The sequence below is a fragment of the Hippocampus zosterae genome, chromosome 12 (genome assembly GCF_025434085.1).
Source record: "Hippocampus zosterae strain Florida chromosome 12, ASM2543408v3, whole genome shotgun sequence".
Lineage (NCBI taxonomy): Eukaryota > Metazoa > Chordata > Actinopteri > Syngnathiformes > Syngnathidae > Hippocampus > Hippocampus zosterae.
In genome coordinates, this window is record NC_067462.1 from 9,177,112 (window position 1) to 9,249,200 (window position 72,089).

At 42.6% G+C, this 72,089-nt stretch overlaps 3 protein-coding genes and 1 pseudogene across 3 annotated transcripts in view; 3 read left to right on the forward strand and 1 right to left on the reverse strand.

Moving 5' to 3' along the window:
- Nucleotides 1-9,261: 9,261 nt before the first annotated feature.
- Nucleotides 9,262-18,285, forward strand: LOC127611953 (calsequestrin-2-like). The gene is made up of 12 exons (XM_052082765.1): nt 9,262-9,404; nt 10,527-10,845; nt 12,608-12,692; nt 13,178-13,278; nt 13,437-13,548; nt 14,807-14,880; nt 14,959-15,089; nt 15,797-15,842; nt 15,935-15,989; nt 17,466-17,566; nt 17,640-17,714; nt 17,795-18,285. The coding sequence occupies exons 2-12, from the start codon at nt 10,609-10,611 to the stop codon at nt 17,984-17,986; spliced, it is 1,209 nt and encodes a 402-aa protein (XP_051938725.1). The 5' UTR covers nt 9,262-9,404; nt 10,527-10,608; the 3' UTR covers nt 17,987-18,285.
- A 2,692-nt stretch (nt 18,286-20,977) lies between these two features.
- On the reverse strand, nt 20,978-38,363 carry LOC127611947 (vang-like protein 1). Its single transcript, XM_052082758.1, has 9 exons — nt 38,209-38,363; nt 32,857-33,094; nt 32,048-32,219; nt 26,960-27,388; nt 25,971-26,146; nt 23,575-23,708; nt 22,304-22,454; nt 21,527-21,761; nt 20,978-21,251 (listed from the first exon to the last, which is right to left on the reverse strand). Exons 2-9 carry the CDS (start codon nt 32,916-32,918, stop codon nt 20,991-20,993), a joined length of 1,620 nt encoding a protein of 539 aa, XP_051938718.1. The 5' UTR covers nt 32,919-33,094; nt 38,209-38,363; the 3' UTR covers nt 20,978-20,990.
- A 2,656-nt stretch (nt 38,364-41,019) lies between these two features.
- Nucleotides 41,020-45,763, forward strand: LOC127611945 (NXPE family member 3-like; annotated as a pseudogene).
- A 21,737-nt stretch (nt 45,764-67,500) lies between these two features.
- The window catches only part of ackr3a (atypical chemokine receptor 3a), an 8,813-nt gene continuing 4,224 nt past the window's right edge, over nt 67,501-72,089 (forward strand). Inside the window, exon 1 of the mRNA XM_052082766.1 lies at nt 67,501-67,642. The gene's annotated coding sequence lies outside the window, so the exon portion shown is untranslated. The remainder of the gene's footprint in view (nt 67,643-72,089) is intronic.

The window sequence follows — 72,089 nt, forward strand, 5'->3', positions numbered from 1 at the left end:
AAACAACCATCAACGCTCACACTCACACTTAGGGGCAATTTAGAGTATTCAATCAGCCTGCCACGCATGTTTTTGGAATGTGGGAGGAAACCGGAGCACCCGGAGAAAACCCACGCAGGCCCGGGGAGAACATGCAAACTCCACACAGGGAGGCCGGAGCTGGAATCGAACCCGGTACCTCTCACTGTGAAGCCGACATGCTAACCACTGGACTACCGGGTCGCTGATCAAATTAGAATGTGCATTATAGGTTAGAGTCTTCAAACGATGCTCCTTTTGTCCTTTTGTGACCTTAACTCGTCTTGAGACAGCATTTCCTCAATCAGATTTGTACGCTTGACAAATATGATGGATATCAAATCCAATTCAGAATAATCCTGGCATTCATGGTATCGTTAGTGTATCATTTTTAGAAAAAGGAAGTATCAGATGGTGGGTGAGGGGGGGGGTGATATTTTTCAAAATCATTGATTTGTAACAGGGATTGAAAAGAAGCAGTCTAATTAAGTCACGTCGTCACATGGTAGTTTGAAGTGGGGTTAGGGGGTGAATCTTTCGTATTGTCCTCAAGCTTCTCCCGGAACTTGGATGTCAGTCAAGAGTGTGACAACGAGAGAACATCATTCTTCCTTCATAAACATTGGGGGGGAAAAAAAACAACAACCGTGAACAAAGTGGGGTGAAATTCCTGATATTGTGTTCATAAATCTATTTAATAGCCATTTGATAGCACAAAGGAACGTGCTAATAGGAAATAAGCAGGAAATCTAATCTCAGGGGAATGTTGCTTAATGCATTTGAATCACTAGCACACTTCCTTTCGTTATTTAAAATAACAGTCAGGCAGAGTTGTTGATGAATTTCCGATTAAGCATTTTGTTGATGCGGGAAAAGTACTTCAAAAATTACGGTATGTCAAGAATGTCATTAGTCACAGTGTACGCCGAGCAAAACAAATCTTTATCTCGAGCGCTTGGGGACTATGAACTCATAACTTGAGAATGTAGGTGAAGGTGAATGGAAAATTTAAAGACATGTGAGTGAGGCCTCGGGTGACAACAAAGTCTGTTTATGTTTCATCCGTCCGATATTTGGACCCTTATCTTATCATTCTCCTTTGTCTTGACCCATCAAATTGGCCCTGAGGTTCTGAATGATGTATTGAGCCAATTCACAACAGAAATTATGTCAAGGCATACATTCTCCTCAACTGAACCTTCGGGGGCATTAGGAGACGGGGGCAAGGTCAAAAGCCCTCAAGGAAAGAAACTTCCAACAGATCCAAGACTTGTGTTTTGACCAGTTGGGTTGGAATAAAGTGAGAGAGGAGAGAACGATAGGATGGAATAAAAAGAGATAAGAGGAAAGAAGCAGGGGCGTCTGTGACAAAGGGGTACAAAGAAAAAGCTTCGTCATATCATGACGGTCTAATTAATGGATTGGTCATTACAACATAGCACATTTACCACTGAATCAGAAATATGAACTGAAAAACAAGAACATGTCATCAGACTGGAAGCCGTGTTAAAATGGAGATTAACCGGCTAAGTAGGAAAGAATGCCCGTCAACACCCAAACAAAACCCGAGTGGCGTGGACGTTCATCTTTGCATAAAACCAAGGAACGAGATGGTGTCGTAGTTGACGTCAACATCGCAGAAATATGACTACCTGACTGTAAAGCAACCATCGCCACCAACTTTATCAACGAGGAACTTTTTTTTTAAAGTGTGCTGTTCAGAATAGTGAGCGTGCATCTGCCCTCCGGACCAGATCTGGAAAACGGCTCCAAAGGAGAGAAGTCTGATATAATTAAGAGGCAACAATGACGAGTTGAAAGACTGAAGAGAAGCCTTTTGTCTCCATCTTAATTTGATCATGCAGTAAATATATTTTCCCCAATTTTTGACTCACTGCTTTGGTGTTGTTAACTTGTCCGGCTTTGAATAACAATAAATATGGACAATAAAATCCAGTTTAGTAACATGGAGAAAAGTTCATCGTATAAAATAAACAGTGAATTAACCTTCAGGTATGAACAAACACTGATCCTGATTAGCATATGTAAACTTTATGTCGGTGTTTTATTAACTGTGTAAGCGGGGAGGGAGCATGATAAAGAGTCTAATTATAGATACAAGAAAATCCAGTGGTACCTCTACTTACGAAGGTCTCTTCATCCGAAAAATTCAAGTTACGAAATGCTTCAACCGGAAAATATTGCCTCTTGTTACGAAAGATGCGAAAGGTAAGAATACAGCATGGGCTGATCGTTGCAGCTCCGAGGTTCCTGACTGCAACATACGTATAGCTGCTCTGCCATTGGCTACTACCGAGCATCATCCTGGCATCCCATTGGCTAAGAGGGACTCTCTTGGATATGTCTATGTGTGTACATAGGTAAAGAGATAGTTGTGTGTTTATGCAGTGTCCTGGTCATTCGCCCCTTAGGCCGTGAGGCGTACCGATAGTTTTACGTAATTGTGAATCGTCTAGAAAAAGTGTTCACCACTCGGCGATCGCTCACTATGCTGAAGTTTACCTTGGATATTTTCGAAGGATTGTTAGAAGCCGACAAAAGCAAACGTCCTTGGATCAGCTCTTTACAAAATGTCAGGCAAAAACCACTTCTTTGAAAGTGCTCTATAAATACAGTTGACTTGACTTCTGAGAGAGAACATGGACTAAAGAGGGCAATTTTTTTTATTCTTTATTCTTTTTTTTTACATTATGCAAAACTCTCAGTTATTGTGCAATAATCTAATTGTGAGATTAAGATTAAGATATCCTTTATTTGTCCCACACTGGGGAAATTTACAGCCTACAGCAGCAAGAATGTGGGTAGAAAGAAGAAAAAAACACATTGTATTTGTACATATTTTGATGCATTTTTATGCTTTAGAAAACATATACAGTCAAACCTCGGTTTTCAAACGTCTTTAGACCCTTTTAAGGCTCGTATTACGACCGAAAATCGGTTCTCGGAAAAACTGAGAGCACTTGAATGCACCATAGGACTCCTCTCGCCTTCCTTACACGAGGAAGTTTTATTTTTATTTTTTTTAACTTTATTGAACAAGTCAGAATACAATTCTCAGCAAACAGAAAAAAACCCGAACGTGTTACCAATACATACACATTACAAACGTTTAAAAAAAAAAAAGAGAGGAAAAAAAAGGGAAGACACGGGATATTTGGACACCAATTTCAAATAAGCATATATCCTTACACGAGGAAGTGACGCTTCCTCGTGTAACGTTCCATTGTGAGCAGACGTGTTCAATAAAGATTTTTTTTAAAAGAGTGTGGTTTCGGTTTTCGAATAGCCTTCTGAAACGGATTATGGCCGAAAACAGGTACTACTTTACTGTATGTCTGAATTTTGGCTTTTCCTATTTTATTGACCAGCAGCAGACCGCCATTCTATAGAGGGCGCCGTCTTTTTAGCAATTACCCACAATGCACTACCGGCGGCCATATTGGAGGGCTGTTATATTCGTGTATGGCATGTTTATAACAGCTGACTGGGAGCTAGAGTTCAGAGCTGGAGTAACATGCTCCGATCTCTTTATTCTGGTCAGAACCCAAGCCGCAGTGTTCTGAATGAGCTGCCGTTGTTTCACACTCTTTGGAGTGAGTCCACTTGGAGGACCATTACAATAGTCAAGTGTACTTATCCCCTGAGGTGGCCTGAACTTTTGGGATTATTTGGAATGCAAAGAAAACAGAGAAATGATCCAGCACGGCAAATTCCTTAAAGTCAACAGATAAAATGTCAATATCTGATGACCACACAGAGAATATGACATTGGGCGTATCAGTAAAGTAAATAACTGCAGTTTAATAAGCACGGTTAAAACTTGACTGTTTAAGGAGTGAATTAGTATTGAAAATGCAAACCAGAGAAAGATTTGGTTATATTGGTTAGTAGAATGAGTTTCAGACTGTTTGCTCCCCAAATTTGCTTCGTCCAGCTAGTTTACCAAAAATGATCACTTTTACTAAACCCATTCCATTGAAGTAAACATATTATGTCTAACTTAACTAAAAATGGAATACAATGATTTCAAAGCCCATTTCGAGCTAAAATTAATGAAATACACTACGAAGACCAGATATTTAACCTTTCAAGGGACAGCGGTCACCACAGTGGACAGGTTATAGGTTATCGTTATTGGTGCATGAAAGTATAAATGTTCAAAATTATGAACTTTATTGTTTCGAATATTCTCTCATTTGGAATTTGATACCTGCAACACGTTCCGAAAAAAGATGGCACGGGGCACGCTTACCACTGTGTTACATCACCTTCCTTTTTAATAAATGTTTGGGAACTGAGGACACTGTTGAAGTGTTGTCGGTGGAATTCTTTCCAAATTCTTGCCTAATGTACAACTTGAGTTATTCAACAATCCGGGGTCATCATTGTCATATTTTCAAAATGCATATATAGAGTATATACCTGTATGTATTTTTTCAAATTTTTAGTCCTGTATTATCCATCAAAAAAGCTACAGAGTACATTTTAACGAGTGGTGCCAATAATTATGGAAATAATAATAATAAATAATAATAAATATGTAGTAAAAGACCAAAACATGATAAAAAAAGTATAAGTGACTCAATAAAGTGCTTCCAATACCTATTCCCTATGATCTAAATGCAAAATATTTTCCAATATGTCAAATTCAATTCTGCTGTATTTTGATGCCAGTTCTGCAATTCTCCAGAGTATTTCAAGTGAACTGAGTGTAATGTTTCTCATCAGGTGTGTTGACCAGCATTGAAGGTAAAGGGCAGGGCTGGATGAGGGAGTTGGAGCCTGTGTGGAAAAGTACAAGGGAATCGTCCCCCATCTTACGCCAAGAAAGTGACGGATCATAGGAATCGCCGCATCACATTCCTGGTTCAGCGCTCACAGTTCCCGAATAAGCAGGTGAGCAAAGAAGGAAGAAGCAAAGTGCACATCATCGCCTTTTTGTGTAGCTGTGATGTCTTGTTAATTACAGCAAATGCGTTGATGAACCCACGCGTTATGATCTGAACACGTGTGAAGGTAGCGTTTATGTAACACACCACTTGATGAACCATCTGCTTTTTTTTTTTTCCCCCTGCAAATGTCAGCTTCGCCTCGGGGTTTGCGTTGTTGGCGTCTCGTCCGACGACCGCCGTTCGAACTGGCCCATGTTATGTCACAGTGCCGCCGGTTTGTTGAGCCCCTTAGTGTGTTTGCACCTCGCTTGACCAGCCACGCAACACCAGCCCTGACTTGGCAGTGCATCATATGACAAGTTTGCTGGCTTTTAAGTTTTCTATTTTATGATTATATATATTTTTTCAATGGAATGCAGAGCAGCTATACTCACACACAGTTGGAGGTCACGCAACAGCAATGTTTTGTTCATATCTGCAAACATTTTTATGCTGCACATATTTTGGGGAAATAATTTCAAAGATGTAAGCATGAGTTTAAAAAATTCCTTGCAGGTCTGCAAGTGTGAAAGGAACCTTGCGTGAATGTATTAATCATTCATTCACAATATAATACCTGACTTGTCTGCAGCATGATGAAAGACTCCGGTCGAATTCTGATGGACAGCCAAGGCTTCTTGTGGGGTTGACACTGGAGAAAACGGCCTGGTAAACTTTACAAGACGATGCAGTGAAAGTTCCGTTTCGCTACTGGCAGAACATTAAAATGATCTGATGCAAAGTATGGCAAGAGGATTTAACATTTAAAAGCTAAATTTGATGATCTGAAAGTAACATCGTAGATAATGTCTTTCTTACAAGTCATGATTCCATGATGAATTGTTGAACATTTTTCGTCATCTTGCCTTTTCCTTTTAATGATCCTCACGAAGCATTTGGGAACTGACGACTCTTTCTTGATTTCGAACTTCAGTTGTTCAACCGCCCGTGGTCTTCTTTGACGTACTTTGTGCTTCATAATGCCCCAAACAGTTTTGTAGGAGACATGTCTGGACTGTTGGCAGGTCGATCTTGAACTCCTTACTAGAAAGCCACGCTGCGGTGACATGTGCGGAACGTGGCTTTATATTGTCTTAAATAAACGTCCGTGAAAAAGACATTGCTTGAATGGCTGCATATTGCTCCAAAACCTGTATCTACCTCTCTGCATTATTTGCGCCTTCACAGATGTGAAAGTTGGGCATGCCATCGGCACTAACACGCCCACATACCGTCACAGATGCTGGCTTTTGAGCCTTGCACGACCGTTTCCTCTTCGATTATTAACATTCATAAAAACAACTTTTTTAGGAGTCATTTAAGGATTTTCACTATTCTTGTCATGGCCTTGTGCCCTGGTGCTGGCTTTATTTCGGGGGGCTTTAAAAGTGCCTTGGCTGTTTGTCCTTTTCAAGAAGGATTCCAAATATTCCAAACTGGTCCCGGTGTCCTTGGGACAGGCATTGTGTTGTAACATCGTTTTGGCCACTGGGAGCCTAGAGCAAAATTCCTGAAGTTAAAAACAGACCGGTTCCTAATACTCTGAAGATGCCATGGCAGTAGAATGAGCAAACCTGAAAAATAGTTTACTGGAAATCAGAGGTATAAAGCTCTTCACTTCACTGGCTCCCCATTCATTTTAGAGTTATTTTCAAGATCCTCCTCTTTGTTTTCAAATCTCTGAATAATCTCGCGCCACCTTACCTCTCTGAGCTCATCCGCCCCTACACACCTGCCCGGCGCCTCAGGTCTGTGGACCAGACATTATTAGAAGTACCAAGAACTAAACTGAGGCTCAGAGGGGATCGAGCCTTTTCTGTTGCTGGTCCCTCTCTCTGGAATGACCTCCCACTGAACATTCGGCTAGCCTCCTCGCTGCCCATCTTCAAAACCCTCCTCAAAACTCACTTGTATTCTTTGGCATTCGACTCAGCACGACTTAGATTTGTTCTTGGTTTTACTGTTTGGTGCTTTCTACCGCCTTTATTACCGATTTGTCTTACTGTTTATTGTGCATGTTAAATTGCTCCATGTACAGCACTTTGTATGCAGCGATGGCTGTTTGAAAGTGCTCTATAAATACTGTTGACTTGACTTGACTTGACTCTCTTTACAAAGTTTGAAATAGTTGGCACAGATGCACTTGGTCATGTTTGCATTACAAGAACAACGACGTGTGCCAACAAGGTCACATTTCTTTGCTGCGTTTGTATTGGATCTGGTCAACCAGTCACCACTCCTTTAGAATGTGGAATTTTCCAAGCTGGGAGTCCAGTTCCACTTTTGGCTCCACCCCCTGTTTATATATGTATGTGTGTGTGCGTGCGTGCGCGCGCGTGTGCGTGTTTGTGTGTGTGTTTCTCTCTCTCTCTCTCTCTCCACACACACGCATATCTATATATTTAAATATACAGGTATATGGATATTTGTGTGTGTGTGTGTGGTTGTGTTTATAATATATATTGTTCCGGTATATCAGCAAAAACAAAGATCTGGCAATGATCAGAAGCAGCGGCGGGCCATCTGCTCTTTCTTACACACAATTATACTCAAGGGCTTTTACGCGCGCGCACACACACACACACACACACACACACACACACACACAAATTAAGTCAAAACCCTTCTTGTCTGCAAAATTGCTGCTGAAGTGTCCTTGAGCAAAAGTGTGGGTTGACTCCAGGGTCCCGCTCACATGAATATGGCAAGATGTTAGTGTTCCTAGTGTTGCCTTTACTGTCCGTTTTTTAAAGACACGCAACAGTGTGAGGTCATTTGTCTGCAAAACGTCCCGTGCCTGCAAAAACGTCAAGAGCAGTGTCCGAGAAGGAAATGGGCAAGTGTCAACATTTTCTTGTCTTGGGCTCCCCCTATAGGTACATTTAGTTCATTGACGAAACAGCAATGACTGCATTGCTGTTTTTAATTAAATACAATTGATTTAATTGTGAGACATTGTTTCATTCATCCGTTTATTGAACATCATCATTTGAATCAGATAACGAATTATTTTCTGTGTCACATTTAATAATATCACATTTAATAAATCTCAGTTATTGATTGTAGTTTTTTTTCAGTCTTGCACTCACGCTTAAAAAAATACTCAATAGTATTGTTTATGTTTTTATGAATTATGTTATCTAATTCATTTTGCTTTTAACTATCCAACACACATTTTCTCTTTTTATTCTATTTAATTTATTTTTTATATGCTTTGTTTCTATGTTTTTTAAACATACTTATATAGGATGATTCAATTGCAATTTAATTCCATATGTTATTTATATATCCATATATTATTATATATCCATATCCATGTATTATTTACTGTATATTATTTATACACATTTATGGTTTGTATATAATTTTTTTCCTACATATTATTATTTATTGATATTATTTCTAGCATTCATAATTATTATACATTCATTGTGTTTCATATTTTTTCATGTACTTGATATATTTTCCATACATCCTAAGGAGTTTAATATTCATATTCACTATTTTATATATACTGTATATATACAGGGTGTTCCAAAAGTCTTGGGCACATTGGAAGTCCCCATATCTGCTTAACTATGAACGGTAGTAAGATAAAGGTCGTGCCATTTTAAAGCTAATAACATTAAGTTTTTCATAAGGCTAATGATTTTTTAAAATTTCTTTTCAGACCCATTAATGGCGTTCACTCAACCAGAAAAGGCGTTTTGTGTGCTTGAATTTGCAAAAACTGAATCATGGACTGTTGTTCAACGTGCATTTCTCAGAAAATTCGAAAAGGAGCCACCAGAGAGGAAGTCCATAGTGAGATGGCATGCTAAATTCATAACGGACGGGTGCTTCTGCTTTAAGCTGAAGGCACAAATAACAGAAGATGTTGCAACCATTGACAATGCAATGCTGAGAGGCGTTTGGCAAGAATTTGACTATCGGCTTGATGTGTGTCTTGTGACCAATGGTGCTCACATTAAATATCTTTGAATAATCCATGTAAAAATTGAGATTACAAGCTTTCTGAATTTACCAGATGCATTTTATATCCTTAATACTTTCTGAGATATTCAATGTCAAAATGTGCCCAAGCCTTTTTGGAACACCCTCTGTGTGTGTGTGTGTCTATGTGTGTGTGTGTGTGTGTGTGTGATTTACATGTTTTAAATTCCTTCATTAACATCCCGATTTTACTGTACATGCTTTCACTTATCACATGTCGATCTCTTTACTCTAACATGAGCCTTCAAGTTTCAATCTATACATCTGTCTTGAAAAACTTTCCTTGTTTATCTCCCAGCGAACTGTGTGAACCTGGGTGCCCTTCTGAAAGCCCCCCCCTGGCCGCCAAGGGGTGTTTTGAATCATCACCATGACAACCGGACGTGCAACGGGACAGCTGGATGTGACCCGGACTGAGAAGATCCCCTGGAGCAGCATCAGGTATTTTTTTTGGATCACATGTTTGAACGTGAGAGCTGCACTGCAACACCCTGACGAATGAAGTGAAATGGAGGTCGAGAAGAGATTCAAATGCATAGCTGGGACGTGGAGGTGTACCTAATGTTGTGGCCATCGAGTGGAAGATCTTTTTGAGTGCGCCGTGACTTGAGAGGACATGAGGCGAAAGCAGAGCCTCTTAATGATGTTAGTCCCGATAAGTGAAAGTGTCTGCTGTGGAAAAACAGAGCAATCCATCAGCCTCAATAGATTTATTGCGCTCTTTGGTTACCTTCTTTGGACTTGCTGCTTGTTTAGAGTACTTGTCTTTATTATTTATTCCCTGCTTATTTATGAGATTTGTTGTCCTCGTGTCGTCATCTTGGGTTTCTTCTTTTTTTACCAAAATTGAAGGCTACATTGCCTTGAATTTTGTCTCCAATATTGAATGTGGCCTTGTTTCTTTTCTGCTTTTTGAATATTTTAGTGTTCAAGGTCGTTTTTGTAGCAGTCACATGATCAGTTCACATCCCCCTTGCATGAGCATCCCTCCATATTTGTCCTGACCTAAACTATAATTCGAGAGCATTTTGTGGCCAAATCTTTCCAGACGCAGCCCCAGACTAGAAACAAAATTCTAGTAAGTATTCAACTTGCCCTTTTACACACACCTGTCGGCAGATATGAGCTGTCACCTAAAATACTCAACAAAACAAAGCGATAAATCACACATCCACTTTGTTTGTGGTTCCCTCCCAAAATAAACAACCTCTCCCCAAAGCTCCACATGATGGCCATCCAGTCGTCCAGCCCCCGTAAGCCCACCTCTCTTTTTCACTCGGACGTTTATTTTTAGCCTTCAAACAACTGCGCTCCTAAAAATGGGCTTAGCCCGCACAGGCGGAGGTGGAGCGCGGCTATGTATGGCTTTCCTTCTTTTTGGTCAGCCCTCGATCAGCCCCTTTCGCACGCCGGACCGTGCGCTCCTCTGTCGAGGCGCGAAGGAACGAGAGGAGCAGGCTGAAATATAGGATGCGCGGAAAAGTGGAACTTTTGGGGAGAAGTCGCGACCACTGATGGACGTTTTTCAAGAACCTTCACACTTCCTCTCGTAACCTCTCTCAGGGCCTGCGTGACCTTTGCGACCAACAACTCAAAGCGCACTTCCGGGACTTTTTGGAGCTTGCGGACGCCGTAGCTGAGGAGCATGCTCTCTCTGTGGTTGTTCCTGCTCCCGTGCCTGGGCCTGGTGTCCGTGGCCCCGGCCGAGAAGGGCCTGGAGTTCCCGCAGTATGACGGCAAAGACCGCGTTCTTGACATCAACGACAAGAACTACAAGAAGGCCTTGAAGCAGTACAACATGCTGTGCCTGTTTTATCACGAGCCGGTGGCGGACGGCAAGGAGCAGCAGAAACAGCACCAGATGACCGAGCTTGTGCTGGAGGTTGGAAGAACGAAGCGTGATGGGAGATACGGTCCATTGAATTAAACCGAAATAGAAGACTTTAGTCTTACACATTAGGAATGGTGTTTCTCACCATTATTGATGGAATGCGTTGCAAATCAAGAGGCTGCACAGCTGTTTAAGGGGAATGGAGTTGCTTCTCATGCAACAATCAAATGGAAAATTCAAATTGTAATACAGACCGTCAAGTCAATTATTTATTTTCGAGAACACCTGACACCTGAAAATCACATTGGTTCTTCGGGAGGAGGGAGTCAAGTTGCAGCAAGGTTCAAAGAGGCCACTTGATGGCGCTCTACCAATGTCATCAGCTTTACATTCACAATGCGGAAGCTCACTGACATCACTTTATTTATTGATACATTTATTAGATTTTATTGTACCTGTATTTCATTTTACTTACATTTCACTTCTGCAAGGCTTAATAATTTATGGCTTTGTTTCATTTCGTTTAATTTAATTAATTAAATTGTGTTTAATTTCCTTGATGTTCGGTTATTTTTCTTTCTATTTGATTTTATTTAATTCACTCAAAATTGCTTACATTAGAGTTCAGCATATATTTAAACTATATGAAAATGTCATGTTATTGCATGTTACTTAGTTTAATTAGATATAAATTAAATGTTCTTTTCTTTTGGTATGCTATTTTCAAATTTATTGGAACTCCTGTCTTAGGCTACAGTACATAAATAAGGTGATTTAATTTTACTTAATTTAATAATTGTTATATTTCATGTAATTCTTTTTTTAATCGACTTTATTTGCATTTTATTTCCGAAGTCTTCGAGCAGGGCTCACCATCATGGCAGCCTGCAAGGACCACTTAAGAGAGCCCCTTCTAAAAACACTGCTGGGACATTGTGACTTCCTGGGAAAATTTGAAGTGATTTTTTTTTTTTACATTTAAATTTCCAATTCAAGATCATTCACCACACAGGATACCGTGCACAAATTCAAATCAATCTCCTTTTGTATCACACACTGTTGGAAACAATGTTCACAATGCATCTCATGTTACACTCAGAACAGTCCGGACCCTCTCGTTTCACGTTGACTTTAATCCTATGCCAGCAATGCGCACTTGATATTCATGAGTGTACTTAACCACTATATTTGAGGGGGAAAAAAAGTGTCATTTAACCCTTTCAGGGACAGCGGTTACTGCAGTTGACAGCTGATCAGGTTATCAGGTTTCAGGGTGCATGAAAGGGTTAAGTTGGCAAAACTTAAAATATAATTTATCAACATTTATGGCAGCAGTGTTAGTTAGCACAACAAAGCAAGCACGTAGTCGATTCCAAAATGATTTGCTCAGAGTTTTTTACTGATATCTTTAATTTGGTGGTTCAGTACAAGCGACGTTCTGTAAACACTCTGGACGCTCTTTTTTTTTGTTATAAAATGGGGGAAAGGCAACTGTCACAAATGATTGAGGGACAGAAGTGCAGCCCGACTCCACCTCAGTTTGTGATCCAAATGCATTGTGAGCCAAATATAAATCGCCGCATCAGAGCGGGATCATTCACATCGGAACAACTGCCACACTCTTACTTTTGTGCTATTTTTAGAACAATCTGGCTAATTATGTAACTATGTCTCCGTGCCATCCAGGGTACAATAATCTCCCCTTCATCTTCCCACTAAGTGGCTGCACCAAGTCATTAAAAGACCATGAAATGACATTTAAAGTTCATCTCATGCCTTTTTTTTTTTTTTGTTGCTTGTGTTAAACGTGCAGCTCGTGGCCCAGGTCATGGAGGAGAAAGACGTCGGCTTTGGAATGGTCGACTCCCAAAAAGACGCCAAGGTGTCAAAGAAACTAGGCGAGTACACAACATGTCAGAGTGTGATGTTGGTAAATGTGAAATGAAGTCCACTTTATCTAATAACCATAAAACCCCAAAAAGTCTCCCCAAAATGCTGATAAACATTTGATCCATAGAAAATTTTTGGAGGCCCCAAAAATATTTAGCAATATTGCTAAAAAAATGAGAAAAAAATATCCTGACCGTGTATGCTGGCGAATATTATACCGGTAATTATATTTTCGTGTTTTTGGACTTGATGAACACATTGCACCACTTTCAATCATTTGCCGGTAATTTCATTGCATTTGTTGAAAAAAGTAAATTTTACTATAGATAATTTTACTTTCGTATTTGCGTTCTGCGAGTGGCTGGCAACCAGTTCAGGGTACAACCCTCCCGTTGCCCGAAGACAGCTGGAATAGACTCCACCATGGATATATTTACGATAAATAAAATCAATAAATTCTTTTGATCGATTTTATTTCTGTTTGCTACGTCAGGCCTGGAGGAGGAAGGCAGCGTGTACGTGTTCAAGGCCGATCGTGTGATTGAGTTTGACGGCTGGCTTTCTGCAGGCACCCTGGTGGAGTTCTTGCTCGACGTGAGTTCAACCAATCACAAGCCCTAATTTCAAACTAGAATTTCAGACCCTATTCCCATCTTGAAACCCTATTTTAAAACCGTGACCCTGACTTGAAAAACTCATTTGAAACCCCGACTCTGGCTTGATAGTCTAACCATGGCAATGTTTGTCTGCAGCTATTGGAGGAGCCTGTGGAAGTGATAGACAACGCTCTGGAGCTGAGGGCCTTCGACAGGATGGAGGAGGACATCCGTGTCATCGGTTACTTCAAGGGCGAGGACTCGGAGTGTAAGGGACACGAATGAGAAGTTCTGCTTTTATATTAAAAAACAAACAAACACACAAACAAATAGGTGAAGATGTCACCTTTGTTCATAGGGCTCCATCTTAATCGGCCCAAATTCTAATGAAAAATGAACTTACAGCATTACAGCATGCAAGCTTGGCCCATAGCTGACAACAGCCTTAACTTTGTCTAATAGAAGAAACCTCTTTGCTGCCATCTTGTGGCATCGCTTGCAATTACCAACCTTTTGGCTTGGCATGAAATACACTATGAAAAACACAACATGTATTTGTAGGCCAATTACAGTATTTTAACCCTTTCATGCACCCTGTAACCTAATAACATGATAAGATGTAGTCACCGCTGGCCCTGAAAGGGTGGAAAAAACTACAAAATATAAATGATTGATATTATGACAACAATGTTAGTTTAGCACCACAAAGCAAGCGGTTCTTTACCCCAGAATGATTTGCTGGGTTGTTTTTACTTAAATATCTTAGAAATTGAGTTCAATACAGGGATCTGGTCCTGTAAGCTCTTGTTTCTTTTTTCTGAAAAGCAAATGTTCACAGCAGGAACATTTAAAACCTTTAGTTGAATATCCCAACTTAAAGTTTTATCCAAGTTTGTTGCCTTGAAATTTTGAGTTCACACACTTTTTTTTTAAACAGCGGATACACTGTCCTACAACCAGCACCCAAATAGGAATATAAGAAAAACATTTTTACACTGCAATATCACTCCAAACTTTGTAATAAATATAAAATGTGTACTTGAAGGTTATAAAAGATTAGAATTTGTTAAATCTGCTATGGATCATGATGGTCACCCCCATTGACACCCCCCGTCCCCAAAACAGATTTTGTGTTTGATTTATTTGACCGTCCAAAGTACTTTTGCCCATTCTACATTTTTCTTTGATTAGTGGATGCCCCCACCTCTCAGGTGGAACTCCATTGCCTGTCACTGACCACGATAGTGTCTTGGTACCTCTGTGTTCCTCTCTGCTTTCAATTAAAGGAACCCTGCGCTACCCCCGATCAGTGCAATTTTGCCGCCTCATCTCGGTGGATTTGCGGCTCCATTTTTATCCCGTCTGCGCGGCGCAGCTGCTGTCACATCCGTGACCCATAACCGACCATGTGTGGGAGCAAAAAAGCGCTGTTCAAAGTTCATCTATTTCCGACTGGGCGACGTGCAAATGTCACATGTGTGATGGAGGAGGAGGCCGGTGTGATAACTCTCCTCTTGTATCTTTAGATTACGATGCCTTCAAGGAGGCTGCCGAGCACTTTCAACCCTACATCAAGTTCTTTGCCACCTTTGACAAATCTGTGAGTGAGCGCGCAAGCATTCCGTCACTAGCGTGGTGTACGTAGCGTGACATTTTTTAACTATATTTGTCACTTCAGGTGGCCAAAGAGTTGACCCTGAAGCTGAACGAGGTGGACTTTTACGAGCCCTTCATGGAGGAGCCCGTCACCATCCCGGGAAAACCTCACTCCGAGGACGACCTGGTCGACTTCATCAATGAGCATAGACGGTAAACAAACAGGAAGTGACTCCTAATCATTAATTTGACATGTTGGAATGATTGGGAGGACACAAAGAAAAACAATGCAGAGCAAAAGTGTCCAAAGGCGCGACCAGAAACAGCAAACCAGGTGCACACGGGCATATCATTTCACTTTTTTTATTTTTTTTTTGCAAAAAGTGTACCTACGCATGTTTTGTCGAGCGAACGGCGTGGTCAAGGATGGGCAGACATGCGTGAATATGCAGTGAACATTTAGGCAAAGAGGAGTCATTTATATTTGGAGATGGGACACGCCACGCGGGTGACATTAAAAACCAAAGCTGTGTCGAGTATTTTTTAATGAGCAAGAGGTGGGAGATGAGCTTAATTGTCCGAATGAGAATGACCGAATCTATCTATCTATCTATCTATCTATCTATCTATCTATCTATCTATCTATCTATCTATCTATCTATCTATCTATCTATCTATCTATCTATCTATCTATCTATCTATCTATCTATCTATCTATCTGTCTATCTGTCTGTCTGTCTGTCTGTCTGTCTGTCTGTCTGTCTGTCTGTCTGTCTGTCTGTCTGTCTGTCTGTCTGTCTGTCTGTCTGTCTGTCTGTCTGTCTGTCTGTCTGTCTGTCTGTCTGTCTGTCTGTCTGTCTGTCTTAAACATGGTTTTAATGGTGTTGTATCGTCACTCAGTGTTGTTTTTGTGTCTTCAGGCCCACTTTGAGAAAGCTGCGTGCAGAGGATATGTTTGAGACCTGGGTAAGCCTCAATGGAAAGCAATCTTGCTCAACAACTTTTTACAACACCGCATTCCCCTCTGCTTTTTCTTGACATGTTGGGTTTATTTTCAGGAGGATGACATTGAGGGCATCCACATTGTGGCTTTTGCAGAGGAGGAGGACCCGGGTAAGCAAGACCTTGTCTGAAGCACCTATCATGTCCTTCAGCATCAGGGTCACACTCAGAACCCGAAGGCAAGCGCTGACCATCTACACGAGTTCAAGTATTTTGTTTTGTGTTCCTTGACTTCTCTTCAAACCGAGTTACATGCATCCATCCGTCCATCCATTTTCTAATTCGCTTATCCTCACGAGGGTTGCGGGCATGCTGGAGCCTATCCCAGCCGTCTTAGGGCAGTAGGTGGGGGACACCCTGAACTGGTTGCCAGCCAATCGCAGGGCACTTAGTTATATTATAATCGGATATTCAAATGCAGGGCCAATTACATAATATGATCAGCCAATTGTTTGGAACGGTACATTGTAATCCAATTTTGTTGGTCTGAATCTGCCACAGAGTGACAGAGATGGCCACCCTTGGCCACCACTTAGCTGCGCTCCTGCGTACAGGATAGTGCAGCTACCCTTCGGCTAGTTTAAGAAAGTACTGTATGTTGTGTGACAATCGCAAGGCACACATAGACGAACAACCATCTGCGCTCACAATGCGCTCTATGTACAGCTCTCTCAGAGGACAACAAATCTGACACCTCTGCCCCACAGTAACAAATAGTATTGAAAAACATTTCAGCTTTGCGCAATGTTGCGCAGTGAGAATTTGATGGCTTGCTGCCATTACTCTGAAAAGACTTCCTGTTTGGAAAACAAGGGGACAAATGCAGATGTTCATCATTGTGGCCTAGTGCCCCTTGAGCATTCTGGTTTTTGTGGAAGTGGTATACTTGGTCCAAAAATAGTCATCAAAGTGTCTGATGTGATTTTCCAATGAGAACCAATGTGTCTCCAAATGTTTTATTTCTGTATAATTGAAAGGGGGGGGGGGGGGGATATGCTATAATTCATTAATCTGATTTATCTCCCGCATCCACCGCCTGATCCATTGATGGATTCATTTTTAATGGTTAGGTTGCATTTATTCCATCATGTTGTGTTTTATGGCTCTGGCACCGTCGATAACAGTCCTACTCTACTGGCGGGTCACAGAACCATTTTGGTTGGATGACAGCCAGGTTATAAAAACTTTTTGAAATCACGTTGTTCTTGTTCACTCCCACAATGGCACAAACGACTATTTGTACCAACACCTGTCTACGAAAATGACAATAGAAACAAATCTCCACCCACTCGCACACTGAGACTGAATTTTGCTCTTGACTTGCGCAGGGCATGAAAACATGGCGTTGAATTTACACAATTTTTGATGGGTGGCTCAGTTTCATACAAAAGTTAGCTTTCACTCCCATGGCAACTGTAAAAAAAAATTTAAAAAAGAGCATTTCAAGAAAATTAATGACCCTCAACTATCTCATCTTTTTGTGATTTTATCGGAGACTTCTGGAGACTCTGAGATGTCCGCCCATCTGTGTCCAGACTGCAAATGAGTACGGCCACTGGATGATTTTGTATTTGTTCTGCCTCACAGACGGTTTTGAGTTCTTGGAAATCCTGAAGGAGGTCGCACGAGACAACACACACGTGCCTGAGCTTAGCATCGTGTGGATTGACCCTGACGACTTTCCCTTGGTGAGCACTCATCCATTTTCCTTGCCAACAACAATTGGAAGATCATTTCAATCAAAAACTTGAATGCCTCTAGTTGATCCCCTACTGGGAGAAGACCTTCAAGGTGGATCTGTTCAGACCGCAGATTGGAATCGTCAATGTGACAGATGTGAGTCCATTAAGACATGATGTGTGTGAGCATGTGACGTCATCAAGTAATACTGCATATGCGTGCGTGCGTGTGTGTAGGCTGACAGCGTGTGGATGCTGATGGAGGAGGAGGAAGATCTGCCCTCGGCTCAGGAGCTGGAGGACTGGATTGAAGACGTCCTCTCTGGAAAAGTCAACACCGAGGATGATGATGATGATGATGATGACGACGATGATGACGACGATGATGACGACGACGATGACGACGACGATGATGATGATGAGGATTAGTGATATGCATCTTTGAAGCAGTAATTTCTCATAACCCCAACATCAGCAATGCCATTTCAGATCAGGTGAACAGATATAGTATGTTATGTGCATTTAAGGAGCATCCATGTATTTTTAATACAGTAAATTGACTCGGTAGAGGTTTTGGCTCATCACATGGCAGTTCACACATCCGTCACATTGATCATGAAAGTCGTGCATAAAATCCATCTGTTAATCGACACACGGTAAAACAAGCAAACTGGGTGTTACCTCTATCTGCACTCACTGATAATAAACCAACCTGGGCGCTTCCTATCTATTTGTCTTCTCTCTGCATTTTCTTTGTGCAGTATTTTTTTTAAACAAATGTAACTCGGACACATCTCGTGTGGCTTTGTATTCAGTAGTACGAAAGAGGCTTCATAACAAATGCATAACACGCACATACAGTACACACATACACAATTTAAGATAAGATAAGATATCCTTTATTCGTCCCACACTGGGGAAATTTACAATTTGAGAAGTAATGTTTAGGTCAAGACAAAGTATGTACAGTCATCAACATTATAAAACACTAAACTTCATCAGTGACAATAGTACGTAACAGTGAGGTGCCAATTTCAAATTTTAAAATGAACATTTTCCCCTCACAAGTGAATGTAGTTTGACATGTGCAGGTTGTAAAAGTGGTCAGTAGGTGGCAGACTCGTGATCCAAACATTGCACGACTGAATTAAAGTAGCAACGCTTAACGTAACGTTTTAGAAATGTTCCCTGTAATTGCTGACTATTAATATATAATATGTTCAGTCTCATGCTGGTGAGAAGTGCTGTAATACTTTTAGATATAAATAATGTCATTGGAAAAAAAACAGCACAGTACACACTCAGATATGAAACATCGACTGTGGTGATTCCAGTGTTTGATGATGTCATATACAAATTCACAATCGTTTTTAGCCAAAATTTTTAGTCCTAAAAGACGACCATGTATATTTGACCGAAAATGTATATTAAGGCGTTTATACCCCCCGACCATGTATAGTAATGTGTTTTTGGACGGAAAAAAACGACCATGTATAGGAAGATATTTTTGGCCGAAAAATACAACCATGTATAGCAAGGCATTTTTGGCCGAAAAAACCGACCCTGTATAGTAAGCGTTTTAGGCCGTAAAAACGACCATGTATAGTCAGGCGTTTTTGGCCGAAAAAAACGACCATGTGTAGTCAGACGTTTTGGGCCGAAAAAACGACCATTTGTAGTAAGGTGTTTTTAGCCGAAAAAACTACCATGTATAGTAAGGCATCTGTAGCCGAAAAAAACAACCATGTATATAGTAAGGCTATTTTGGCCGAAAAAAAACCCGACCATGTATATAGTAAGCCATTTTTAGCCGAAAAAACAACCATGTGTAGTCAGGCGTTTTGGCCTGAAAAAACGACCATGTATAGTCAGGCGTTTTTGGCCGAAAAAAACGACCATGTGTAGTCAGACGTTTTGGGCCGAAAAAACGACCATTTGTAGTAAGGTGTTTTTAGCCGAAAAAACTAACATGTATAGTAAGGCATCTGTAGCCGAAAAAAACAACCATGTATATAGTAAGGCTATTTTGGCCGAAAAAAAACCCGACCATGTATATAGTAAGCCATTTTTAGCCGAAAAAACAACCATGTGTAGTCAGGCGTTTTGGCCTGAAAAAACGACCATGTATAGTCAGGCGTTTTTGGCCGAAAAAAACGACCATGTGTAGTCAGACGTTTTGGGCCGAAAAAACGACCATTTGTAGTAAGGTGTTTTTAGCCGAAAAAACTACCATGTATAGTAAGGCATCTGTAGCCGAAAAAAACAACCATGTATATAGTAAGGCGCTTTTGGCTGGAAAAAACAACCATGTGTAGTCAGGTGTGTTGGGCCGAAAAAAACGACCATGTAAATAGTAAGGCGCTTTTGGCAGGAAAAAAATTGCGTTTCACAAATGCAATGCTGAAAAATATCAGTACAAATATTTTTTATTTAAGTCTTTTTTTTTAAACAAATGTAACTCGGACACAGCTCATGTGACTTTGTGTTCAGTAGTACAAAAGAGGCTTCATAACAAATGCATAACACACACATACAGTACACACATACACAATTTGAGAATAAATGTTTAGGTCAAGACCAACTATGTACAGTCATCAACATTATAAAACACTAAACTTCATTGGTGACAACAGTACGTAACAGTGAGTTGTCAAATTCAAATTTTAAAATGCACATTTTCTCCTCACCAGTGAATGTTTGACATGTGAAGGTTGTAAAAATGGTCAATAGGTGGCAGCGGTGAGACACCCATTCTGACGACTTGTGCTCCAAACATTGCACGACTGAATTAAAGCACTAACGCTTACCGTAAAAAATAAAAATAACAAAAAACGTTACTTTTGTTTTTTAGAAATGTTCCCTGTAATCACTGACTATTCATATATAATATGTTCAGTCTCATGCTGCTGAGAAGTGCTGTAATACTTTTAGATATAAAAAATGTCATTGGAAAAAAAACAGCATCGTACACACTCAGATATGAAACATTGACTGTGGGGATTCCAGTGTTTGATGATGTCATATACAAATTCACAATCGTTTTTCTGCACAAAAAGAAAAAAAAATCCAAGCAGTCCACAGTTTTAATATAAAAAGTATGCACGGAATAATGCACATTCACATATAAATACTGTACAGACTGTTTAACAACAGCCACATCATTCAAAACTAGCAGTCTTCTTTTTGTTATTTTTCCAGCTACGTGTTTGGCAAATGTCTCCAATAAAAACACATTTTTGCATCCTAAAAAGACACCCCTTCATCCACATGCAAAAAGTCTTTTCGTAGTGCATACAAGTATTATCAAGATAGAAAATCCATGGATCTTCCTGTCAGATTATGTCAGCAAAAGATGAAAAAAACAAAAAGCCTTCTTGAGAAGGTAAATGCAGTAATTGTAAGAGTCCTGTAGGTCCAGAGGAACAAACGGCCGTTACACTGAAGTTTCCGACTGGAGCAGAAGCACAAACTTGTGCGATTTTGGGTCGACGTACTCCTCACTCACTCGGATGTACGGGATGCTCTTGATGGTGACGGCGACATTGAAGTCGAGGCACCTGAGCACAAAGTCGCTGCCGTCCTTGACGCCGCTCGTGACCGATGCCTCGCTCACCAGTGTCCACTGGTCGGCCATCCAGCGCTCGGGGCCGTACTGCAGGGTGGGGCCAGGGGATAGGTACGTCTCCAGGAAGGCCTGGTAATATGAAACCAAACAAAACATACACTTTATGTCATGTGTTGAAACTATAGCGTTAATATGTGACTATTACGGGACATTTTTGGGGGGTTTTGAGTAGGTTGTAGTGGTTATAGAGCGGGATGCTCTCACAATGGAGCTGACGTCGCATCCATCTGTCACTGATTGATGGGCGGCCTGGACACCATCATGTTGTGCCCCACCTTGGCCCTATCTATTGCATTGAATTGGAGCTACTGTGCTTGATTCCAAACCAATAGAACCAACTTTACCTTGGGACTCATGTTGTTGATGAGACAGAAGGCCAGGTGCTTCTGGATGCTCTCCATGCTGTGACACTGCTGCCTCCTGGTGGTGCGGAGGTATTTCTGCAGGGCGCGGGCCATCGAGGGGAAAATGGCCAGAGCCGCTTCCCGCACATCCATGATGTCTGAAGGCGTGGCGCGCTCGTCCTCCTTCTTCATGCGCCGCACGTGAGTAAAAGCCTCCTCCACCGCCACCACCAACCTGGCCAAGGAAGTCAATACTGGGATTACAGTGGTCTCTAGAAATGCAGTACAAGTTCAATTTGTTCTGGAACTTAGGAAAATAGCACTCTATAATGTCGTTATTTATGAAAATTGAGTAATTATGTCATTATAATAAATGCAAAGAATAAAATAACGTGTGCATCATGAGTGAATTCTTCAATTAATTGTGTTGCTCCTTCTGGTGTGCTCGCCTTTGCCAGTCGGGGGGAGTGCAGTAGCACAGAAACAAATATAACCACGACTCTTTGTGATTCAGTAAAATGCAGACATATTCGTCATTTTTTGCGGAGGATAAAGAATGTATGGCTGTGGGTATTGTAGTGTCTGTCTATGGGTGTTGCCATACTGTTTGTGTTCAAATATCCATTGCTTAAAGCGGGAATGGGCCACTGGCCCAATGGGAGGGTTAAAACTGCAAACTATTTTTTTTTCAATGGTCTCCCTTTATTTTTCGCCAATGGTGGGTGGGAGACGAATTTATAAAAAGCAAGTTCACTGCATTTCATGACAATGGCTTACCTGGCTTTCCGTTTGCGTACTCGTCTCTCGTAGTCGGCCTCCTCGTAGTACAGCTCATTATGGGCGCTGTCTTTGCGTTTGGCGGCGGCTGCGATCATAGCCTGGGACTGGTTTCCATTCGCAGGCTGCGCCCCCGCCGCGCTCCCTGGAGCTGCGCTCAAAAAGAAGAGCGAGGACAAGGCCTGAATTGATGATATCACCTTGAGCCCGGAGGAAGTGAGCGCTCGGAGATTAATGGACTGAGGCTCCGTGTGGAGAACAAAGGATGGAGTGGAAGGAGAAATGTCGACCTTCCACACTGATAGGTTCAAAAAAAGCTTACGTCAGCGATTTGAAAACATTCATTTAAGATTTGATAACCTTGTCCAAGATAAGAAGAAGGTAAGACAAGTCTACATTTTCTGGTCCAACATTTTTTCTGTCACTGAAAACCAGACAAAGAAAGAACTGAAATTATAATGTTTAAGAGACACGGTGGTGCACTTCATCCAACATGTGACTTGGCGGCTTTACATGACATGAGCTCATGCAGTGGAAATGTGGAACTCATCATTTGAAGGGTGAGAAGTACAAGAGCATGTTTGGGGGGTTGGGGAGCGACGTAGACCTGGGGTAAAACCTGAAGTTTCAGATCTAAATCATTAAGCTGATTTGCATGTGTGTGAAAGCACATTGGTGCAGGTGAGAAAGAGGGAAAAGGCTAAAAAAAAGAAGGGAAAAAAGGGGGAAGAGAGAGAAGCTGAAGTGGGAGTATGTGAGGAATGAGCGCTTCTCTGATGAATTATTTAAGGCTTCAAATCCTGCCACCCCCCTGGAGGCCTTTCTGTTGAAAGGGGAGGGGGGGAGGACGCCGCTCTCGGATGCGAGCATGGCGAAAGCCGTGTGCATTTGAGAGGGGTGATAGCCAACGGTTCTCTTTTAACTAGAGGAGGCAATACATATTAGTGCCAGTCCGAGACAAATTTATGTCAAGGCGGATGCAGATTCCAATTTTAGGAGGAATACACTTCAGAGAGGAAGAGAACAAGGAGAGCGCAACTAAAAACAGTAATTGCATTTAAAAGGTTGCAGTTGATGGTGGACAAGCGATTACGACTTCGGCCTCACTTCTGAGGTCCAGTTAGCAATGGTATTGTTGTGACAGTCGCAGCCTTGGAAAAAAACTCGGCGGTGATCCGACTTGAGAGTTTCTGCTGCGTGATGTAACCCGCGAGAGCCAACCAAAGCAAATCAAATGCACGAATTCTTTATTATGGATGAGCTGTGCCTACCGTCGACATTGTAGACTTTTAATCCGGCCAGGTGCTTGGCGGCACGGTGCTTGGAGGCCGAGAGGAGCGCCGGATTGTGGAGCGGGAAATCTCGGTAGTAATACTCCAAGACCGTGAGAGCTGCGTTCTGAATACTGCGGGATGTAAAAGAGAAACGGCGGCTGGTGATTGACACCAGAAAACAACGACCTCCGGCAATGCTCCCTGCTGTGTTTGAATGCTTCGAATGTCCTTGAACACACCTCTGAATCATTTCAAGAATCATGAGACACCATCACCTTTAGTTCTTGAAGAAAAAAACGGCCATGTATAGTAAGGCATTTTTGGACAACATTTTTAGCCGAAAAAAACTACCATGTATAGTAAGGCGTTTTTATCCGAAAAAAAAAAGACCATGTATAGTAAGGCGTTTTTAGCTGAAAAAAAAAAACGACCATGTATAGTAAGACCTTTTTAGCTGAAAAAAATGACCATGTAGAGAAAGGCGTTTTTGACCGAAAAAACGACCATGTACTGCATATATAGTCAGCCGTTTTTAGACAAAAAAAACCCGACCATGTGTCGTAAGGCCTTTTTGGACAAAAAAAACGACCATTTATAGTAAGGCGTTTTTAGCCGAAAAAAACGACCATGTATAGTACGGCATTTTTGGACGAAAAAAACGACCATGTATAGTATTGGGCAAAGTCAAGTCAAGTCAACAGTATTTATAGAGCACTTTCAAACAGCCATCGCTGCATACAAAGTGCTGTACATGGAGCGATTTAACATATACAATAAACAGTAAGACGAATCAGTAATAAGTAATAAGTAATAAGGCGGTAGAGTAATGCGTTTTTAGGTGAAAAAAAACCGACCATGTATAGTAAGGCATTTTTGGACAAAAATTTTAGCCGATAAAAACGACTATGTTTAGTAAGGCCTTTTTGGATGAAAAAAAACCCGACCATGTATAGTAAGGCGTTTTTAGACGGAAAAAAAAGACCATGTATAGTAAGGCATTTTTAGCCGAAAAAAAAACGACCATGTATAGTAACGCGTTTTTGGACGAAATTTTTAGCTGAAAAAAAACCGACCATGTATAGTAAGGCCTTTTTGGACGAAAAAAAAAAAACGACCATGTATAGTAAGACATTTTTAGACGGAAAAAAAGACCATGTATAGTAAGGCATTATTAGCCGAAAAAAACCCCGACCATGTATAGTAACGCGTTTTTGGACGAAATTTTTAGCTGAAAAAAACGACCATGTATAGTAAGGCATTTTTAGCCGAAAAAACCCCCCGACCATGTATAGTAAGGCATTTTTAGCCGAAATCCCCCCCCCCCCCGACCATGTATAGTAAGGCATTTTTAACCGGAAAAAAAAAGACTATGTATAGTAAGGCCTTTTTGGACAAAAAAAAAAACCTTGCCTTTCAAGATGACATGTATGTTTTTGGTGTTGGATTTAATCAAATAAATATCCCCAAAAATGCGACTTATAAATGTTTTTTCCTTCTTAATTATGCATTTTTTGGTTAGTGCGATTTATAATCCGGAGCGACGTATAAACCGGAAAATACGGTACTCATAAAGTATACCTCATGCCCTCTTTAGTTGTCTCTGACTCACGACATATTTGCACACTCGATCAAATGAGAAATGAAAGTCTGACAGCTGCGTTCACACAACTCCCTCTAGAATATACCGCCTGAGGCAAACTAGAAAAGAAGTTCTGCCACTTTCATCTATCTGATATGGGCCTGCGATTTCACACACGATATGGGTGAAGCTATAGGGGACACCCGGCCTTTATGTCTTATAGCAATTGAAAATGAGGAACATATTGTAGTATGTGAGTGCCTGGCTCACAATCTCTGTTCGACTTCATCCCAGCAGTGGTCCAGTTCTCACACAACTGCCACCAGCCTATTTTTTGTAATTTAGTGTCACCCAAAAATGTTTAACATCACTTATCATGACCTCTTGAGACTTTTTTGTGCCTCTAATCATGATTGACAGGCACGCCAAATTCCATGCTGCTCAGGGAAACTGGCTTCGGGTGCTGAATTTTCAAACCATTATCAGGGGTGTTTCTAAGTCAATTTTAGGGGTTGTCTCCATCTGAATGCGCCGATTTCATCAACATGTATATTCGGGAAAATTCTCAAGTAAAGGAAAGATCCCACTATGGCGAAGAAAGGATTTCAAAACGCCCTTCACAACCAAACATGGCCCTGGACAGTTAAAGGCACCGTTTCAGCAACAACAGATGTTGTTGCTGGATGAACAACTGACTCGCAAGGCCAACTACTTCCAAACGTTTCTTTCCAGAATCTATTGTGACATCAATGTGTTTCTTCGACAAATGTTTATTGTCGAACTATGAACTTACTATGAAGGAGCTTCTATGTACCTGAGCTGTCCGATGTTGTAATGACGCGTCTCTCCGTCGGTTGATCTGATGACGCACACGCTGTAACACGGTCGCAGGTGGCGAAGCTCCAGCAGCACCACAGCCAGATAGTGCACAAAGAGTTGGGAATCCACCAGGGACACGGCGAACTGGACTACACCGTGGTAGTCCTCGTCCTGCAATGGAGCACATGACACAGCGCATATTGAACTACACCACTCAAGTCAAATAGAAATTGGTGATGACAGATTCCATCCATTCATCCATTTTCCAACCCGTTTATCCTCACGAGGGTCGCAGGCATGCTGGAGCGTATTCCAGCCGTCTTCGGGCAATAGGCTGGGGACACCTTGAACTGGTTACCAGCCAATCGCAGGGCACACAGAGACGAACAACCATCCACGCTCACACTCACACCTCTGGACAATTTAGAGTGTTCAATCAGCCTGTCGTGGATGTTTTTGGAATGTGGGGGGAAACCTGAGTACCCGGAGAAAACCCACGCAGGCCCGGGAAGAACATGCAAACTCCACACAGGGAGCTGGAATCGAACCTCTGCACTGTGAGGTCGACGGGCTAGCCACTCACCCATGACTGATTCCTTTCACGATAATTATGATGACTCCGGATTAACAACTTTATGGACTTTGTAGGTGGAAAAGGATTTAGAATATTTTTTAAATATATTTTTTAATAATCACATTGTATATTTGTGTGATCAAACATTTTTGAAGTAACTGACCTCAGACTTTTTGCCGATAGCAGCTGCTGACTTTTGCTTTAATTTGTGAGCAAAGATTTGAGATATGAGTGCTGTATGGTGGCAGTCAACTCAACTCACTTGACAACAGGCACCACATTGTCAGACAGTGAACTGTTCTTCAGAAAAGAGGTTGACGGAATTTCTATTGATTTTAATATTTGAAAGATGACTTAAGGCGCTGCAGTACTTTTATTTGGTTCACGTCGGGGCACCATATTGCCTTCACCTGTGCATCGAGGATCCTGACACCGTAGAAGAGCCAGTAGGACATGGTGAGCAGTAGGGTGAGCGTGGTGAGGAAGGCCCGGCACGCGCACACTCTCGGCAGGCTGGCGCGCGCTGGCCGGAGAAACAGAGCCCAGATGGCCGTGAGGAGCATGAGGAGCTTGAAGGAGAGGGACAGGAAGAGACCTTCGCAGGCGGCGCCGCAAGGCTGCAGTCTTTCGGGCCACATTATTACGGGCAGGAGGAGGAAGACCAGTGGGGTGGCCAGCACCAGCACACCCCCGCAAAGGCCGACGGCTAAGGGGAGGTAGCGGCGGAAACCTCGGGTACGGTCCTGTATCCCCTTGCCCAAGCCCACCACTTCCTCCTGGGAAATGCTCAGCTCGGAGGTGCCGGTCACTGCTGTGGTGGTTTCCCCCCAGTTGTCATCCTAGAGGGGAGCAAGACGTCTTCATTTTAGTATTTCAAACATCTTGACTGCGAAATTCTGACCTAAGAGACTAATTTGAGCATTTTAGAGCAGTGCACCACTGTTCTTGGGGCATAGATACCAAGCTCGACAAACTTAGTAAGTAATTGTCGCATATGGTTTATGATTGAATATGGACGCCACAGGGTGGCGGCAAAGCACTACATGGAGCTCTTCAACTCACTTTGATACAGTTCCATGGCCCCAAAATGCAAAGAACAACAAGAAGGCTTTTCAGACCGAAAGTAAAAAAAAAAAAAAAAAAAACATTACAAAGTACTTAAATTCGAATGATTAGTTGCATTGACCTTTAAAAAGAGAAGGTGGAGGGGGTAAAAACAACAGCAGTAGATTCTTGAGAGAATGGTGACCACCTCCAAGGTACAAACGATACATTTTCGTCCTCTTGGCGCCAATAAAAAAAAAATCCCCCCCCCAAAAAAATCTGAATGTTGCTTTTTAACTACTTTGAAGACATTTGATTGAGCTATAATTGTGCAAAAACTAATACACCCCCCCCCCCCGACCAATCTTAAATGTGTTTTTGGGCATGCAGTTCAAATAGATTTCACTCTCTTGTACTATTTACCAACATTTTGGACATTCATAATGAAAAGTCTTCCAAAAATGCTTTGATGTAATGTAGGGCAAGCGGCCCACTGGAGGATGCACACGTTGACATCGCGAATACAACGCACATAAAAAGATAAACACTTCCCTCCCCCTCACAATATATTAAAGTCATATTCTTTTTCGTTTTCATCCTCTTATCATATCCGCACCACAAACACTTTTAGATTGTCACTCATTCTTATTAGCTATTCGCTGTCCCCTCAGTGTGAAGAAGCACTGAATAATTCTCACAACACGTGAGCGTAGGATAAAAACATGATATCATTACAAGGGTGTCAATTTGGAGTTTGGAATAGAAGAGCCCTGCAAAATGTTGGATGAAAGTCTTCCCACCAATTAAGTCCAAGCTCGATGAATTCCTTTATGGTGCGGCAAATGGGGGAAGGGAAAAATTGAGATTTCATGCGTGAAGGTGAACGTTGACTACTGTCTCCTTGACAGACATAGCGTTTTAAGCAACGGACCCCACATATGCAGAGTACAAACATAAAGAAGGAAGCAATACATTCTACCGACGTGTGCAGACGTTACCACGGAAACCAAGATGCCGATACTAATCAGGCTGCTAAAATGTTGCATCCTAACGCGGTGAAAGTGACGTAAAGGGGGTGGAGAATGACATACAGGCGACAAGCCAATGGTAACGAAGGATGTGCATTGACGTAAAAAAAAAAAATCATATTCATGGGCAAGATAAGAACGACATAATCACATTGCTGTACGATATCGCAGTACGTCAATGTATCACGATACCGCTTTTGTAACTGACTTTGTACAGCATCATATTAGGTGTTAAATGTTGCCCACCTCTGCAAACGTTTTTTTTTTCCAAACAAAGTGTTCATGTGACTAGGTCATGAAGCTGCTAAACAATAACCCTCTGAGAAGAGCCAATACACTGCCGCCATTAACTCTCCGAGGATTAATCCTTAAGATTATCGCCGCACTAATCAGGCCGCCAGATCGCTACGTTAATGCAAAGAGTTGACGGAAAGGCTCAAGAAGGAATTACTGCAGTGTCAGGCCCAGTCAGATAGTCCACCCTGGCTACTTGCATACAGTCACAAACACAAGCCATAAGCCTCAATGGTGACCTTAGGGGTTAACACGGTATCAGTCACCGCACCTGACAGACAAAAAGCCTTAGTTAATATACACTTGGTTGATATAACAACCTACACTCATATCTACTCTGAGATATGACTGTACTTGATTTTTTTTTTCACACTTTCAACTCAAAACACCTTTCGCCATTGAAATGAACAGAATTGCCTTAATTCGTTCCAGGCTCCCCCCAAAACTATTTTTCTTGTAAAGTGTTTTTCAATAAGAAAAGGAGAACTCTATAATACTGTTGTTCATGAAGACATGCAGGAACAACATAATTCAATGAAATGTAAAGAATTTAACAGACATTTTTTTTGGCTTCAGTTCAGTGGATGTTGTGCTGCTCTTTCTGGCGTGCTGGCCTTGAACGCCTGGAGGCAGCTTAATACATGGACATGGTCACAGCTCCCCATTAAGCTAAAGTAATATTCCCTCAACTAATTATACAATATTTGGCTGATGATAAGACCGTATGAAACCACTTATCTGTCCATTATATATCCGGATACCACATCATGAACATACAATCCTTTACTTTACCTATAAACTAACCATGATACCATATTGTATAATTAACAATAGAATACTTGGTTGCACCAGATCACTGATGAGACAAAACAGATACTTTGCCCTTTCTGAAAATGTATCACGATAGCATCCCATATTGTGAAGACAAAATATCAGGTATTGCAATACCATACAATATTAGATTATTAATAATGCAATGAAATACTTTTCTGTATTGATAATAAATCACAATATCCTATCATTAATGATTCAATAATTTGCTGAATCAATGTTTTATCCAAGCCCTGCTTCTTAATTGTTTAGTATATGCAAATCAGTAAGGCATGATAGTCCCCAGTCAAAAAGAGATTACCGTATGTGATTTCAGTTTAGTTGGAGCCAGCGCTGCCGGGAAACCCGATCTGCTGCCCTCTGGCATCAAGTCACAACGTCCAATGCTCACAAAGCAGCAAGCGACCAGAGCGCCGCTGGCCTCGTGTCAGTGACGCGTGTGTGAACATGGCAGATTATTCCTATCAGCTTTCCTCAAAGTGCCAAAAAAACTGATCTAAGGCAATAAGAATGTGTGACTCCCTCTTTGTGCAGGAGCTCCTTACATGTGCTGTAATGTGAAAAAAAAAACGTGAACAACCTGCCCAAGGTGATGATGGCATGCCTACTTGCGACTAGCACAGTTTACCGTGCGATGCAGACAAAGGATGGAAAGTGGTGTGTTTAGTCTTTTAGGAGACAGGGAGAAAGGAAAAATAGGTAGAGCCAAGGATTTCCTCACAAATTTTGGATGGATGGACTGGTATTTAAGCCCCATAAGGTCGCAACCAAGGTACTGAGCAACACTTATGACACAAACAAACAAACAAAAAAACCTAACTGCCGACTGGCCCTTCTTAAGTGTCACTAATTATACACCTTATATCTCATATGTTACCTCGGCACAGGTACGGTGGGAGAACCTCTGTGACGACAACAACACAGCAGGCGAGAAGTCATGCCTCAATCCTTTTAAATCAAAGCCAGCAAACAAATACTGTTCCTTTTCAACCTTTTCATGCACCGTGTAACCCAGGGGTGTCAAACATACGGCCCGCGGACCGGAATCGGCCCCCAAGGAGGTTCGACCAGGCCGGCGGGTAATTTAAAAGTGAAAAAAAAAATGCATATAAGATGCGGAATGAATATTTTTTTTAATAAGATGCAATTAGGGGGCACCCTGTTTTGATCAGAGAAGAAGACGACAGCAGTCTCAGTCTGTCACTGAGACAGACCCAACAGAGCAGTAAAAGCAAGCTTCCTAATTGCTAGCGAGATAGCATTAGCATTAATGCCGTATTTTGACGGTGACTCTGTTGAACAGATTCACGATGAAGGCGGCTGAACTTGTTCATCCTGAGAAGCGACAAGCTTTTGCCAAGATTAGCCTTATGAGGAAAACTATACCAGAGAGGATTTCGGACCTATCAGCAGATTTCAACAGCCAATTGAAATAGAGTGTCAAGTCATTTTGTCTAAGGTTTTGTAAAAGATATGTTCGTTAAATTTCAACATTGTCCTAATATTCTTATGCTTTATACCAAAACAAAGGAAATACATGATATCTTGGTTATTTATAGCAGAGTATATTCATTCATTCATTCATTCATTCATCTTCCGAGCCGCTTGAGTCGCGGGGGGTGCTGGAGCCTATCCCAGCTGTCTTCGGGCAGTAGGCGGGGGACAGCCTGAATCGGTTGCCAGCCAATCGCAGGGCACACAGAAACGAACAACCATTCGCACTCACACTCACACCTAGGGACAATTTAGAGTGTTCAATCAGCCTGCCACGCATGTTTTTGGAATGTGGGAGGAAACCGGAGCACCCGGAGAAAACCCACGCAGACCCAGGGAGAACATGCAAACTCCACACAGGGAGGCCGGAGCTGGAATCGAACCCGGTACCTCTGCACTGTGAGGCCGACGTGCTAACCACTGGACTACCGGGCCGCCTACCAGAGTATAGTGTAATTTTAATGGTCCGGCCCACTTGACAACCACCGAGGCCGTATGTGGCCCACGATGTGAAATGAGTTTGACACCCCTGCTGTAACCCGATAACATGATAAGCTGTCCACTGTAGTAACCGCTGTGCCTGAAAGGTTTAAAAAAGAAAAAAAAATCAAGCACTTGCTGGTTACACTGCGTCTCATATACTGTGGTAGTCTTTTCATCTATGGGGTTCGAATATACGGGTCAAGCTGCACAAGAGCAACAATAATCCTCTATGATCCCTTGGCATTATTGTATATCTTGCTGAAATGTCAACCTGGATTAAGCAATTGTGATTAAAGTTGACATGGCCAGTTTCTGTGAAAGTACCTGGCCCTCTTCACCAGGATCCGCCCCTGGCGAGGGCTCCCCCGGCAGCGGCTCGCCGTTGTGCACCGGCGAATCTTGGGAGGACGTCTCCGGGGGATTGATGATGACCGACTTCTCCGAGCGGCTGCTTTCTTTACTGCCGCAGGCCTTGTGACGTTCGCGGCCCCGCTCGCTGAATGGAGGACGAAAAAAAGATGGCGTGAGGTCAAGGGAAAGGCAACGCGCCCACCCGCCATAACATGGAATAGAGATCTAGAGCCGTCTCAAATTTGGTGACATATGGCTCGGCCGTTTTAATCCATGGGAGAGTATCAAGCAAACGTTTGCCGTTGATCGTTGCAATCAGTATTTTAGGGCAGAAACACAAAATAATTAGACAGGAGATACTCTCGTCGAGTGCTGTAACATGACGTGACTCGTGGTTTGTTGCGTCGTGATTTTTCACCCTCTAACAATTCACGTGACCTTACTTTCAGATGCTAGCAAAACAAATTGAGCTGTGTGACCAAGTGAGGAGACAAATGGATTTGAGAAAAAAAAAGTTAAACAGGATTCAGAAAATCATTAAAATAAAAAAAAGAGTTGATTATGGAAATATATTCCTTTCATCTTGGAGGGTGAAGTAAAACTTCAACTCGTATCGTTCTCTCATTTGCAAGTCAGACCGAGCGTATCAGTGATTAGAGCCGCCGAGCTGCGACGCCCCCAAATCACATGACTGTATGTCTCCAGCCTCCCTCCCGCACTTGACCAACTCCTCAAAGTTATCCTGAGGCCCAAATCAACAAAAGAACTGACAAGAAACTCACCCATGTCGGTTTGACCTCCCCGAGCGGCTGGAATAGCCCGAGTGGGTCGACTCCGTGTCCATTCCGCTGGGGTTCACAGGGGCGCTTTTTTTTTTTTTGTGCTGGAAGGAGGTGAAACGTTTGGTGGCGGTCCTTGGGAGGACCGGGAGGTTGCTATGGAAACAGGCCTATAAAAGACCTCAGGAATCCACAGCCAATGACTACAACCTCGTACAACTTCTTTGGCAACCGCACTGACCTGAAAAACACACACACCATAAAAATACAGTTGCACAACTCCATTTCTTTAGCCTTACATCATCGCTCAAGTCACTTTCTGTCACAATATCAATAAAATAATTTGCTCAGAATTGTGATTTTCCTTTGTATCTGCGTAGATTCTGAGTCATGTATAGCAAGAAAATGAAACACTGAAGGATTTTTTTTTTAATCTAATAATCCGTCACACCTAATATTTGAGCTTTGACTCATGTCAAAAAATTTCATGTGAGCTGACAGTTCTTAACTTCTAAAAAGAAAATAATTCTCCCAAATCCTGGATTCAACCCCAAATTTGAAACCTTAACATAAAACAATTTGAAGCCATAACCCTAACTTGAAAACTTAACCCTGCAAGAAACCTGAACTTGAAACGCCAATTTGAAAGCGCAACTTTAAACCGCAATTCTAATTCCAGGACACTACTTCAAACCCTAATCCTGGTTCGAAACAGTAACTTCACACCTTAACACACATTTTCCGACTAAGTGTCACTCTAGCACAACAGCCATTGAAGTCCAAATCATCACATCGTGCAGTTGTAGGAACGCTAAGTGCATTCCAGGAAAAGTTCGACAGCATTTACATTACGAGCTTAATTGTGATATATCGACACAAAGGAAATACATTCGATAAAAATTCTAACGAAAAAAAAAAAAGGCCACAGATGTTTGACTGCAGCAGGCACGAGGTTCAAATGCGCATTTAATGACGCTCATGTTTTATTCATCTCATGTGAACGCATCATTTTCAACGATCTGTCCAGACTCCAGGCTGTCCTTTCCATTTGCGGACACGGTGATATCCCGCCGCTTGGTCATCCACGACCATTCATTACCCTGTCGTTCCGCTGTTGTCATGGCAACTGCCCGTCTATCACACTACAAGGACAATCTTGCATGCAGGAGGTTATTCTCTATGCAGATTGTTCACAAGGTGTCTGTCATATCTGTTTTCGACGAGCTCCTTCCCATGAAATCTGAGAAACAAACCCGTGCATCGCTAATATAGGTTAAGAAGTTACATCGGGCAGTGCTACTGGTTTTGAAGGCCCTGGGCAGATTAAGTCGACATGGCACCAAATAGGCTGAAATCTGATTGGATGAAGAAAAAAAAAAATGAACATCCACATACAAAGACTGGCAGCAGTGCAGCCAAGCGAAACGCGATGCAATGAATAGAATAAAACCTCATGAAAAATCTTCCGCGGTGCCACTTCATTACATTTCGTGTCCGCGTCTCATCTGGGCTGACATCTGGAGCGTTCACTGTTGCCGCGGTAACGCCGCAAGCCGAGGAACCCAATTAAGCAATAACAATCAATCAGACTGAGAGGTGTGCAAGATCGACTTGTTCGTCTGCATGTGAGCAAGGGGGGTCGGGGGGGGGGGGGGGGGCGTATGTGTTACCGAGAGCACAATGGCCTCGCATCACGCCCGACGCGCTTTGATGAATAAAATGATGATCTGATGACTAACTGTTAAACCACGCCTCCCGGGTGCCGGCCTGTGGGCCAGAAGAGGCGGAATGTGGGCCAAGGCGAGAGGTGGCATTGAACCAGGCCATGCGGAAAAAATGGCCGCCACAGGGAAAGAAAAACTATCGCTTACAAACTGAGACATTCATATTAATAAGAATGACAAGTGGGACTCCAGATGCACTTCCCGACCTCTGAATGTCAAATTTCTCTCTCTCAATCTCCCTCCCCCGTCCTGTTTCTCTCAAACCACCTCCCCCCTCTAAAATGCTAGTTTTCCTTTGAGACATTTACAGTAATACGCAGCAAGATGTCCGGTGATGCATGAGTGCGGATGCGCGCGGTCGAGTGCGCCGGGAAGAGAGTGAGGAACGAGAAAGTGACACTAATGTAAAACAAACACTCATTAGTGCGTTTATTTAGCGGCTGAGGAGCCTCCGTCGTCACGCGTGAGCACATCCGCTCGCCAGGCGGCCTTCCAAAAGACAAAATGTACATTAGTTGTGTATTATTGTACAACTACTGTGCGCAACAAAATCCAGATTGGTCAGGTCACATCACGTCTGAGCCGTGATTCAGACGTGAATCATTTTGACACTAAGCCACGTGAATAGCGTTTTACCGATAACCATATTGAACAAGAAGTAGATCAGCACCAGCAGAGTGTCCCAATGTTAGCGTGAGATGTGCAGTGAGACCTCTAATGCAAAACCAAAATTATTTTTCACAAAGGATGAAAATGGAAATAATCTGTTCCGGGGTCCAAGAGACAAAAATGTCATTTTGCGCAGTCTATTTCTTGTTGTACGGAACCGAGCCGGATTTTAAGGTATGCAATTGAGCGACTATATCAGATATCGCTATAGGATAGTCTGACTTTTTTTTCTCCATTATACTAAAAACTTGACAATAGCAGCTACATCTTGCAGAGAGAGAGCGAAAAATGTGGGCATCCATAACAACATTATCAACACTTTTCCTTATGGAGGGAGCAATTCATACACTACACTTTGTGTATGTGGAACATGGACTGCCCGGGGAAAAATGTAAACCCTCTCGTCGATGAGAGATGAATAACAAGAGATATAATTGAATTAAAAAAATAAAAAAACACGTGCAGACAAGGAAACGGTTCAAAAACAACCTGACGGCTACTTTCGAAGAAGCACCTGACTGACTATTAATCCTTTGGGGAAGTCATATGCATATGCAAATGGGGCCCTCCCCAACCACAGACATCTTGATTCATCTCACAGGAAGTTGACAATACATTCACACAGAGAGAGAGAGAAAGTAACAAGGCCTAATTTTTAATCGGCACACTAAACCAACACATGACATGAAGTTATAATTCACATAGCATACATTTTATGAGCACAAAGAAATATATTTTTCTAAAATGGACACATCAACAAATTCAATGAGCCCTAACTTCACGAGCAATTAAGAATGGGCTGATTTCCGGACGCTAACGCTAAAGCGCTTCTTTCCTGCCAATCGGCGCATGTTTTCGTCGATGAATGAAAATAATACAATACAATGGACTGTATGTGAGGGTTTTTGTTTTTTATATGATAGTCCATTCTACTTTCGATCAGCCACGTCGCATGGCATGATTTTTAGAAAGAGGTGGCTTGGGTAAAACAAGGAACCTTCAGTCTGCAAAGCCAGAACTGAGATTCCACCCCTAATCCTCAGAACTGTAGGGCAGACTTGCGAACCACTAGGACAACCGGCTGCTTTGTTTAACAGCCGAGACAATAAACCACGCTGCCTTACATTTGATCACCTGTGCCGATGCATGCTGCATGATGATGTTGGAGTTTTGTACTTTTTAAAGAAGTAATGCAAAGAAGCCAAAGAGGTGCAGCGTCCATTTGAGTTCTGCCGTGACACCATACATGACCCGGTGGGCATCTGATGTTAATTCAACATCAGTATGACATCCAAATCCAATCTTCCACATCAAATTGATATCGAACTGAAGTCACCCACCGTAGCATGGGGTGAAAAAACCCCCAAACCAATTCCACACAGGGAAGCACCAACTTTTGTTTGGGTGGTCACAGCATTAACCACTCGCAACCACCGTGCCTCCTCCATAATACAACAGAAACAAGTTCTAGTTACATTTGGCCTCCAAACAGTGCCAAGCGAGAGTCAGACTGAGGTTAGGAATGTGAGATTCCACTAATGCAATTCCGGCACCTTAAATGACCCGGATCAGCCTCACACTTCATCACATGCTGAAGTCTGGTTGCCATGGCACCTGTACAACCCCCCCACCCCCCACCACTACCCCGCGCCACAACCCTTCATACTTCCGAGAGCATGTGCTGTCTGCTTTCCTTCCTGTAGCATTGATTTCACTGGTCAACAGCAAATTTTAATCACAGGCGGCTTTATGGGTCCATCAACGCTAATTTTGACGCCGATTTAAAAGAATTCAAAATACAAACAATTAAATTGGACCTGTCAAAGCTTGCGCAATAGAGATTTTACCTTGCGTTGTGATTTATGTCTTTGGCGCTTCAGAAAAAAAATTCCACCTGTTGCTGAACCTAACCTTTACTTCCTAAATATTATTAAATACATTATATTATGATTATGACGGTGATGATGATGATTACTATTATTAAAACCCGATGTGCTGAAAAAAATGCTAATTTAGAAATGCGGACTACAGCACGGAGCGGTCGAAAGACAATCACAAGGAATATTTTGAGAGTGATATCAATTTCCATTCACACTCGGGTCATCACTGACTTGAAGCCACGCTGACTGTACTGTACCAAAGTCAGGAGACTACACCATCACAGACCAAGTCAGAGATAAAGCTGCTTCTTTTTCAAACAAATCACTCAAGCAGTGTATTCAAAGATGGCTTTTCATGTTTAAAAAATAAATACATTTGAGCAACGGAGGCACATGTGAGATGGTATGACCTCAATTATGCATGTACTGTTCAGGAGAGCAACGTTTAATGCATTTCTCCAAACAAACCTTAGTCCAAAGTAATCGGTGAAATAAAGACATCGTTGTGACGTGTTTTTAAAATCATTTCAATAAAAGTACATCACATAGGGCGGGAGAGGTGGGTAAGGGGTGATTGCATGGGGAAGGTCTATTCTCCAGCCACACGACACTAGCGTGTACAATAGTCCGCTGCAATACAAATCCTGTCAAGAAGAGGACAAATCACAACGATCCGATTGACCGCCCTGATCGATAATCCACGCGTGGAGGACGTGTGCGTGCATGCGTTTAGCATGCAGGTTATGTAAAGCAAGGCTTCATCCAGCTGTGCAGACGGCGGCTGTCTGCATTTTTCTTTTATCCGGGGATGGGATGCACCGGATCCTCTATTATCAACCACATACAATACTGTTATAATCTTTTAAATCGTTTTTTTTAAAAAAATCGATTTAAAATGGCATTTCGGACGGCGTCACGTCATCCGAGTCCTTATTTCAAGCTCGTCATCGTGTCGCAGGTAAAAAGCCACCCGTGGCTGCGTTGAACTTGAACGAATCGTGAACGTCTCGCGTGGGTTAGCGGAATCATTAATTGGTGGAACGATGACCGTTTGTGGTTGGTGACGACGACGAGAGTCGTACCTTTCCTCCTCATCGTTCCTTAATCGGGGGCGAAGACGCTTCCCTCATTCGAGCGCAGCCATTGTGCTGACAGGAGCGCAGGGCACCACGGAGGAAGCTCCTCTCCTTCTCACACACACGCACGTAAGAAGCGCACGCACACGCGGTGGATTCAATTAGGGCGATGTAGCTTGTTGCCGCCAGAGGGCGCCCTTACAAAATAGCACAGTTTACTTGAGTTGGACGTCGCACAAAACGTATCCGGAAGTCCGTTTGCACTCATCGCCGTACTGCGCATATATAAAACCAGCCCGTTTATTGGACCGTGTTTGTTGTTGTTTTTAACCAGCGGAAATGGGTTTCTAATCTAGACATAAGATTTGCAAATAAATAAATAGATAAATAACAATAGAAATTATGTAATTACATTGTTTTTAAATCACTGCTGGGGTTTTTTTGCACGCAGAAGTTATCATCATAAAAATAGTTCATACATATTCTACATGAAACAAAAACATAAAAAAGAAAAACAACCACAAACGCGGGCTACTGGAGTACAAGTAACTTGTACTCCAGTAGCAACCAAATAGAATACAGAGACCTCAGAATACAGTCAAAGGAGGAATTAAAACTCATTAAAAAGAAAAAAAATGCTAGATAAATACCTGCAAAAATTGGCGTTTGTCACAAACAAAATTCAAGTACGCAGACTGTCCTCACTCCTGCGGCCTGTGTGCTATATAAGTGCATAACTGAGCCGGAGCACGTTTTCCTTCTTTGTACAGTTTAAAGACTGGTGGTCATCTTTACAGCCAGCATTACCGCCATTTACTGACCCGGGTATGGAATCGATCAGACGTGAATGAGACTCAAAACACTAAGTACTTTGCATTTTTAAGCATGCAAGCGATAAAGGCACAAAGGCATATTTGTGATAAACAAGGAAGTTAACTCATTTTCGCATGTCAGGGCAACTATGGGATTTTACAGTGGGTATAGTCAAAAGATTTTAACCCATAATAGCTCAAACAGTTCAACTTAATGACCCTTGAATTGTCTTCATAACCTTCCCTGTCCCATTCGCGGTCAACTCTGATGTATCCCTGCAGCCAGCCTACTTTGTGCACAGTGTGTAGACAAAGCATGTGTAGTGCTCCTCCTGCTGCTGCTACTGCTGCTGCTGTGAACATGAAGAACGCCACCAGCCCCCCAAGGCCTCATCACACACCAGAGACGCACATAATACAGGCACACGAGGAGGAGCATACTTTGTATAATGCCTGAGGCTAATGGAGAAGGTCAACAGTGAGTTCACATCCATAGCCTGATCCTCGGATAAACGACATCACCGGAATTTGAGGATTAAAATTGTCAAGTATTTAATTTCCATAAAATGAACATTTAATGTCAGATGAAGTTTTGTGTGAGGTTTTTCTCCAAGCTTTGTGTGCCTTTTGACTCATTTCATGTGCATTGTACATCTGTGTTAGTGTCTCCAGAGAGAAGCTAAAGATGGATGGCGGTCATCTGGAGAAACACCTGCCACCCCTCTGTAGGGGACCAAACCATAAAATACGAAGAATTATTTGACAGAACCTCTCAAAGGAGCATAATAAATCACATGGGCCGTTCACTGCTAATCAATGCCATTAAGACTATTTGCATCACAACTGAAACATTCTGGATTGAAATTTCAACTTGGGCCTTTCTTTGTGGCGCATATTCTCATTTTCAGAAACGTGTTAATTTAGTTGACTGTCCTGAATGAATTATATGTGCGAATGTGAATGGTTGTCTTGTGTATATGTGCCTAGTGATTGACTGGCGACCCTCGGGTGTACGCTGCCTATCCACCAATATCAGTTATGACAGGTTCCAGCTCAACCACAAACCTAATAGAGGACAACAAGTATTGGAACTAGAAAGGTGGGTTGGATTTATTGTCTATATTTAAAATAAATACACTACATACAGTCGTGCAGGTCATGTCGACCTTACATTCTGGAGGTTCTGTGTTTGAATCTCCACTCGGTGCCTGGGTGGGTATTCAACGGATACTTAGGCTGTCTCACATTCAAAAACATGCATTTAGGGTAAATCAGGGATGTCCAAACTACAGCCCAGGGGCCATTTGTAGCCCGCACTGCACTTTTTAGAAAATAATGTACATACTCCAAATGCCATTTAACATGAGCTGCCTTGGGAGTGTGATGTGTATTGACACGGGGCGGGTGAGGGGGTCTTGTTGTATATCATGTTTTGATTTTCTAGAAAGGTAAATGTGCAAATACAGCTAAAATAGGAACACCATGTGTCTTTATAGCACTCTTGTGAATAAAGATAATTCATTTTTCGAAGCACAAATGGTTTCCTTCACTCTTCGCTCGATATCAAGTTCCAATTTTTGAGCATATTGCATTAAAAATCCTCCACTAATTGCTTTAGAGGGGGTCAGATTGTGACAGATTGCTCTTGCTTTGGTTCTGTAGAGCTGGGATTCAGTTGATATTCAGTTAAGGTGCAGACCTTGTTTTCCGAAACGAGTCACTAGAGGGTGCTAAAACTACACAAACAGAAAACATGGCCTTTCCAACGCTTATACGTATATATTTTCGATACTTATATAAAACAAACGCTTAGTGAAAAGCCTACATTCCAAATGTTTTGCCACTTGAGCAACAAATCTGTCCTCATGCGAGGCAAAACTCAAATTACATTTTTCTTCTCTCGTGGGAGTTCCTTCAACTGTCTGTCATTCCTCATGTGCACCGGGTGTAAATGTCATGAGGAAGTAGGCTATATCTTATCCCGTCTCTGATCAGTACACTTGACAGTGAAATGACAGTGTCGTGCTCCTGAATCGTTTGAATCTATGTCAACGTTTCAAGTTTAGGAGTTGATAATAATAGCTTTTTTTTCTTTTGAATATATTGAAGTGCAAATGTCCTCCATTTCGTGGCGGTCTTGGGAGGCACTTCCGAATGGGTGAACCTGATATGCAAGCACATTACTTCCTTGATATTATCTTTACAAGGCGGCGGTGGGTAATCGACACGATCCAAGTCATGTCCCTAAATGTTTGGAAATATGTCCTTACCATTCTCACTGGGTTCGGAATCATCCTGCTGCTGGGCCTCATCACCACTGGGGAGGTAAGATACATTTGTTACATCTTTTTAATTTTATTTTTTCATTTTACAGTGATAATAATAATAATAATAATACATTGTTCTCACAAGTTTACGTGCCTCGGAACTGGAAGAATTTGTAAGTTGTGTACGACTTTTTAAAAAAATGAATCAAGAAACACATTTATTTGATTTTTTATGGGATTCAAATTAAACTGTTGGGCATTTTAGAATAGGAGAGTTAGTCTATAAAATGTCTATATAATATCAATAAATAAAAACATAATATTTTTAACATCACATTGGTCAAAAACACGTACACAAAACCCCCCCACAAAAACACTACATAAGACACGTTTACATTAGTACGAACAACAATACATTTGTGCCGTGAAATCTTGCATTTACGCCTTACAATGATTTGGATTTATACGACATACTCGTCGTCTAAATGTCGACGTCATTCAAAGAAAAATTCCAAAAAAGATAAGACACACGTACTTGTCGGGACTGCATAACTGCACAGCCATAAAAGAAATGCATCGAATTCGGCTACTCGAGGTACTTGTCACTTTGTCTGTCTTGAGGAGGAAGCTATTCCATAGCTTGATGGCACGATAGGTATGTGCCTTTTTTCCAAGAGTGGGCATGTTGATGTGATTTTGCCCATCATCTACGAATCTAGTGGAATGAGGATGTATTCAACTGCATCTTCAAATTGCAGAAAATACAAGTCAGTCAAGTTATTTGGCGAAATTTCTTTCCGCTCAACAACAGTGCAACCACAGTAGAGAGAGGAGCCGCTGCGGGTGCAGTTAACAGAAAATAACAAAATAATCAAATAATCGACACTCCATTTGAAGGTATGGGACACCCCACTCATTACCCCTTCACCTCACCACTCCCCACGGTGGGGCCCTACGCACAGTTGCATGGTTTGCATTTAGGGAGGTGTGACCGTGCTCACGGCACAGCAGCGTGCCAACGCGCAGGGGTCGGCAATCACTGATTTTCAGTCGTCCATAATTCAAATGTAACATCCTAAAACATCCTAAAAATCTTTCGATACTAATATGTCATGTCTTTTTTTGTTAAATCATAGTTGTTTGTGATTGCAATCCTAGCTCGCCTATATTGCAGGAGATAAATTCCTTGTGCGTTGTACATACGTGGCCAATAAAGATGATTCTGATTCTGAAATATCATTTCTTCTCTTCAGAAGTGGAAGTACGATACAGCGTCACCAATGTACAAGGTTCAGACCCGGAAGCAGTCATCAAATCTTTCTGAAAGCCTCCAAACATTTCACCACAATATCACCTTCTGTGCACATTTGGCCAAGTCCCTGTCACCTAAAGAAGAGCAGGAGGAACGCAACCTGTTGAACTCCATCGCCTGGCCCCATCCTCCCTCTGGCTAGCATCACCGGACCTGTCCCACACAAGTGACCCGGCTCACAGCTTGTTCACAATCGTTCCCTCCAAAAATGACCAGCATTGGTACGTGGGCGACGAACTGGAATTGCAGGTCCACTTGCGTGACTTCAAGGGCCGACCCAAGCGTTACGGCGGTGATTTCCTGTTAGCTCGGTTACACTCCCCAAAGTACAGGGCGGGTGTGGCTGGACAAGTGTTGGACCACGAAAACGGACTTTATTCGGTCCGATTTCCATTGCTGTGGAACGGCTCGGCCCAGGTTAATGTCATGATGGTGCACTCGAGCGAGGCCGTCGCCGTGCTGCGGCGCCTTAGGGAGGAACGGCCCGATCGAGCCTTCTTTGTCAGCATCTTTCGCCGTGGCAATCATTCGGAGAAGACAGTGTGCAACATGTGCCTGCCGCCAGACAAGGGGCCACTATGCAACTACACGGACCTTCACTACGGTGAGCAGTGGTACTGCTACAAGCCCAAAGGGCTTGACTGTGACACCAGATACAACCACATCACAGGAGGCTACACCAAAAACCTCATCACCAAAAAGGAGGCTTTGCTCTTTCAGAGGTTTGTGCACATAATAATTGATTGACATGAGAATTTCAAACAGAACTAAATATTGCTGTTGGAAAGTTCACTCTACTATTGTTTATATAGAACTTGGTTTCATCCCTGTGTGACCTATCATCAATACCGAGTATTTTATTTTTATTATTTTCCACACGAAAAGCCGCACTGGCCCCCTTCAATGAATGGCTTATTTTGTAATTTGTTTCATATATTGGACGCACCATATTATAAGACGCAATCTAAAATACATCCACTAGATGGAGCTACACTTAAGGAAATGCCAACAGAACACTACACTACGCTACACCCTTATTTATATAGCGATGATCAGATTTCAGTACAATTTATTTAATAAAGCAGCGACACAGTTCACTTAACCAAGTTATAACATTGACTCATTAACGTTGAACTCTCTTGCCGCTGCTCTATTTCCGCGTTCAACTGCGAAACCGATCGCCTTAAGTTTGAACTCTGCGTTGTAAGCATGTCTCTAGCAAAGAGCCATTTTTTTGCATGTCTCTAGCAAAGAGCCATTTTGGGGTTGAAATATTACCGTAATGACCACACACAAGCCGCATCGGATTTTAAGGCGCGCCGTGAGCTTTGAAGAAAACGGAAGGCTTTTAGGTGCGCCTTTTAGTACGGAAAATACGGTACAATGCAGTGACGGGTACTTCCTTTTTCATGGATGACATGCACGATGTTCCTTTTGAACGCCGTCTCTCTCAAATGATGGTGGAATCGCACGATTGATATTCCTGTTGCAACCTTTCTAATCCACCTTTCACTTTTTTTAATGTCAGTGGCAAGAACGTCAAAGTTCCCATCCACGCTTCCACAACAGACTCCATCAATGTGCTGCCTTCGAGGAAAGGTACTGCAAACCTTCAAACAAATGATTCACTTCTTATTTTTTTGGGGTGGGGGTGGGGGCCGCTGCAATTTCATCAACATCATTGTGTCTGTCCTCCATTTAGAAAGGAGCCGTCAAAAATTGAACCCTGTGAAGGTGGCGACGTCTGGGTACTATTACCAGGATTCGTGGAGGCCATTGGGCGGCGTTCCCATGCGACAGTTTAACAAGGCATCTGCCATCACTCAGTGCTTGACCAACAAATTAGTCTACATGTACGGCGACTCCACTATGCGCCAGTGGTTCGAGTACTTGCTCACTGTACTTCCGGGTGAGCCTTTCCATCTCATAACACCTTTTTATCTTAAGTAGGTACACAATAGTTAGCACGTCGGCTTCACAGTGCAGAGGTACCGGGTTCGATCCCAGCTCCGGCCTCCCTGTGTGGAGTTTGCATGTTCTCCCCGGGCCTGCGTGGGTTTTCTCCGGGTGCTCCGGTTTCCTCCCACATTCCAAAAACATGCATGGTAGGCTGATTGGACACTCTAAATTGTCCCTAGGTGTGAGTGTGAGTGCAAATGGTTGTTCGTCTCTGTGTGCCCTGCGATTGGCTGGCAACTGATCCAGGGTGTCCCCCGCCTACTGCCCGAAGACGGCTGGGATAGGCTCCAGCACCCCCCGCGACCCTAGTGAGGATTAAGCGGTTCAGATAATGGATGGATGGATGGAGGTACACAATAACGCTTTGCATATATTCTAATGGCCGCAGCCCTAGTGAGGATAAAGCAGTTCGGACAATGAATGAATGAATGAATGAATGAATGAATATATTCTAACGAGGGGGGGGGGGGGGGAGTTACTTGCTACCATTTTGTGGCATTTGTAGAAATGGTCTGTCTTTGTATTCTGCCCTGCAGGCTTGAAAAATATCACCCTGGAGAAACCCAAAAAGCAGGGGCCCTTTATGGCAGTGGACGTCACTCACAATATTCTGCTCAATTACCGCTTCCACGGCCCACCTGTCCGCATCCAGCCCGTCATGATCAGCGAGTTGCGCTACATCGCCAACGAGCTGGACGGCCTGACCGGCGGTCCCAACACGGTGGTGACGCTCGGCATCTGGGCTCACTTCAGCACTTTCCCCGTGGAGGTTTACATCCAGCGCATTCGGCATATCCGCAAGGCGGTGGTGCGACTCCTGGACCGGTCCCCAGAGACAGTGGTGGTGGTCCGCACGGCCAACCCTCAGGCCCTAAAAGGGGACGTCAGCTTGTACAAAAGCGACTGGTTGATGCTGCAGCAGGATATTGTGTTACGTGCCATGTTCAAGGGTATCAACGTTATGTGGGTGGACGCCTGGCAGATGTGCTTGGCGCACCGCGAACCTCACAACCTACACCCTCCTCGGCCCATTGTCAAGACCATGGTAGATATGATGTTGTCCTACATTTGCCGTAATGCAACCAGGAAAAATGCATCATTTTTGTCAAATGAATCAGGTTGAAAGTGTGATTGCATGCTCGAAGCCTCACCCAAACGGAAAAAAATGTCAAGTTGTAATTGATGGAATCACAGTATTTTAATAAAACTAACAAAGCAAGTAATCCTTCCGTGCTGACTGACGATCCCTATTCCGAGGGCCGTAAAAAACGGAAATAACTGAACACCTGTAGGGGGAGCCGTGGAGCTAAAAATTATCCTATCCTTGTGAATAGAATTGGTTTCGACAAGTAAAACAGTTATTACTTCCCCTCGCAGCTGTATTGCACCCACTTAACATTTGTTATTGAACCAGTCAAGCGTGTCTTCCACTTGCAGACTAAGGAGACGATTGACTATGGATGCCGACAATGAAACTTGAGTGCTTCTCCGAGTTTGGCTCGCCTTCACGGTTCAGTGCAAATCGTTTCATCACTTTGAGGCCCGCAAGAGATTTTTGGCAGTGCGACTCTCACGATGCTGACAAACATGTAAAGCTTGATGAAGTGCACGTGGAAAGAAAAGCACGAGAGGAAGTGGATGGAAATGTATCCCGATCACATTTCCTGTTAAGGTACGGCAGTGAAGGGCCACTTGTGAGTGTACATGGATGTGTAGAATAAGACATCAGTCCAGATCATCAATGAAAGAAAAAAGAGAAAATAAATTTGGATTAAAAAAAAGTGAAGTACTTGCCCACACTTAAACAAAGCGGCCTGACACCAAAATGCCAGCAGGTGGCGCCAAAGCGATGTTTCTAGATCAAGTATCGAGTACAACTTTGTCAAATGTCAAATTGTCAAATCACATACAGCACAGATGAAATTTTCTCCCTCTTAAACAGACAGCAGACAACAAGAGGAGCCGCTGCGGGCATCAAATGTGTCATGACTTTGGCAAGAGCACAGAAATAAAAATAAAAAAATCCTTCATGGCGCGCAACGAAACTTTGAGGCGGGTTGGATCCGATGTTGGTAATTTTGCATACTGGCGAATGCGGACGGAACTGCCGACTTCAATCATGGCCAATCAAAGTGGATCCTTTCAATCGCTGTTGCGCAAGATGTGCACAAAAGTCTTGGCATGGCGGAAGCACAAATGTGTCATTTGTCATGATGTAGGCACATTTTGAGATCTTGACAATTTTAACACAATTTTTTTTTTAATGAGCTAACCATACGCCCACGCAGGCATGGGCAGAACATGCAAACACCACACAGGAAGGCAGGAATCGAACCCTGCACCTCTGCACTGTGAGGCGGACGTGCTCACCGGTTTACGACCGTGCCAACCCGAACTAAAAATAATTACATTCAAAATGAGTTAAGATGAGTTGCATTTGTGAACTTTGCCACAATCACACCATCGCCTCGCAAACAATTTTTTTTTTGGAAAGGCAAACTTTGATCTATCTCGGATACTGACTGACTGTCATCCGGTTGCGTGGGTGCACTTGAATGTTTCCTTGACTCACATGGCTGTTTAGCAGTGTCTCCAATAGCAAAAACAGCACCGTCCGTCTTAAAGATCACAGTTAAATTGTAATGCTTTGTTTACATGCACTCTTTACAGTGACATTTTGTTGCTGTTTGCATGCTTTAAAAATACGTATGTTTAGTCACCCTATACACAAAAGCCAAAACACATGAGCCCTAATGGCACACCAACGCATCAACGTGGGGACGCGTGTTGTAAAAAAAGCCCACCATCACCACAACCAACATCATGTTTGCTCAGTGTCACGAAAGACACACGGTCTCAAAATCGTAAACCAGAGTAAAAACTAAAACGAAGAAGAAGCAAAACAACAACAACAACAACAAAAATCATACCAACAAAAATAGTTACCGTACTTTTACATTTGCAATCTTCAGTTTACGGTAAACAAATCACCGTTGCGCAATATCATGAGGTCCTATTTAGCTGTATTTATACCTAGCTACTTAGCTATACAATACCTAACTGAACAATATTTTGGATGATTGTGGTTGTAAATTGCATTGGTAAGGAATTTCATAACATCAAACTAACAGTAAGTTTGCCATATACAGTATATCAAATATATAGCACAATGCATAGCACATGGATACGTCTGCTGAATTGATTCACCTGTCATTGACATCGAATGTGATGAGATGTTGCAGTTTCACGGCAAGACATCGCATCAACATTTCCAAGTGTAAATATTTTCTGATCTAAAGGGTCTTCAAAAATGGAACTTTTTGAGGCCAAATTAAATTTTTCTGGTAAATATAGTTGAAATGTGTTTATTTTCCTGAGCCCAATGCCTCCTGTTGTAACCAACTATAGTTTTTAATAGAATAGATTTCTAATGGTCAATAGTAGTAGCCAAACATTTAGGGGTCATCTGTTGTATTTTTATGGACACATATTGCACTTTTGCAGACTTCACCCTGAGTTAAGTAAATTAGAGAGTACAATGAGATGACTTGATCATTCATCATTTCAGTGACATTTATTTGGGTGGTGCGCTGTGAGGTTTTTCTGATTTTGACAAGATGTGCGTTGGCTCAACAAAGGCTGGGAAACACGTGGCCTAGCCCACCCCTGCGCAAATTGCCTACCTCAGAGTTGAGAGACTCTGGATTCATATCTCAAGTCAGGCCTTTCTGTGTGGGGTTTTCCCATTGCCCGCCGTACTTCCATCCAACCATACATTTTCTAATCTGCTTATCCTCACGGGGGTCGTGGGGAGTGCTAGCTGTCTTTGGGCAGTAGGTAAGTTACACCTTGAACTGGTTGCCAGCCAATCACAGGGCACACATTGACAAACCAGTCGGTCTCACAATCACACCGAGGGACAATTTCGAGGGTTCCATTAATCTGCCATGAATGTTTTTGGAATGTGGGAGGAAACAGGAGCACCCGGAGAAAACCCAGGGACATACAAACTCCACACTGGAAGGCCGGAGCTAGAATCAAACCCTGTACCTCTGCACTGTGAGCTGGATGTGCCAACCAGTTTACCACCGTGCCATCTGTCTATGTACTCGCATTTGGTTTCTCCATCCTTCTTCCCGCATTCCCAAAGCATGCATATCAAGTTCATTAAAAATTCTAAATTGTCCATAGTGATGAATGGGAGTGTGAAGTTTCTTTTTTTTTTGTGGGCCCTGGGGGGGCGAAAGTGTAGACTCATGTTACTCAGTTGAGGACGAGCGCAATAGAAAACGGATGGCTATAGAAAGAAAATTGTAGATTGTAGTTGATACAGCTCGCAAAGAATAAATCAACATAAATGCATGTTTCCAAACGTCCACAAGATGTCCCTACATCAAACATTTCATCTCTTCTCAGAAACTCAGCCTCAAGTGCCGAGGCAAACCTGCATGCCTTTTCTCGAGCCCCTTTTCCGCATGACATCCTGCAATCAACAACTGTGGTGGCATGCAACAGATCCCCTTTAGATGAGTCTCCCCCGCGCCATTCATGCGGACACTGTGACGCAATAAGTGTGAATCATACCAGTGAGGACACCAACAAAAGTGGTGAAAGCATAGCTCAGAGGAAAACACATACCTCGCCATCCACTATGACTATGCAATGCCGGAGTGTGTGTTGTTAAAACATATCGTCATATTTGTTGTACATCTTGAACAGTGCATCGACGGCTTCCCCATCATGCCCTCCCTGACGCAGAGGGCTAAGTCTTGGCGCGCTTGCACAAAGGTAGCACGCTAATATGAAGCAGACGCACAATTGCTGCAGGATAGATGGTACATGCGAGGGATTTGACTTCCAGATGTGTGCCAGCTCGTGTTTTGCCTTTGATGCGCTCGCCTTTTTTCCTTTGTGTGCGCCCTGCAACTTAATTCACATGAAACGGCAGCAGTCATGCAAAAGAGATGCAGAGCTCGCCTTGGGCTTCATGTGGTTTGTATATGCGTCCAGGAAAACACACGCGCACGCACACACACACACACACACACACACACACACACACACACACACACACACACACACACGGATGAAAATGGGAAGTATAGACATATGTGTGTGTTGTGTGCCATTTATCATGGAATTTATTCACACTATAAAGCTTACATATTATTTTGTGGCGTGTTACCGGACTCACTCACTTGTTGCACTCAATTGCTGATCCATTATTCCCACGACAGGATTTGACAATTCTTGCTGTGGTGTATTGACAACATTAATGTGTATTTCTAGTACACAAACCAGTGTCCATATGTGTCATTCTATTTGTCAATCTATCTAATCTGTATCTACTAGCTCTAAAATGTCTCTCATTATTTCTATATATAGGTATCAATGTCAATATAGCTTCAGTTTCATTTCAGGAGGAACCTAGCGTGTGCTATAACTTTTACAGGTGAATTAAATTTGAGCGTCCCAGCTTCATGCTCCTGGGCAGCTGTTCACTGTTTTGGTACTTTTTGTTGGTACTTCTTCTCAATTAGAATTGCTATTTGAACAGTCCTCTTAATGCTGTTCTCATTTTCACTTGAGCCCAAGATGACATAACAATTGATCAACAGTGGCTACCTTCCCAATCTGAGGCTTCAAACAGGATGTTAGTAGAGGGAAACGGACTTTTTTTTTTTGTTGCCAAGTACTGAAACATTGAACATAGAGAGACATATTCAAAAAGGTTGCATAAGGTCAAATGAAGTTCATCATGGTTCAAGTGCATTCTGAAATCTCCTCAACTTTTCTGTGTACTTGAAAATAAAAGCATTGGACGTGAGGTCATGCGTAGCAATTCAGAAGCCTGGAAAAGTCATATAAGTATGCGGTAAACTTGGCTCAAGACTCAAATCAGAAGTGGTTTCTTCCTTGGATACAATGAAATACAATTGGCTGATATAATCCCTTCTTGAATGCTAGTAAATCTGATTTATTTCATAATTTAAAGTCATCCACCCTTTACCCAACCCGCCAAAAATAGGAAATGTTCTTTTCCAGGGTCATGCATTAAGCAGTGTCTGGGCAATTCAATAAATAAACTTCTAAATCATAAACTTAATAAGTAGTACAGATAATTAATGCTGGCATGCTATGCTATAAAGTGTAAAAAAAAAACCCTGTTAATTGTGTAGAAAATATTATACATGGTGTGGCAAAGGATTGCTGTGAAACCAGTAGGCGTGTCTTTTCATTTTACTACTCAGCTAGGTTGACTTTGAGGTCATCTTGTGCTCTGCTGTCAATTTGGGTGGAATTTTTGAGGTTTGTGGACAAACGGCCAAAACTACAATTCTATACATTTGTTTCAATAGCCGAGAATGGAAAGTGATGGTGAATGATTTTGCAACTTCGTCTGTCATCAATAAACTACCTCAGATGTGTTTTTCTTCTCTTATTCCACAGTAGCTCCCACAATAATATCTGCCTTGTCTTCCCTTTGACTGCCTTGAGGAACGCTTTAATGGCCGAGAAGAACAAAGTTTGGTCTTGAATAGGAAGTAAAGTTGAAGGATATGGTGAACAAGACTCTCTTGGTTCTTCTCCTGCTGTCAAGAATGGTCTGTAATTCATTTTGAAGGTTTCGAGTTGAAAGCTTGAACGAGTCAATTTCATGTCAGTACTTGCTTTGAACAAATCATCTTTGCACACACCATCTGCTTCCGAGTGTTCACCTCCCTGTTTGCGGCCAGGCCAAGTGTTTTTGCCAGCAGCCTGTTGCGTTCTATAACTAATCACATGTGGATGTGCACATTGCTTCAACTCTTTCCCTATGGAACAAATGAGACACGGGCTGCCATGGGCACGTTTTGTTTTCGACTGCTGCTTACATCATGACGTGTTGGCAAGTTGCAAAGATCACATGTAGACAATAAATGGCTTTTTAATTACAGTATATGCTGTTATAGCTGGCTGCCATGTTGAAGATACAGCAATAGAGGGCTTTACACAGACCATTGTCAAGGACTTGAAGCCATAGTGTTGCCGTAGAATTGCCGGGTTTTGAAGTGTAGACTGTTTACATGTCAGGGACTAGTCGATGGTCTCTGATCTATTTTCAATCTCGCTGTGCCATTGTACATCCAGTTCTCCCACCATGCAAGCCAGGCAAAACCATTTTCAGACACCTCAATAGCAGGAAGTGGGCACTAGTTTCCAGAAAGGCTAGTCCTCCTTTTCTGGAAACCCAAATATACAATACACTCATTCACAGCGTAGCAATATAATGGTGCACAGAGCCTAAACATCACCCTTGTTTCAAAGCATACACTGGATATATATATATAAAAAACACAAAAATATATACACACACCAACACACTCACACAGAGTAATTTTGTCCACTTTGCAAGGCTGCAAATTTGGTCTTTCCCACTCTCCACATTTTTCGGGTGCCTTTCATTTATTTTCTTTTTTAAATTGTTTATTAATTATTCATTCATTCATTTTCCATACCACTTGGTCCTCACGAGGGTCGCGAGGGGTGCTGGAGCCTATCCCAGCTGTCTCCGGGCAGTAGGCGGGGGACACCCTGAATCGGTTGCCAGCCAATCACAGGGCACACAGATGCACACACAGACGAACAACCATCCGCGCTCACATTCACACTCACACCCAGGGACAATTTAGAGTGTTCAATCAGCCTGCCACGCATGTTTTTGGAATGTGGGAGGAAACCGGAGCACCCGGAGAAAACCCACGCAGGCCCGGGGAGAACATGCAAACTCCACACAGGGAGGCCGGAGCTGGAATCAAACCCGGGACCTCTGCACTGTGAAGCCCACGTGCTAACCACTGGACTACCGGGCCGCCCTTTATTAATTATTGTTTTCAAATTAATTAATTGTATTAATTATTTGTATAAATAAAAGTGGGTTCAGTTACAATATTCGAAAATATTTTTTTATTAATAAAGGGTGTTTGGGAAGGATTGGTGTTGACAAACACTATCGTTAGCTCAACGTTTGCTTTAAACTTCTCATTTTCAAAAATGGATGGACGGGTTGACCATTTCTAGTTTTCTAAATTAGCCAGCATGTTCTTGTCAACTGTTGTTGGCACTCACTTAGCCTGCTAGCAGACAATTGCTAAGAGTTATTCTGTATTACCCATGAGAATGCGAAAGCTAATTGCGCCATTTCCATTTTCCCAAGTGACCATGCAAACAACCGATTGAAAAAAAACACTCTGTTCGCTGCCTAGCTAACGTTTTGTGTTAAATATTCACAATATGGTCGTGTTAAATATTCACAATATGGTTCGTTTTTTGTGTTCTTCTAAGGTACATAAAATCAATTTTGGAATTAGACACAGAAAATGTGGTACTGACCAACATTGTTAGCCTAGTAGCACAGTGCTACTGCAGTATTTTCCACACTAATTTGTTCCACTTAAAAATGGCGCTTTATGAGGTTTATGCAAGTTTTTTAAGACAGCAAACAACAAGGCCACATTGAGTTCCTCCCACACCACTTACAAGAGGTTGCAGTGACATTTTTGAGCATAGAAGCATATTTGCTTTCTTGACAAAAGTTAAACAAAAAGCGAAGCGAGTCCGAGTTCGGCAGTTGTGTCAAGATCAAGCTGGTCGGCAAAAGTTAATGAAATTCACACACTGGTAACTTGTAAACGTATGAATGAACTGTACTGTATATTCATTATACCAGAGAATAAGCCTAATTCAGCAAATTAATACTTACGATTCATCAAAATCCTGAGCACTCTCCGGAACCTGACCACAAGAGTGCATCATTCCAATTATTTCATTTTCATGAAGAAAAGTCTATAAAAGTGCAAACGCTTGTTCTCTTACCGGCAAGGTGCGATTTGAGTAATCGATTCACTGGTGTTGAACAGAGCCAGATGTGTTTTGAGTGCTTCATAAATGGCCGCCTGTTTTTGCGCCACATGTCACAGGGTTAACAGCAGGCCAGCTATTACGAGACAAGACCCACGAGTCCAGATCAAGTGTGACTGAGATGCGAAAATGACAGAGAAACCACAGGCTGACTGAGAAATGAGGTGCAATATGCTGTATCGTCCATCATCGCACTCATTTACAACGTGAGGAAATTGGACTTGGTTACAGTATATTCATTGGTGGAAGAAAAAGGTTGCATTGAAACACGACTGGAGAACCACTTTATGTTAACCGAATTGCCCCCGCCCGCCCTCCTTTTTTATTTTTTTTTTTGTACGGCTGTGTCACAGTGTGCCCACTGTGCGCTCGCCATCATTACGGTACTGAAGAATTCAGTCTGAGATCTCAACACAGTCCTCCCCCAAATGGCAGCTCTTCACATCCAGTTAGTTCATCGGCTCTATTTTTGTAGACAGGCGCACGTGCGCTTGTCGTGACAGAAAATAACTTTTCATTTGTATGTCACTACCTGCAATGTATCGATATGTGGATGTCATCTTCTTGATATTCTCCAGCATTTCCTCAAAGATGATAGATATAAACAACCCGCAGTGACCTTTGTTTTGCTGTCCAACACCCCTCCTCCCCACCTGCAACACAATCATAACAATTGTAACCTGTCTTTGGTGGGAAAGGATATCATTCACATTAACGACTTTATTATCGCCAAATCCCAATGTTGACGCACCGTTGCCTGAGAAAACGCTCAGGATGTGATGGCAAACGTTAGCAGCTGGTTGGAATAATGGTAAATAGATATCAGCAGCTGTGACGGAACAAGTCTACAAATAGAGCCGCGTCGGAGCGCTCTACCTCTCTCTCTCCTCTCCGCGAGGTTTAAACTGTGTGAAAGAAAAGACAAATAATAACAATCACAGCCTCCTTCCTTTTTTTTTTCTCCCAAGCAACTGTTGCAGGATGTGTCTTTCAGGGCTTTTTCATCCTCGTCTCCATCCTTCTTTTGTGTGCGTCTTGAGTGTGAAAATACACAGGAAACCTCTTCCGCAAGCGGGCTTTTCACACACTCTTTTGCTCATTAGTGTTGTGAATGTTCACTGGAGGCATTTTTTTCAACACCCCCCCCCCCCCCCGCAACCCCATTCCGCACCCTCCTCCATCCCCATCGGTTTCACAAGTCAATGCCCCCCACTCAGTTCCCCTTCCCTGACAGGCACTTGACTCAGGTCGACTGACTCTGATAGGATCCAGGCAAAGCCTACTCTGGAGAAAAAAAAAAACCTTCCACGGAAGGCATGTCACTTTGGTTTTGATGGATGGAAATCATGCCTATCCAGCCTTCCACTTAAGACCTGATATATGGAGTGCCTGCTACTTGCTGCCTGATGTGAGTGATCACATTTACCAGCAGACGAAGGACCATGTGGGAGGAGAGACCGTGTGGCTCGCAGGTCCAGGGAGAGACGGCTTAGGGCGTTGGATTGGGGAGTCTAAGAAGATAAAGTCAACTGGCAGCCTTTTAGCTCCTCTCAAAATCTCTTCTATCCCTCCGTAATGAGAAGCAGATCTGCACCAGCACCAGCACACGGCATCTGCTTACTCATCAGTCTTTTTTTTTTTTTTGTGCTTGTGTATCTCACTTGTATATGGCTGTGTGCCACGATTTAATATCACAAAAGACAGCGCTTACCTTACAGATGAAAAAGTGATTCACCAAAAAGCAGTAGCATGCAATTTGCCAATCCACGCATCCAGCATCGAACGCGGATGATTTAAATCCCAATTTAGCAAAATAAGCTCATCCCTACCATCCTTAAAGATTGGTTTGGCAGCACTCTTTTGAGACACATCTGTGACCGCGTCACACCTACGAGCTTTCGAAGTTAAGCCCTTATCAACACTTTTCTTCTGGAGACGCGAGTTATAAAATCACTCCGATACATTTCGGAACAGCACCGTTGGACGTCTGGTCGGCACGTCTGGCTCAAGGCGCTAATGTCAGCTTTTGAATCTTGGCTTGTGATATTTGAATCGTCACCCAATACTTGTGCGGCTTCAATGAAAATTGTCCACAGGTGTGAATGTGTTGGTCATACTGGCCACCAGTTAAGGGTGGGATGGGATTGGCCCTATCTCACCAGCAAACCAAACCGAGACAATTATTCCTGTTCTTACCCCGCCTCTCGTGCTTCCTCACTGATGTTGGTATTTCCTGACAGCTTTGTCTTGCCATTTGATCTAGCAGTTCTAAACTCTTGTGAATGTGTGTGTGTGTGCTGTATAAATAAAGTTTGATTGATTGACTTAGTGGAAACCGCGTTTAAGAGCAAGCGCCCCGCTCTCGAAAGCTTGAGGCGCACACTGGCCTAAACTCCAGATGCTTCCCGGGTCGTCACATCCTGACTGCTGCAAAGCTGGACGCTGTGAGACCGCCAATGGGAACCACCTGGTTTTCCTTTTATTTTTCATCTTAATTTTTAGCTTCAGGGTAGCCTGAATGGATGCTCACTGTACATCACAGTTTATATTCCTTTTCAAGTGAGTCCATCAGCATCTGCATTCAATGAACTTGTTTGAGTACCTCGGGATTTGTGTTTACGTCCAATAAAGCTTGCAGTGTTTGGCTTTCCGCACAAGCTCAGCTCTTGGGGAAGCACGACGTTTTCTTGTTTACAGACAGAATGTCATTTGGTTTACTTGCAAGTGACTTATTTAAGCTTTGACGCAGCTTTAAAAGCCATCCAATGAGGGTGTGACAAATTCACTATTTTGTCATCATTTGTTTACACATTTTGCTTGTACAACTCTCAACACACTTGACGCAGGCATAAGGAAGACATAGATTGATAAAAGTAATGACGGAATCGGGAATAACAGGCTTATATAAGGATCATAAGTAAAGGAGCCCTTCTGATAAAAAACTCATTCAGTACCGGCCAATTCTAGACCAAGTCTGAAAAGACGTTTAAAAACGTCTTTGGGAGTGAATGAGTCAAATGAGAAATGGGCCTATGTCTATGCAAAGAAAATGGTATCTATATAAATTTTCACGAGTAGCAAGCAACTTCAAACTCTTCATGTTTTGTCAAGTTCTGACCAAGTGGATGAGAGTTATTCACGTTTTGTGTTTTACAGCGATGTATATTTTGCCACATATAACAATGAAAAAATATATATATACCTATATATATATATATATATATATATTTGCAATTTGCCTGTGCCTATTGGGCTGGTACATCCGGTTCCAACTTGGTAGCAATTGGTCGCAACATTTTCTAAAGGCAGCTGAAATTGACCAACATGACCTGAAAATAGCCAATTCAAACAAAAATTGCAGCGTTTCTGTGATTTTTCAGGCACGTGCTATTGGGACTTTTGTGGCCCTATGCTTTGTAGTCATGCTTGACAAATTTCATGTCGCTCAGTGGCTTTAGGCACTGAATGTCCCCCTTTTAAGTCTTGTAGCACTTAAAAAAAGAATATAAAGATGATATAGAATTTTACCTATTATTTGAAGAAGTTGTTGTAATAGACACCACAGAGCTGATGATTTATTTGTTCTCATAAAAACAAGGAAGCAAAAAATAAGTCACACCACGTGCTCAGGTCTAAATAAAGCCAAAGACAAATCAATAGCTTAAAGTATCCCCACCGAACAAAAATGAATGAGGCGCAAATTTCCAATTGAGCATTGAACATGAATAAGGGACTGACAAAAAAAAAATCAGTCAGCATTTTTGGGGACAATCTCAGTCACCCTACCATGGCTCCCTGGGGCACACCATCTCTGACAGGCGCGGATGATGTCCTGACCCGCCGTCCTAAATGGAGACACTAATCATTCTTATCAATAAATATGGCGAGCCTCGGCACTTCTGTCTCACTTAATGGTTTGCAGTGATCAATTGCGTCCTGTGGCCATTACTTGGTCATTATATTGACCTTCAGCGGGGAGGTTTCCATTTTCTGCTGCTTCCGAAAAACAATTTCAGGCCAGGCATGTTAGTTAGCTTTGCTGACAACAGCGAGGTCATTACAGCATTTGAAAACAGCATTGGAACTGGTAGAACACTGGGAGTCACTGTTACAGTATATCGTGCATTGACAGCAGAAATATGTTCAAGCGTCCTGCGCAGAGAAGTGACCATCAGAACAACCTTTGATTAGTCCCTTCAAAATGGCCCTACCTTAGTAGAAAAATGATGTCAACCAGAAATCCTTCATTGTGTTGCCTTTACAATTACAAAGGTATTGGTCAATTTATTCGATCAATGTGCTTTTCTACAATGATCTAATTTTTCAAAAGGACTTATTTGTGATGATTACCACATGTTTTTTACGCTTATGCCAAAACAACTTCATGAAACTTAATGAAGGAACAGTGAAAAACCTCGTAAATCTCTCGTGAAGCAAAGCATATGCCGGTGGTGCGTAGCTATGAAGCTGCGCTCTCTGGTTTTCTGCCAAATTCACAACGTTTGACCTTGGTAAACATCTGTGCTCTCCCGAGTGGCTTTTTCACGTTGACCTTGAGATTGTGCAATGGGGTTTATTGTCGAAAAGGCAGGCAGAAATAAAACACCCAAAAAGGTGAGAAAGGCAACACCTCCAAGTAATGCTAGTAGCTTCTTAAATGCTCCAAAACATAAGTGCATTCCAATGTAACTGATGGACCATTTTTCTTCTCCCCCCCCCTCCCCCCACCTACACATGACAAGACAATACGGGTGAAAGTTAGCAACCTTACCTGTGAACTTTATGTCAGCAAGCATGGTATGTGGGGATAGGATTGCTAAGCTGGCCTCACAGCACCTCCGGGGCAACCAAACGAGATGAACGACTTTTTTTTTCCGTTTTACAGCCTGTGGACAGATGCTGTCCTTCACAAATCCATATTGGATTCTCTCACCATCTCCCGGAGCAAGACATTTCCTTGAATAGCACTTTTTTGGTGGGGCGGGGGGGGAGGAGGGGGGAGACATAGCCCCTTATGACATGATATGTGCGTGTGTGTGCAGAAATGCACGCAAAGGGTACGGTTGAGGGAACACAGAACTCCACTTCTTCGATGAGTTACTGCTGCCCTCACAGATGACAGACATAGTCAATGGAGTGAGTCACGGTCAACGGCGTATCAGGAAAACACGGACAGATTCCTTGAGGTCACAGAAAAACAAGAGAGAAGAGAGGATGACGACGTGAGAAATATGATTCACATTTAACCAGATCAGGAAATTCAGTGCTGTGAGTTGATCATTATCTGGCAGAAAATTCCTTTGTGGAAAAGTGTTTGAACAAGTTACATTTTGTTGAGCTCTCAAGTGGTTATATTAGCATCTGATGTTGCAATTGGGCTAATGCTAATGTTCTCTCGTAAGAAACATGGTGGTGGAGTGGTGAGCATGGCTGCTAAAACTGAAGTCACCGGTGGCCATTTTGCGTCACCACTCGCTAAGCGTGTCTAATTTGTTGATGTTGATTTCGCCGTGATATTTTCATGAGATTTTTGGTCATCATATGAAAGCAAAGTCCATCAGCTACAAAAAAAAAATCGCAGTGAGAGTTAATTCTCTATGTTGGGTTGGTTTGCATTCTATTTCGATTCAATTTCCTCAGCCGTTACAGGCAAAAAAAAAAAATGAACATGATGTAGATTTAGAGATGGAGGATACCACCAAATCTATTAATAAAATCGGATTTCGATGATACTGATATTTTGAGTGGTTGAATGCTAATTTCTGTTTTAGCGCCCGGTGAAAAAGTTTGAAAAATGTTGTTTTTTGTTCATAACAGCAATGACAAAGTAATACGATCGGCCAGTTCTTTGATTATTGATTGCACTTATTGATTCAGCAGCGCAAAGTATCATGGTGTATGCAGTTCATAATGCTATGTTTGGCTGATAACACTCATAACACATCAAATCAAAGTCACTTACTTGCTAAAGGGCACACACATTGTGAATCAAGGAACTCAAACGTGTTACGTTTTCCCTTCATATTGTTACATCCCTAATAGAAAGTTGAACTTAATCCGAAAATCCTTCATCATTTTTTTCCCCAAACGTAAAATGGGAAGAACCCACTTCATAGCATTTAATGAAGTTGCACGGTCTCCCTATGACATGTGGAGTAAGAAATGTGAGAAGCATTGCATACATATCCCATTCTCCATCGTTTTCATCTCCGTTTTAAAATCGAATGGACATTGCTCCGAAGTTAGTCAAATATGGATTTTTTTTTTTGTCTACAGAGAATATCCATTATCAGAAAGCAGTATTGATATTTCAGGATCGAACAGCCTGTATTATGTGTCCTCCCAAAAAGAACATCCCTGCGGTATGACTCTGAATCCAATGTATCCCCCGGTGGGGTACAATTACCAACTCCTTTGTTCCCCTTTGCACTATTACGTTATTGCTCATTAGCGAGACATTGCCATGGTGACACTAATGGCTTTTCAGCACAGCAGCAGGAAGTTTTTTTTACGATAAAGTTAGGGATCACTCAAAACCCCACCATGCACGAAAACACTTTTAGTGTGTTCCTAAAGAGACGCGGCCCATGACAATTTACGGCTTCTTCCTTGTTTGATGTTACCATCCTCCTCTGTGACCATTCTGTTCAATTACCTGCAGAAGAAGAAAGAACTTCTCTTTATGGTGATATCGTAAACACACTTGATGCCTTTCGGTGGTTTGCTTTTTACATCATGTATTTTCTGAGATATGTCAAAAGAGAAAATAGCTGACGTTCGCTCGGTTTTCTTGCATGTTTTGACAGCCAAGTGTTTCTCATACACACACACACACACGCACATTAGTGGGATGGAGACATGCTCTGTCAATGTCAGGAAGGTCTTGACAGCTTCATTTCTCAAGCGGGAAGCCGCCTGGTTGCTGAGCATGCACCTGCATGAACAAATCCTCAAGGAACACAAAAGGTCGCCTTGTTTATAGCATGCAGGGCGTCACCAGCGATGAATGCAACTTGCATGACAACAGCAATTCAAAGTCCGGACTTCAGGTTTTGCCTAAAGCTGAAAAATCAAAACGTTAATTGCTAGTGGGATTAATTTATGTCACAGCATACTAAATTGCTACACCGGTGTCTGTCCTGACTGCTCATCACAATAGCGATGATAATAATAAAAGAGTATGGACAGAAAGTAACATGAAAAGTCAGCTCAACTCAGTCCTAATGAGAAGAGACTCACCTCCCAGTTACCCAATGCACGCATCCAGTTAAAGGCAAGTACATAATTTACTGTTAATTTCTTGATTTATTTTTTCAACTTGTTTTTTTTAATGCTTTTAATACTTGTAAGGCAGTCGTGAAGTTTAAAAAGCATGATTCATGTATGCCGTTGATTCTACAAGTACCACCACAGAAGGGTGCCAGGGCTGTGATTATAACCATTACCAGGAAGGTGAACTTATGTGTCGCACTGTTCTCCGACATCGCAATATCTGTCCTGTCCTCAGTGCAGTAGTGCTAAAGCGATAATAAAAGAAGACACACTGTTTAGTCTTATTGTGAAGGGACTCGCTTCCCAGGCATCGGTATGGTTAATTATTTTTTTTTCCACAATCAGTGCTTAACTTCTTTTTACACTTGCGTTAGAGTGTCGAGAGGCACAATACGTGCATAGAGTTGACTTGAACCGCAATCCCTTCTTCCTCTTAGCATAAATAAAGGAGGCAGCGAAATGAGTATGGTTAGGGTTTGAATGCCAGCTGTGGCTTTCCAGTGTGGAGTTTGCGTGTTCTCCCCAGGATTTGATTTTCTCCCGATCCTGCGGCTTCCTCGAATGTTCAAAAAAATGCATGGAGGGTTAAAGGAAGACTACCAGTACAGTAAATTGTCCATAGGCTAGAAAAGTGAGTGTGTGTTTGTGTATATGTATCCTGCGATTAAATGGCGGCTCATCATGGTGCCTTTGGGATAGGCGCCAGCACACCCGTGAGCCAACTGAGGACAACGCCTATAGAAAATACATGTATGGATGGATGGATAAAAAAAGAAAGCAAAGGAAATATAGGAGGTATGAGAAGGAGAAAATGCAGAGGAGGTGGATTGTTGAAGACGTGTTTGAGAAGGGAATTCACTGAATAGAGATTTGCACAAAAATAGCAAGGGTCCGTCAGACCCCCCACAATCGACGTGGGGGCTAGACTACAATAGAAAGAGAAGTCATTAGCAATAAGTCACTCAATCTTTTTTCCTCCGCTCGCCTCGACTACCTCTCCCACACTCTCCTCTTTCTATGATGTCGCCACGGACCCCCGCCGGCTGTCGCCCACCCTTTTCCTTCTCCTTATCTCGTAATCGTTCTGTTTATGAATGTGTGTCATGAACTTAAATACGCTTGGCCGAAAGAAATTGTGACTCAAGAGAAATATTTTGTAAAAAAATCGGCCGAAAGGGCACGGTGTGTTATTTTGAGCGCCGACACATAAGAATAGCGAGCCCAATTGTGTTTAAATTGAGCAACGCAGCCTCTGGGGTTTCGCGCTTAACGTCGTGGACTAAATCTATGAGAAAATGCGACACAAACACGAATCTTATCAGGAGTCAACGGAAGCGAGACTCCTCTGCCAAGACTGGCAGGCGAGCAATGGGATTTCCTTCTGTTCCATGCATAAATGCTTGCTGGCAAAGACATTTACAAGTACATCAAGTACAAAAATAAATAAATAAATAGAAAATGATGACGCCCTACATTGAACACGGGAGCCTGAAAGTAGACGTGGTGGACAATGCGTAATAATTTGTGCCTTCCAAATGACTTTGCTTCCTGGTTTGTCATCAGGCATATGAGATCATCCCGAAATGCTTGAAAGGTATTTGTCGAAAAGTGCCACTTCCAGAGCGCTGACAGGGTAGAGTGTACTGATGTGATGTTTGACCCCACCGACATGGGTCTCATTACCTCTCAAGTCAATAGGAGGGGGGGGGGGGAGTGGCGGTTGGGGGGTTCATGTGACGGGTTAAATACTGTGTAAAAAATAAAAAAGTATTTCTGCTCATAATACAGTGCACTCCGCTTAATAGAACACCGGTTAATAGAGTAATCCGCTTAATAGAGCAAAAGGCTCTGGAACAGATTTGCCTAATGCAATTTCCTATAAAGATACTCCGCTTAGTAGAACAGATCTCCGCTTAATAGAACAGGCCGTAAGCAATGAACATTGTAAACTAGTGGTTTTCGAAGTGTAGCTATCGCGATACTGTACCACTATCGCGAGAAAACGCGATAGTTCTAGCCGTATACAGTAACAGGTAGCACGCGTCACTCCACACATAGACACACGCACGTCACAATGGCTTCAACTTCATTCAAGAGACGAGAGAGAGACGAAGTGTAGCTATCGCGATACTGTACCACTATCGCGAGAAAACGCGGTAGTTCTAGCCGTATACAGTTACAGGTAGCACGCGTCACTCCACACATAGACACACGCACGTCACAATGGCTTCAACTTCATTCAAGAGACGAGGGCTATCACCTGCGGATAAGAAGGACATACTCAGACGATACGATGCATTGCCGGATTCTCAGAAGGTACGCCCGCGGTTTCCAGGACTTCCCTCTTATCCAGCGCATTGAGAGGGAAGTCAACCGCAAAATTACGGACTCCTGTTTCCAGACTAAAGTAACGAAATTTTTCTCGTGATTTGAGATGTTTGACTGAAGTTGATTAAAGTTGTTGTTTTGTTGTTTGATTAAAGATATGGACGTCCACAGTCGAAATATCTCTTCTAACTCGTCAGCAGGGGTTTTTCTGCGTGCATAACTTGGTCGTCGACGTGTCTGAAGGTGTACCTAATAAAGTGTCTCCGGTTAATAGAAACCCCGCTTCGTAGAACAGAAGCGCTTCGGCCCAATGGTGTTCTATTAAGCGGAGTGCACTGTAATAGCATTCAATGTATTTCCATTCATGCACACATTTACCGTATCGACTAAATAAAAAGAAGAGACATGTTGCTTTCCACGAAATCACTTCTCTTTCTGACCACTGCTTCACATCTGTGTTACATGGAGCCGACCAACTTCCGACAAACCGAATCCTACGCTACCCCTATTTCCGACACCGTGGATGCTGGAAAAAAGAAAAAGAAAAGGACTATTGTGTATATTTAAAAAAAATGCATGATGACTGAATTGATGGAGGAGTATCACAGAGACACAAAGTCCCATTTTTAGCCGTTAAAAAAAAGACATCGTTCTGTATTGATTTTTTTTAGATGGAAAAACATAAGAAAGATGTCAAACTAAACAGAAAAAAATAACAGGAATGATATCAGAGGAGCAGAATGATGGTCAAAGTTTTGGAGGCAAAGGGAGTAGAATTCTGGTCAACACGTCATTTGTGGGGGCAACTGTATACCATTTGAGGCGCAAAAACTTAATGGGGCATCTTCACACATTGGCATTGAACTTATTGTATTCGCACCTGGTTTGCACACTTTCAAGGTGCCGTGATCCTCCCATCCACAGATGTCTGACATACCCACCAGGCGTAACTCGGGAATTTGTGCCCAGCTACCAAAGAGGCGTGATTAAATGAAGACCGAGGGTGGCCCTAATTTCCGGATTGTGGAGTTTTCATTAGACGTGTGATTGCCATTTTGAAAATAGGTCAAACATTAAAGGGGAAGTCAAGTAGATGAAAACATCTTTGCAATATGTTCTATGTGGCCCTACTAGTCCAAACACGATATTCTGATTAATATTGCATTTCTAGTTTATGAATTAAGCAGCAAAATACACCCATTGTTATACATCTCAGGAGGCCGCCATTTTGCGCCATCACTGTTGTCAAATCACAACTTAAATGAAATAGGAGAATGTAACCTTATGGTGAATTTTAGAAAACTATATATTATTCTTGTAAGATTATGATTCTAATCTTGTAGTGTTTTAAATTTTTCTTTTTTAATTAGGACACTCCTATTACTCCATTGTAGTGGGCTCATTTTTATGCATCACATCCTTTCATTTGAATTAATTTCATTTGCTGCTTCACAAGCATCCCAACAAAATAATCTACTGGTCTTCCGGAGTGTTCTTTTTCCTGACAAATGCTTTTTCTCAGGCTTCACATCACACACAAACACGCACACACACACACCTGCTTTCCCAGTGTGCCTTCCTTGTGAATGGGGAGCGCAAGAGCAGAGGTTGGCAGCAGCGTGCAGGGCTGCGGATGTTCCTGCGAGAGGCTTATAAATCCCCCTGATGCTTCCGATACGGAGGACAATGGCTATGCGTGCAGCACGGGCGCTCTCCTGAAAAGCTTCCACTGAATTCACCCCAGTGCTCTTTAATGAGGTCACCAGGCAAGCAGGCTGCTGGCTGTATTTCATCACTGCATTCAGCCATGATAAACTCAAGCGGAGTGACCTGTACCATTCTGCGATAACTTCTTTCTTCGGGCAAACACGCTGAGCGTTGCACACCTGATGAAGATAATGCTTCAAAAATATCAAAATATACACCCATAAGTTCCTTATCGCAACATTAAAAGGCAAATAGTATTAATCAGGCTGATCTCATATCGCAAGGAACTTGAGGTTAATTGCTGGTCTTGAAGCGGCAAGCAGGCTAAATCCAAAAGTTTGAAGTTTGGTCGAAGCTCCAACTGTGTTGTAACTGACATTTTGGAAAATACCACCAAGTTGGCCTTTTTAGGTAGGACTAATAGCTTTTCTCCTTTCCATGTCAAAATGTACTGTGTCATCTCCTTATTCCACCCATTTATTTCCGGCCTCGTCTTCATTAGAATTGCCGGTGACTCGGCTGACTTTGAGCAAGATGCGGGGTACTCGCTAGACTGGTCGCCCATTCATCGTAGTGCGTAGATAGGGCATAATATACAAGAGCTACACAAAAGCAAGATTCAAAAACCAGATATGAGAAGCGAGATGCAAATGTGCTGTGAATGCTCACCCGTACACATTTGACCTATACAGTAAGTCATCCAAACCCAAATGTGTGCTCTTCGCGGGTGCGAGGGAAACTATACTGACAACCGTTCCGTGAATCTGAAAACGTTGTTTAGTAACATTATTGACTTTAATTTAATCCGACTTGAAACACAAAGTGGACATTTGTCATCCATCCATCCATTTTCTGATCCACTTTATTCTCGCAAGGGTCGCGGGGTGTGCTGGAGCCTATCCCAGCCGTCTTCGGGTAGTAGGCGGGGGACACCCTGAACTGGTTACCAGCCAATCGCAGGGCACACAGAGCCGAACAATCCACGCTCACACCTAGGGACAATTTTCAGTGTTCAATCAGACTGGCATGCATGTTTTTGCATTGTGGGAGGAAACCGGAGTACCCGGAGAAAACCCGCGCAGACACGGGGAGAACTTGCAAATTCCACACAGAGAGGCCGGAGCTGCAATCGAACCCGGGACCTCTGCACTGTGAGGTCAACTTGCTAACCACTGACCCACCGGGCCACTGTACATTTGTCTTGCTAGTAGTAACCCCGCCTTGCAGACGGTTCATTTATTATGCGGGCCGATGACGTGACAATCTCTATCCTGTAATGCACTTTTAACCTGCATTTATCGACATCAAATCAATAAAAACTTTCTTTAAAAAAAAGGACTTTTAAGTCATTGTACTCGATTGAGTGATATACATCAAAGTTCTGTAGAGTGTTTGCAGTTCATTCAAACATAAAGCTGTCAAGGACATCTGCTTATATTGAAATAAATAGTGGGTTTACAGGGCATGGGTTATTGTGCCACCTGTTGCTTTGGCATGCACATAACAGCCATGTGGAATAACGCCACATATGTAGATGGAAATGCAATCCCCCCCCCATACCCCCCCCCACACACACACGCACGACAAAGATCATAGGGCAACATTTCAACTCAGCCCTTTGGCCGTATTAATTTCAGAGATGTACTGTTTTTGCTTGACCTGAAATAACAAACCACTGATTAAAACCAAAACTTGCACATGACTTTGCCGTGATCTGGTTCGTTATTCAGAGGGGGTTTCAGATGCTTGCTCTGCTGAGTTTAACCCGTTGGTTGGTTTTGGGTGGAAGTCGCTCAACTGTGCATGTGGTTGACTGAGTCTGGTTTCATTCTGAAGTAACAGCAGGGCGAGTCACTCCCGGGATGAGGCCCCTCAACTGAAAATGTCAGAGCGGATTGTGCTTGAATACTTTCCCCAGTATGTTTTTGTTATAATTACATAGCATGTATGGATCAGGTAGGACAGAATGTCTGCTGTGTGTGTGTGTGTGTGTGCGTGTGCGCGCGCATGTGTGTGTGTGCATTTAGTTGGAGAGTTGTATTTCACTTTAGACCTGACACAGTAAAATGTTAAACAGTTAGAAAATAAATCATTTGCTCAATAATTCATTCCTATTTTTTTATAACAATCAGCCTTTGCTCATTTTCAGCACTGACTGAAAACATATGCAATGTATTTTGAAACAACGCCTGAAAGTAACTTCATCGGGTCTTTAGGACAATTACTTGCTGTTGAGATGGCACACTGACGATATGTTTAGCACATCTGCGTCACAATTTTCAGGTTCTGGGCTCAAATCTGGTTTGCATGTTTTCTACATGCTTGCTGAGGTTTTTATCTGGGTTCTATATTTTACAGTGTGAGGGATTGTCTACATGTGTGATTGGCTGGCAATGAGTTCAGGGTATCCCTAACCTTTTTCCCAATGCATAGGCTACGGCTCACCTGTGACACCACTAAAGATAGCGCAGTACAGATGGATGTTGGGTGTTGTCAGCTCTAAGAATGGTTTGTGGTTTGTCTCGTGTCAAGCTAAAAACCAACAATTTCTGTCATTTAAAAACCGAGTAGTTTTCCTCTTAAAAAGCAGGACAAGCACGTTCTTCTGCTCTCATTCTGACCGAAACCGGTCGGTAACGACATCGTTGCAACTTGCACCCCCCCCTCTCAACCTGCACCGCAGCCCCCACCTCCGTCCACGTCCAGCCCCGGAGGCGTTGCTCTCCCTGTCAGTATCAGCAAGTGCACGAGTCATCGAGCCATTCTCTCGCGAGGAGGAGAGACCTCGAAGTGCACCTCAGTGGACTTGATGCAAAGCTAAGCGAACAGCGGAGACGCGTGCTGAGAATCACCGAAAGACTTGACAAAAAGAAAAAAAAGAGGTAAACTGCATTGATGAGTTCACGTGCTGCGGGAGAAATCAGCGCTTAGACTTGTGACGTCGTTTTAAGAACATCGATTTGATATTATGTCCACTTTTGACACGGGTTTTGCATTTTTCACAACGAATAATGAAATATAAAAGAGGTTATATGATATGGTTGCGACAGTGATTTACCGCCATTTTCTTTCTTCCCCCTTCTATTGAATGGTAAATTGTATCTGATAACAGGACTTTGTTTCCAGTGTGCTGATGCAAATCAACAATTACATTGCATTGTTTAGTCTGAGACGAGCCGACCCGGATTGAACCATAACCACACCGCCGATTGTTTACAAAGTAACTAGTGACAGCAGAAACTTGTGACAAAACACAAAACATGTTGCACCTGCACCAATCTCGTTGTGGGGAGACATTAGCACATGAAAAACGTTTAGTGTCTGTGTATTGAGAGACAAAAGCGTTGTTTTGGGCTAATTTGTAACTGGATGCTCGCGGTGACTGAGTCAGAGGAAGAGAGAGAGAGAGAGAGCTCCTCTCACGCGCTAAGGAAAGAAAAGAGAGAGAGAGAGAGACTGAACAACACAATTGTGTCAATGTTTACGATGTTAAAGTAATAATCAGACACTTGGAAGTACAATATGTGCTTTTATGTAACCTTTCCCCCCCAAAACACTATTGTGTCACTGTTTACGATGTAAAAGTAATCAAAAATACTGGCAAGTACAAAATGTGCTTTTGTACTTTTTTCCATATTTAGAAATTATTTTTGTTGTCAGTTTAACTTGCGTACTTCTAAATTTAATTTCTCATCAAGTTAACCTCCTTTATCAATATAAAAACCTTGATGCTATTAAGCCCCTAAGCAGAAATCAACATACCTTGTAAATGTATTCCCTCCTTTTTTCACAAATTTAAACAGTTTAACATAATTGAGTAAAATAAAAGCTTTATAAACGTGTACCCCGTTTCATTCCCACTGATTGTTGGTTAATTAAACACATGCTATTTATTATGTTTTTGAACATTTGCTGATTCAAAGAGTGTGTGTGCGTGTTTGTTTGTTTGTGTGCGTGTGTGGGGGGGGGGGGGGGTGAGATGCTGCTTTCAACCCTCCAAGCGCAAATCAATGCCGTTTATTTATTCCCTCTTATTTTTAATTGGACACACATGTGCCATTTTCCATTATGAAATAACAAAAATAAAGAAAGCAGCTGCAAAGCTGTGTGTGACTGCAGTGTGTGAGTGTTTGTGTGTGTTTTATCTGATGGCTGTAGGTGTTAAGAGACTAATTAGCTTGAAGCCTGCCGTGCTACCTGGCTCAGGTGTTTTCCATATAATATAAGAGAATTGGAGGCCATTGTGAGAGATTATCCCTGCGTTGAAAATCCCCCTGTTGCAAAGAATGGCCCTCTATGTTGTCCGGTCAAATTAAAAACAAAACAAGGTAACGTTGTATCACAGGAAAAGCATTAAGTTAATAATGATAAAATGTTTCTCGCAAATGAGAATTCTTATGTGATTTACAAGCCTAATAAGTCCCAAATGCTCTATAATAGTAGTAGTAAACACTCTACCCTGCGAGCAGTTCTGGTTTGTGATTTGTAACATTATCCTTGACGTTCTATTACCCTGCGAGTCACTGCCAGTTTTATTTTCGTTCCTTACTACGGATGGACTTAGGGCAAATGTGCCTAGAGATATTTTAACGTGGAGTAGCTAATCATTTCAAAGAACAGAAGTAATAAATATCTGCAGCTGTACGTTTGGCAAATCGATACTTTGGATGACACATGACTGCTGAACCTGTGTGGAGAATGCATGATAAGTTGCAACAAATGGGTGAAAAGTCATTATTATTGCATGTGTGATGTGATCCTAAAATGTCTCCAGGAGCTGTGGAATGTTTTTATTTAGTTAAGAAAAAGCCGCGTGGGTGTAAAGATGCCTTAAGGCCGTCACATCTCAACCTGTCACCGCGGTGGCCATCGACCCTCCGTTTACAAAGTGGAGGCACAGGCATTTTGCGTGATGTCAAGCCACCCGCTGATCTGGGCACAAAGTTCCTCTCCGCGGTTGTACAGGTCACTGTGGGGCATTAAGCGCATTAGGCAGCCGTGCTCTGGTTTTGATCTCCCTCCCCTTGGAGAAAACTCCCGCTCACTCCCCAGCCGACCTCTCACATCACGGCGGGCGGCTCGTTGGAAGAGAGACATCGCAGCACACTGTGAAGCTGGGGCAGCAATGCGGTCCAAATATGTCACTGAAGGCTTGCCTCGTTCTAAAGGACGGTGCCGAATTGTTAACGTGCCACACTGCCTCGTATGTCACCCTTACAACTGAAAACTGCATTCGAGTTTTAGAGTGTTGAAAACCAGGATTTGCTGACAAAACCAACAACATTTTAGAATGTACGTTTCTTTTTTGCAAAAAAAAAAAATGTATGTGTGGCCTCCTCGTGCTGCGTTCCACTTCCATCTCTGCGTTTATCTAACTATTTGACATGTTGTGCACACACTCCCTTGTTATTAACTTCAGATGTTGTAAAAATGACGTGCTCAAGGTTACAAGCTGCCCTTCTTTGATCATCTGCACAGCGACAGCTCCTCTGCGACCTTGCAAGAAGAATACAAAGGAAACAGGATTTCTTCTTTCGGCACGTTATGGGAAAACATTCTTTAAAGTGGAATCGGGTTTCCTCCCAAAGTGACCCGTGCTTTATTTTGGAATGCCAGGAACGCTCCGGAAATACACTGTTTGGGTTTCTTCTTGCTGCTTCCGTATCTGCGCTGCGCTCGAGGATCTAATGTAAACACTTGTTTGGAACCACACGCCCTCACTCGCCTCGACCAGGCATCAATCATATTGACAGCAGACACTATGATAGACAGGCTCTATTCAAGCCTGAAAGCCATGTTTGAACAAGTTAACAACATTAAGATTCTTCAGAGTCGGGTGGCAGACCACAAGTAACTGTTTTATGAGCTCATGCTGCTTGATGAAACTAAAACCGCCATTCAGGAGACCGAGAGTGAGATGAAAAAGTGATTTCCTCTTTGCTCATTCATCTGTTCGCGGGAAGGCATTTAAAGAAAGACTGTCAACATGAACTCCGTTCATTTATGGAAGCCAGAAACCAGATAAAACAAGGTTAGGTTTGATTTTAGTCATCCCGAGTGGGTGGCAATTGAATGTACGTGCCCATAAACTTTGTGCTTATCTTTTTTCCCACACGCAAAACTATCATAAACTGGCTAATCTTATCCAAATGCCTTTATCGGATTTTCTTGGACTATTTACTTCTCCTTTCACGTGATCCATATCTGATGTTATTGTGCTTTCTACTCAATGGTCTGATTTGTAGCGTGTTTACTGTTTGAGTTGCTTATATATGTCATTAAATCAACTAATTTTGTTTGCACACAATTCCAAACGAGTCGAGATGAGAGAAAAAAAATATCTGAAGGGCGTGCCGACATGTCCTATATGTTACAGTATATTCACCCATTCATCCATCCATTTTCCGCTGCTTATCCGGGGTCAGTTCGTGGGGGCAGCAGCTTTAGTGGGGAAGCCCAGACTTCCCTCTCCCCAGCCACTTCTTCCAGCTCTTCCTGGCAGATCCCGAGGCGTTCCCAGGCCAGCTGGGTGACATAGTCTCCCCAGAGTGTCCTGGGTCGTCCCCGGGGTCTCCTGCCAGTGGGACATGCCCAGAACACCTCACCAGGGAAGCGTCCAGGAGGCATCTTAATCAGATGCCAGAGCCACCTCATCTGGCTCCTCTCAATGTGGAGGAGAAGCGGCTGGACTCTGAGCCCCTCCCGGATGACCGAGCTTCTCACCTTATCTCTAAGGGAAAGCTCGGACACCCTACGGATAAAACTCAATTCGCTGCTTGTATCCGGGATACGTTACAGTATAGGGCTGTTCACACGGCAAGATTTGGTCCGGTGCTGCACCGGGGCTGCCCCAGTAGAGCGTTCACACGTGCAAATTAGCTCCGGGGTAGCCCCGGAAAAGAGCTTATACCGGGGCAAATGCTCGTTTGCGAGGCAGCACCGGTGTAAATGTGCACGTGTGAACGCAACTGGGTTAAATTAGCTCCAGAGCAAATGCTTGTGAAGACTACGTATGGCGAGAATGCGTTGTCGTGCTCTGTCGGACTTCCGTAATGTGTTTGTTTCATAACGACAAGACTTGGCTAGTAACATCTTTCCTTTTGTAGGAGACTGGACTGTCTCGGAGTTGTTTGTTCCTTTGTTGTTTGTTCACAACCCCCCGCCCCCCATAGAATTTATTTTGTGATTTCCTCTCTTGATTTTCTGTTTGGCGCAATAGTGTTTGCTTTTCTGAGTGTCATTGAAGTCATCGTTCATTTACATTTTCTTGGGCGGTCACTCTCGAGCAGAAGGCACGGAAACCGAGAAGAAGAAGGACGTGCCGGTCCA

Coding starts and splice junctions, on each gene's coding strand:
- LOC127611953 (XM_052082765.1), top strand. CDS start 10,609: ATGCTCTCTCTGTGGTTGTTCCTGCTCCCGTGCCTGGGCCTGGTGTCC. Junction 10,846..12,607: donor TGACCGAGCTTGTGCTGGAG/GTTGGAAGAACG, acceptor TTAAACGTGCAG/CTCGTGGCCCAGGTCATGGA. Junction 12,693..13,177: donor CAAGGTGTCAAAGAAACTAG/GCGAGTACACAA, acceptor TTGCTACGTCAG/GCCTGGAGGAGGAAGGCAGC.
- LOC127611947 (XM_052082758.1), bottom strand. CDS start 32,918: ATGGACACGGAGTCGACCCACTCGGGCTATTCCAGCCGCTCGGGGAGG. Junction 26,147..26,959: donor TCAGGATCCTCGATGCACAG/GTGAAGGCAATA, acceptor GCTCCATTGCAG/GACGAGGACTACCACGGTGT. Junction 21,252..21,526: donor TCAACAACATGAGTCCCAAG/GTAAAGTTGGTT, acceptor TCATATTACCAG/GCCTTCCTGGAGACGTACCT.